The sequence below is a fragment of the Durio zibethinus genome, chromosome 20, assembly GCF_047325235.1.
Source record: "Durio zibethinus cultivar Kanyao isolate XHJ-2024 chromosome 20, ASM4732523v1, whole genome shotgun sequence".
Lineage (NCBI taxonomy): Eukaryota > Viridiplantae > Streptophyta > Magnoliopsida > Malvales > Malvaceae > Durio > Durio zibethinus.
In genome coordinates, this window is record NC_143181.1 from 7,121,291 (window position 1) to 7,190,289 (window position 68,999).

Here is a 68,999-nt window from a genome sequence, read left to right on the forward strand (position 1 = left end):
GTATTCATGCATGTACTGAAATAGCAAAAGTTAAAGCTTAACAGTAAAGCCACATAATGTGTGTTTATAGGATATGGTAATGAGGAATTTGGCTACAAAGTATGGGATCTAGTGAAAAAAATAAATAAAAGATAGTAAGAAGTAGAGTTGTAGTCTTTCATAAAAAAGAAACCATAGCAAACTTTAAGAAAAATGATAAGAGTACACGAGTTACTATTGAGTGTGATATTTCAACATCGACAAGGGTTCCATAGGAAAATGCCACTGAGGGTGAAAATAAGCAAAAGATAGAACTTGGGGATATGAATAAGCCTACCACAATTAGTGATCAACCAAATGCAATCAATTTTGAGTAGAGAGAGCAATCCTCCCTATCTGAGAATGTTAGCAAGGTGAGCAGTCCTTTTCACTAAATAGTATTTAGTTGCGGAAGCTAGAAAGTTTTCAAGATGTGCAAACTATTTCGAATACAGAGTATTGATTAAAAGTAATAAAAGAAACAATGAAGTTATTACAAAAAAATGGTGCATATAATTTTGTTAAACTTTCGAAAAGGAAAAGGTTGTTGAGGAATAAATGGGTGTTTAAGTTGAAAAAAGATGGTAACAAGCTAGTGAGGTACAAAGCTTGATTAGTGCTGAAACTTTTTCTCAGAAATCTAACATCAATTTTGATGAGATCTTTTATCCAATTATGAAGATGAGTTCCATTCGAGTGGTACTAGGATTAGCAATTAGTTTGAATCTTGAGCTTGAGCAACTTGATGTTAAGACTAGATTCTTGCATGGCGACTTATAGGAGGACATTTTATATGGATCAGCTTAAGGGTTTTGAAGTGAAAGGGAAAAAGCACTTAGTTTGTAAATTGAAGAAAAGCTTGTATGGCTTGAAATAAGCACCATAACAGTGGTATAAAAAGTTTGATTCTTTTACAGTGAGCCACAACCATAAAAGAATGATAGTGGATTCTCATGTGTATGTCAAAAAATTCACTGATAGTTACTTCATTATTCTCTTATTATATATTAATGATATGTTGATTGTGGGATAAGATGCTGGTATGGTTTTTAGACTGAAAAAATAATTATCTAAGTCCTTTGACATGAAAATTTAGGTCCAATAAAGCAGATTCTTAGTATGGATATTATCTGAGATAGAAAAGCTAGAAAGCTATGTTTGCCAAAAAAAAAAGTATATTAAACGATTGCTTAGTAGATTTAACATGTAACATGCTAAATCAGTTAGTAGTCCACTTACCAATCATTTTTATGTGAGTAAAAAATCTTGTCCAATGACCAAGAAAGAGCAACTAGCTATGTCTAGTATTCTTATTCTTCTACAGTTGGTACAATGAATAGATTTCTTTCTAATCCAGGAAAGGTTCACTAGGAAGTAGTGAAATAGATTTTCAAATATTTGAGGGACACCTCAAAAATATACTTGAGTTATGGAGTTTCACAATCAATTTTAGAAGGATTTACTAATGCTAACATTGTAAGTGATCTTAATGGTAAAAAATCTACTTAAAGGTATTTGTTCACTTTTGCAGGAGGAGCTGTGTCTTGATAGTCTAAGTTGTAGAAGTGTGTTACCTTATCAACTACGGAGGTTGAGTATATAGCAGCAACCAAAACAAGTAAAGAAATACTTTGGATGAAATATTTTCTTCTTGAAATGAGGTTGAAAAAAAAGAGTATGTAGTGTTTTGTGATAGCCAAAGCACTTTAGATTTGAGTAAGAATGCCATGTACCATGCTAGAACAAAGCACATTAATATTAGATATCACTGGTTACATTTGGTGATTTGAGGAATAATAGATGCTATTAAAGAAAGTTCATACTAATGAGAATACAAAAAACATGTTAACTAAGACACTTTTCAGGGAAAAGCATGAGCTTTGCAGTAACTTAGCCGGAATAGGTTCTTTAACCAAGGTAAGTTCTAAATGAAATTACTATAGTGATGAATCTCCTACTAATAAGGTTGGAAAGGGAGATTGCTAGAAAGTGTGGGGTCTAGCCCCATTAGTTTTATCTAATTAAAAGGCCTAAAGCCTTGTTAGCTTTAACCCTAAAAGAGCCTTACAAATTAAAAGAAAAACGAGGGCTATTTTTTTGGCATGAAATAGAGTGGCACTGAAAAGGGGAAAAAAAGAAGCCAAAAAATTAAAGAGAAAAGGAAGAAAGAAGAGTTAGTTGAACGGAAGTCGATCCATGGTCCAATTAAGTTGAAACTTTATCAGTAGGTTTATGATTCAGAGTTCTACATTTTGAACGATGAAGACCAAGTTTAAAATCTTTAGGGATAAATATAAAGTGCATTTGTTAAGTTACCTATTTAGTGATATTTCTCCAATTGTCTCTCTAGTTGTTGATTAGCTCTAGTTTTAGCTAGAGGAGAATTTTGTAGTGAATTTTTTCTAATGGTTCATTGTTTTTTCCCTCGACACTGAGGGTTTTCCATGTAAATCTTTGTATGCTTTATTTTTCTTACATTTGGGATTATTGATTATTGTCTATTGTTGTGGGTTTATTGCAATATATTTTTTTGCATTATTGTGTTTGTTGCATCAAGCCCAACATGAAGTAGTTCTCAAAAGGAAGAGCCAAATGCACATACCTTTACCCTCACTCATCCATACAAAAATACGAAGGTTCTTATCCCTGAGAGTAGGAAAATCTCCTCATACATAGCCAAGTTAACAAATAGACAAAAAATTGCTAAAGTTTCAAAGAAAAGGAAAAAATGTCTAACAAATATTCAACAAGGTGCCTAGTTGAAAAGTTCTCCATGCCATATCTATACTCTACACTCTTGGAATTCTTTTCGACATCTAAATTTAGGTCCTCAAGCTTAGAGCAAGGTTCAAAGTCAACTGGATGATCCTTGTTTCTACTTGCAGAAGGTAGTGGAGCAATAATTAATAAATTTATTAAGAAAATAAACAATTCAATAATTTATGATCAAATACTAAAAAACAAAAAGGACGTAGAACTAAGAATGTTATACATAAAATACCTTTTATTTGATGGCTCAACCTTTTCACTACCTCCATCATCAAAAGGCCTTTGGCAAAAAAAGAATTTATATAGTGTTGATCATCATTAGCATCTGCTTTAGTGTAAAGGTTCTACATGGCAATATGGGAAAGGGAGAAAACAAGTAGAATCATTAAAACAAGGCAAAAAAAATCATGCATCAGGTAAAGAAAATATCAAGAATAATCTAGAAGTAATACCATAATGGTGCAAAAGTATAAAATGTTTTAGAACATATGATTCTTGAAGGTTCGTTACTATTATTTTGTAACAGTGATTTGACTACACTATTGTGGTCTAGTTTATTCATCTACTTTTACTTTCTAAAATCAATAAAGCCAAATATATAACCAGCTTCTTCCTCATTCATTGTCAACCAACAACTTTTTGTATGGAAAAAGACACCTCACTCTGTAAAAGGAATAAGGATAAGATATACTATAATTACATTTGCAATAGCATAGATAAATTAAATTGAATATTTCAAAAAATTGTTTCAATAAAATACCAAAAATATCTGGAGGTTTAAGATATTGTTTAAATATAAGATATCATATTATGTTTTTAACAGTATTGCTGCTTCAAAGCATGTTAGAATTTCAAACATGTATAAGCAAAACACTCATGTACACATACACACCAAGATGCATGATTATGCATATTATAAGTAGTTGTATATATATTAATACAAGAAAATTGTCTATTTGAGTTGTCATAACGTACAGATTCGTGAACCTTCCACTAAACATAGATTAGAAGAGTTGCTACAAATCTTTTTTGTTTAAATGTGATTGGCCACCTGATTGAATCTAATACACGAAACCAAATTTTAGGTTTGGGAGTACGGTTACATGTGAAGAAGATTATAACACCCCCATAGTGCCCATCAAAATATGGTACCAACTTGATTTTAAATTATCAAAGCTTTGAACATGTTCATGATTTACCAAAATATTTAATATTGAAAATTAGTCTAAAATTATCTCATTAGTTTGGTAGCAATTTAAGATAATCCTCTTACCTCAAGAATATTCTTGCAAACCAGTGTTTCACTATGAAGAGGCTCCGTCGTCGGATTTATTATAGCATTTTATTATAAAAAAAATCAGTAAAATCTCCCGATAGTTTGGTAGGACATACTTTGTGGCAGATCTCTCAATAGTTTGGTAAGATTTTATTTTTAAAAACATATTTGTATAAATTTTATTTTTCTTTTGTTTGAAAAAGTTCATTAAGTCTCCCAATATTTTATTAATGTTTAATTTAAAAAGTAATCCTCCAATCGTTTGGAGGATAAAATTATTTTTTTATTTTTTCTAAAATTCATTTATGAAATTCTCCAATAGTTTGGTAGAATTCTTAAATTTATTAGAAAATATTTTTTATTTTTTTTTAATTTTTTTTTCTTGTTGTTTTCTAAAAGAAAGAAAAATTTTTAGGAAATGTTTAATAAGAAATTAATCAAGAAAAGTAAGTAAAATAAATAATATAAAAAATGAAAACTAAAAATATAAACTAAAATCAAAAATAAAATCAAAAAATAAAATAAAAAAGAAAAAAGAAAAACTTGTAATTTGATCGGGTCGGACCACGAGTGGCACACAGATCCTAGTCGAGTTATGCACATATTTGGGCTTGGTAAAACAATATCATTTTGGAGCCCTATAAAAGCCAAGTTTTACATTTTTCCCCCAAATGCCCACTGCTCTTTCTCTCTAACCACGAAAATGTGCTGACCTCTCTCTAGAAAAGTAAAGAACTTTAACCAAAAATTGTGAAAACCCACTGATTTCTTGAAAAGTGGTTAGAATCTAACTGAAAAACCCAAATTTCGTTGAAAATTTTAACTGAAAAATTCAAATATTCATCCCAAAAACCCAGTTCTCTAGAAAAATTCTAGAAATTCTCAAATTTCTTCATATTACTTCAGAAACCCTCTAGAAACGTAAACCTAATTCTAAAAACCCAAATCTAAACTCAGAGACTTCAAATTGAACCTAGAATTCCCAAAAGTCAAAATCTTAGAAATTCCCTACTGCCCAAAAAAATTTCTAGAAAACCAAGTTCAATCCCTCTCCAAAAATCAATCATGTCTATTTTTTTAATTCATTGTTCAATTTATAGCCATCCTTAGTACATATTTTAGAAATCGGACAAAACCAATCCAGGCTTGAATCTTGAGATTAGATTCTGCCCGACCCTAATTTTAAGCCTAAACCCTTGCTGATTTGTCTGGGTTGATGACAGAATCTTTTGATTTGGTTGTGAATTAAAACCCTTTGACCTGTCAAATTAAATCAATTCCAGATTTTTATTTTTTTATTCAATTGACAGTTATGAAGAAAGGAAAGAAAATTAAAAAATTAAAAATAATAATAATAATAAATAATATAATAATAATACTAATAGACTACAATATAATATACTATACTATACTATACAATATACTATGATAATACTAATATACTATACTATAATAATAATAATAATATATAATAACAATAACAATAATAATAATAATATAATATAATATAATAATAATATAATATAATATAATATAATACAATATAGTATACTATAGTAATGTAATACTAACAAAGATAATAATAGTAATAACAATCGACCCGATTGACCCAGGACACAGATAGATGTCTATAACTATCCCTCTTTGCATATTCTTGTTAAACAAGGATGATGTAAAGACCTAGATATCCATTCTATTTCAAGAGTCAAGTCAATAAGCAGAACTGACCAGGATTGAATTGTAAGTCAGGAAAATAATCTAGACTGAGCCGAGATCAAAATAGATGATCGGGATTGAGCTGTAAATTAGAAAAATGATCTGGACTTAGGCAAGATCAGATGACTAGGACAGAATGAAAAGTCTAGAAAATAAAATGATCTGGACTGAGCTAAGATCAAAACAGGTGACCGAGACTGAGCTGCAAGTCAAAAAAATGATCTGTACTGAACCAAGATCGATGATCGAGATAGAACCATAAGTCTGAAAAAAGACTAGATTAAGCCAAGATTAAATGATTAGGATTGAACCACAAGTCTAAAAAATGATCTGGACTAAGCCAAGTTTGAATGATTGGGACAAAACCATAGGTCAAAAAAATGATCTGAACTGAGCTAAAATCGAATGACCAAGATGAAATCATGAGTCTGAAAAATGATCTAGACTTAGCTAAGATCAAATGGTTAAGACGAAATCATGAGTTTGAAAAACGAATATCGAATGATCAGGATGAAATCACAGGTCTGAAAAATGATCTAGACTGAGTCGAGATAAAAACTGAGTGATAAGTAATAATGCAACATGCAAATGCATGTCCTATCTTGGATGCCAATGTAATTATCATGGATTTAAACATAATGTATGTAACGCAAATGTTACTAAATCAATGCCATGAAATTTCAATTATGGTAACAAAGTTCTCAAAACTCCACCATTCCTTCTTAGCTTCTTAGTATTAATAATCTCAGAACAAGTTCTGTCAACTGATCCATGTCATTCTCCTCATCTGATCATAACTCACAAGTCATGTCAACCAAACTATAACTGAATTCATCATTGGATCACTTTGTTTGCCCCCTTTTAAATCATTTTCCCATACTTATTTCACTTTTTTCATCTTGGATTTTTTTTAAAATAGTGAAAAAATCTTTTACGAACAATGTCATTCATTTATTTATCATCATTCAAATGAATGATAGACATAATACATTTTCTTGATTTATTCAAATGATGTATATTTTGTAAAAGATAAAAAAAATGAGTTATTATTAGCAAAAAGAAATATGGTTAGTAGCAAATCAAAAGTGAATAAAGGTAAAATATTTTAACTATTCAAATGAGATCCCAAAATAATGATTGTTTAGACAATTTTGAACTCTAACTTAGAATTCTCTTTCAAAAACACATTCTATCAATATCCTTAGTCTTTGGGCCAACCATAATCTTTATTCGTGGGACCCTTACATGATGTTGTTCTTCTAGTTTTTATCTTTACTTAAACTGCCCTTTCAGATTTTTAGTTTAAGTCTTCATTTTTTCTCTTTTTTCTTTTTTTTTATTTTTTTATTTTTTTTTTCACATCTCTTTCTCATTTTTTCTTTACATTTCTCTTTTCCCTTTATCCATCAATGACACTTTGTTCAAATTCTCAAATAATCCAATGACAAATCTACCTTTATTCAATTCATGATTCTTCAAGTCAAATATTTACATTCAATCAAAATAGACTTTTAAGGGACGTAATGTAGGCTAGGTGAGGGGTTATCAAGGAAATGAATAAAACAGGCCCAAATTGTATTTAAAGGGTTATCAAATTGAGAATCATTTTTTTCATGTAAGGTACACTAGCATTTGCCCCACCAATCTCTCCTTCATTTTTTTTCCTTTCTTTTTTCTCTTTTTTTTTTCTTTTTTTATCATTTTTCAAAAAACACTTAAGCACAAGAGGGCTTTGCCCCTAAAATTACTAAGGGTAAATAGACTTTTTGATTTTGCCCTCTAGTGTAGGGATGATCTTTGGTTAGGGTTCTTTAAAAAAAAAATTCAATAAGCTCAAATGGGGTAACAAAGGATAACTATCTCTTTTTTTTTTTAAAGATAGAAGAAATATGGTCATTTCTTATCTCAAACATGAATACTTTTAATAAAGAACATTTATTGACCAAGAAAAGACTTATGAGTCAATAATTATGAAGATCATGTGTTGCATCCTTTTTTAGATTCTTTAACAGATTTATCTTTTTTTTATTTAGCAATCCTGATGAATCAACAATCTCTATCTATCAATCCAATCATCATTAATGAAGTTTTCAAAATCGAATCCTGAATTATTATCATAACTGTCTGAACATTTATTATTTGGAATCAAAGAATGGATATGGGAAAAAGGTATAAGAAAATAAAAGTAAATAATGGAGATTCAGACAAAAGAGAAAATGTCATGAAAATGCATTAGATTTGTCATTTTTATTAAAATGATAAAAAATAAAATGAAATCCAAGTACATAAAAGAGATTCATATTCTCAAAAAGTCCTAAGATGATAATCAGTTCCAGTCAGCCCCCTCAAAATCATGCCCTTGGGTGATTGGATAATGGGTTACCACTGACATTAGGTGCCATGTTTCCACTGGCGTCGAAGCTTATCAACCTTTCTTTAATTAGACTTTGCACCTTATGTTTCAAAGGAATACAATTTTTCATAAAATGGCCAACCGCCCCATAATGATAGTCATAGTGAGCAGTGGAATTATGCCATTTGAGATAGGAAGGTTTGAGTTGTTTTACAGGAATAGGAGCAATCAAATAGTTTTTGTAAAGCTCTTGGTACAATTCTGTATAGCTCATGAGAATAGGATCAAATGTAGGCTTTTCATAATTTTAAAATTCTTGCACACCACTTATTAGGGTGGTTGGATGAATAAAGGGCCTAGGTGTGATAGATAAAAAGATCTGCAGCAGAAGCATGACTTACAATGGGATGATATATGGGATAAATCGATTGAGCGTAGTTTCTGAACTGCTACTTGTTGAGACTCACAGCTTGAGTCTTATTTTTTTTTTTTTGGGCATTTTTTTAGCAGAGGATTCTCCCTCTTCTAGTTTACCATTTTTAATTGCATTCTCAATGATCTCACCCAAAATCACTACGTCAGCATAATTTTTAGTCACATTTCCTATCATTATCTCATAGTATAATGACTTTAAAGTGCTTACAAATAGCACTATTGTTTCTTTGTATGTTAGTGGTGGTTGTACTTGAACAGTGACATCCCGTCGTATTTAGGCATACTCTTTGAAAAACTCAGATACTTTTTTCTCCATAACTTGTAATGAAAGGCGATTATGAGCCATATCTATGATGTGGCAGTATTAGTTGATGAAAGATCAAGTCAAATCCATTTATGATTTTATGTAAGTCCTATCTAATTAAACATATCACCTTGCAGTAGACCTGATTAAACTGTTTTGGAACACATGCATGAGCAGCTTCTCATTGCTAGCATGTACTGGCATCTTATGATAATACACTATGATATGTGTAAAAGGACATTTAAAGTACCGTCATACTTCTCAAATTCTGGCATTTTGAATTTTGGAAGGATTACAACATTTGGAATCAAACAAAGGTTGACAACATCCATAGAGCCATAGATATCAATGCCTTCAATAGCCTGCAATCTTTCCTCAATCATGCTCATGGTTTGATCATTCTTAGAGTCTTTCAAAAGTACAATCATTTGCAACTTCACTTCTTCTTTTGTCTCATCCAGTTTGAAGATTTGAATGGGTTCTACTACATTTTTAGTGAAGATAAGATTAATATAAATCTGAACATTCTCTTAACTGTAATTTGAAAACATGGTCTATTGTGGCTGAAAATTTAGAATAGTCTGGGTTTGATGTGGACCAGAACTTGAAAGATACAGTGACTTAGCATCTTCATATAAAGTGTCTTATTCTACTATTTTTCCTTTATTTATTTTTTCCAAAGCTTTGAAGATCTTACTTAACTTCCCCTTTATTATCTTTTGAGCATTTTCTTACCTTTCGAAACAACTTATATTATCTTGGTCCATCTTTTTGGCTCTAGCTCGAGTGTAATATTGGTGCTGAACTATCTTCGAACCTTGATTTCCATAATATGCAAATTTAGAATGATGTTTATGGAACCTTCAAATTATGCATAAGACTGAATGCAAAAACAAAATATATGAATGTAATAAGGAGAATTTACCACATAACAATTAATATAAAAAAAAATCTTTATTGAATTAAAAGTCATTTTTAACCAAATCCAACATTACATCCATGAAAAGTTTAAAACTATTGGAAAAAAAAAAAAAAAACCCATAACTCATCGATAATGCTTTATACTTCATTAAAGACATCTATCAATTTTTTACCATATGTTCCCACTAGTGGCACCCTTGCTTTCCATTTTCAATAATTTTGACCATGTCCTTGGCTTTGTAAACAACCACAATGATTCGGTCAAGCAAAGACTTCAACTGGTTATATTTCTTCACATATGCTTCTTTCATTTGCTCATATTCTTCAATCACAGCCCTCATTTACACTCTGATTTTCACCATGACTCCATTCAACATCTGGATGTGCTTTTGTACTTTAAAGAGCATTGCATCCCTTTTTTGTAGTTTTGCTTGCAATTGTTTATTTTCTTGTAAAAGTTGAGCCAATTCTTGATTAGTGGATGACCGTGTTGTATTAAGATCAATACATAAACTCTTTCATCCATCTTTTTCTTGTTTCAGTGTTTGGACTTCTTTTTTTAGCTTTTTGTTTGCAAGCTTCAACTCTTCAGACTCTTTTTTTAGGTCAGTAGAAGACTTTGCTAGGATTTCCATGGATATAACTGAGATTTTTCTTGTTAAAATTATTTCATAGCAAATATTGCTTATGATAAATCTAATTATGTGAATGCATGATAAAAGAAAAAGATTACTAGGCACAAAAATATATATAAATACAAAGACCAATACAGGATTAGTAAAAAAAAATACAAAAAGGACAATGCATAAAGTTACAAGCAAAATAACCATCCAATCATGTGTCTTATTTAGGGTTTTCTAACACAAAAGGAAGGCATGACTTTACCTATGGTTGGGCTTTTAAAGTTAACTATATGAGGTGTGGATTACTTCTAAAAGGTCATACATCATTTCTTACATCATTGTCTATTACAGACTAGTAAGGCAACTTGATCCTCGCCCATCATAGGCTACAAGTGAAAATGATTCAATATGAGTGGGAGTGTTTCATAGGACCATTCAAAGACATGAAATCTCACGATGGCATAGTTACTTCACTCCCTTTTAAGGGTAGAGCTCGGGTGTAGAGCGTTATGTTATGCATATGCAAATGAATAACAGATATATACAATAAATAAATGAATAACTAAGCAAATATAAGCAATAAAAAGAAATAAATAGGGAAGAGAAAAAATAATCTCAAATTTATTAAGCAAGGCTTGGATAATAAGAAATCATTTACTAGTCTGATTCTCGATTTTCCTAGCGAAGTCATCAAACTATCATAACATATAAATTCGTGGACCTACCGCTAGACGTGAATTAAAGTAGTTGCTATCAATCTTTTTTGTTTAGGTGTGATTGGCTACCTAAATGAATCTGATCCACGAAACTAGATTTTAGATTTGGGATACTATTACGTGTGAAGAAGGTTATATCACCCTCATAACGCCCATCAAAAGATGGTACTAATTTGATTTCAAATTATCCAAGCCTTGAACATGTTCATGATTTGCCAAAATATTTAATATTAAAAATTAGTCTTAAAATTGTCCTAATAGTTTGGTAACAATTTAAGATAATCCTATCACTTCAGGAGTATTCATGGAAACTAGTGTCCCACTCTGAAAAAGCTCCATCGTTAGATTTATTATAGCATTTTATTCAAGAAAATCAATAAAGTCTCCTTATAGTTTGGTAGGACTTACTTTGTGGTAGATCTCCTAATAGTTTGATGAGATTTTGTTGTAAAAGGATATTGTAAAAATTTTATTTTTCCTTTTTTTTTTTGGGTAAGACTTAATTTAAAAAGCAATCATCCAATCATTTGGAGGATAAAATTATTTTTTTATTTTTTTTTAAATTCATTTATGAAATTTCTCAATAATTTGGTATATTCCATAAAATTTGAATCCATGAAAATTCTCCAATAATTTAGTAGCATTCTTGAATTTATTAGAAAAGATTTTTTTATTTTTTATTTTTATTATTTTACTATTATTTTTTTCTTGTTGTTTTTTGGAAGAAAGAAAATTTTGTAGGAAATGTTTAACAATAAATTAATCAAGAAAATTCAGTAAAATAAATAAAAATGAAAACTCAGAATATAAACTAAAATAAAAAATAAAATAAAAATGAAAAAAAGAAAACCTACGAACGGGTCAAGTCAAACCACAAGTGGCATGGGAATCCTAGTTAGGTTGTGCACGGATCTGGTCTTAGTAAAATGCCATCATTTTGGAGCCCTATAAAAGCCAAGTTCTACGTTTTCCACTCAGATGCCCATTGCTCTCTCTTTTTCTCTCTAACCCCGAAAACGTTCTAACCTCTCTCTAGAAAAGCCAGAAACTTCAACCGAAAATTGGAAAAACCTATTGGTTTCTGAAAACATGGTTGGAATCTGACCAAAAAATCTAAAGTTCACTGAAAAATTTAATCAAAAAATTCAAATATTTATCCTAAAAACCCAATTTTCCAGAAAAATTCCAGAAATTCCTAGATTTCTCCATATTACTTTAGAAACCCTCCAGAAATGTAAACCTAATCCCAAAAACCCAAATCTAAACCGAGAGACTTCAAATTGAACCCAAAATTCCCAAAAGTCAAAATCCCAAAAATTGCTTACTGCCTAGAAAATTTTTCAGAACACCAAGTTCACTCCCTCTCCAAAAGTCAACTATATCTGTTTCTTTTATTCATTGTTCAATTTATAGCTATCCTTAGTATAGATTTTAAGAATTGAACAAAACCAATTCAAGCTTAAATCATGAGATTGGATTTGCCGAACCTTGATTTTAAGCTTAAACCCTTGCTGATTTGTCTGGGTTGATTACAAAATCCTTTGATTTGGTTGTGAATTAAGACCCTTTGACCTGACAAATTGAATCAATTCCAAATTTCTGTTTCTTTATTCAATCGATAGTTATGAAGAAAGGAAAGAAAATAAATAAATAATAACATAATAATAATACCAATAGACTATAATATAATATATTGTACTATATACTATATTATGATAATAATAATAATAATAATAATAATAATAATAATAATAATAATAATAATAATAATATAATACAATATAATAATATAATATAATATAATATATCATACTATAGTAATGCAATACTAACGAAAATAATAACAATAATAAAAGTTGACTCGATTGACCCCAAATACATATGGGTGTCCACATGAATAATGGCATTACCATTACATTTAAGTTAAAAAATTATAGTAGTAGTGACGACAGTACTATTTCTTTAATTATTTATTATCTGCTTAGCTACCAAGCTCAATCCGAAGCTGCCAAGTTCAACGATTGGAACCTCTCCAGCCTTTTCCTCTTTCATTCATGAAAACCAGTTCAAACGGAAACCATTTGCAATATTTTATTTATTAATTATTTTATTGTGGCGTTTGACAAAGGTTAAAAAAATTTTAAGTCCATTTTATGATGATTAGAAGGTAAAAACAAAATCTATATAAAGGGTGTGAAGAGGTTGCATAAGAGCATAACCAAAACCAACTTTGTAGTAAAGTTGGGAAAATGGGGTCGGCCTCTCTCTTTCTTACTCTTCTAGTGCTCGCAGTGTTTCTCAGCTTGCCTTCTCAAACCACTGCCGACTACCCTTACTCGTCTCCTCCTCCACCTCCTAAGTACTACTACAAGTCACCACCTCCACCGGTGCATTATCCTCCACCACCTTACAAGTACAAGTCTCCTTCTCCTCCTAAGGAGGAGCCATACAAATACAAGTCTCCTCCTCCTCCTCCAAAGGAGGAGCCATACAAATACATGTCTCCTCCTCCTCCTAAGGAGGAGCCATACAAATACAAGTCTCCCCCACCACCTTCTCCAGTTTACAAATACAAGTCCCCTCCTCCTCCTAAGGAGGAGCCATACAAATTCAAGTCTCCTCCTCCCCCTAAGGAGGAGCCATACAAATACAAGTCTCCCCCGCCCCCTCCTCCAGTTTACAAATACAAGTCTCCTCCTCCTCCTAAGGAGGAGCCATACAAATACAAGCCTCTTCCTCCTCCTAAGGAGGAGCCATACAAATACAAGTCTCCCCCACCCCCTCCTCCAATTTACAAATACAAGTCCCCTCCTCCTCCTAAGGAGGAGGAGCCATACAAATACAAGTCTCCCCCACCACCACCACCCCATTATGTCTACTCATCACCCCCTCCTCCTCACCACTACTAAGCTACGGTTTTAACAGTACCAAGGTAATATTTACTTCTTTAGTTTTTTATTTTTAGTACGTAACACCATTATTCATAAATATTTTTTGCATTCAAGCTGCATTATGTCACATTTCCTTTTTTGAATTTTATCAGTTTAATGAAAAGCTCAATGGGTTATTGCAGGAGAAGAGAAAAATGTGATCCAAATTAAGGGACAAAAATTGGTTTGAAGAAATAAACAGAGCGAGAGAGATTGAGCAGAAAGGGAGCCTAGTCCCCGCGTTCGAAGAAAAGATAAAGAATAATGTAGACAAGTATTATTCATGTATTTGACAGTTGTATTATTCAGTGGTGTCCATTACTTATTTATTTCTGCTTTATTATAAAATGAATCGTTTATGTATTGTATGTGTTTTTCAACCTGTTGCTCATGCATGGGTTGACCCCTAATAAAAATAAATCCATTCTCTTCAAAAACCAATGGTTCACGTTTTTTTTTTTTAATTCTTTTGTTTCTTTCATCTTTGGCTTTGACTGTGATTGGATTGAAAAGACTCACCTTTTCTTTTGGTAAATAATCCATTTTTTTTTTTTGCATGAATTAGCATGGGCTTCTCAATTTCTTGCAATTGGGTAGAATAAGTACCTTACCAAAAAAAAAAAAAAAAAGAGAAAATATAGAAAAATATTATATTATTGACTATAAGGGAAAGGAAAATTTATTACCTCCAAAATCGTCAAACAAAGCATTAATGCATGTACTTGTGTTGGAGGATTTGTCAAGTATAATCTCAAAGTTAAACGAGAAAAGCATAGTTGGCTTTGTTTAATATTCTATTTGGAAATTATTTTAATTGCAAAGGGCACCTTCTATTTCTGTTAGCATGGATGCCAAATAGAGTTTAAGTTGCCTTTGGTTTGGCTAGCTTTACCTACTTTCCCTGGACAGCAAATGTCCCAAATGGTAATTGGAAAGAGTATGTAAGGTAAAGGACTCGCAGTGATTAACCAACAATTATGTGACTTTTGAGCCTTTGACTATTTCTATAATTCACAAATCCCTCTTAATATTTTCACACATTCATTTCAGTAATTTTGTTCCGATAATAATTTTACAGATGCATTTATTTATAATTGAATTTCAAAGCTCATTTGCTTGAGATTAAATTTTATGAGTAAATTAACTGTACGAATCGTATTAAAGGAATATTTTTCACTGTCGTTGAATTGGTTTTGATGGCTTTGTCAAAAAAAAAAAAAAAAGGAAAATAATCTATTCAAACTAGGACTTTGAGTCTTCGACCATTTCCATACCTCAAAAACTTCACAAGTATGTTTTTTCTTTTAAGAAAATCTTATAAACGTATTACTTTTGGGAATCATATAATGTCATACTGCGGGATCCACATGATTAATAGAGTCTGGAAATCTTTATCGATGGGGGGCTCACACAATATTAAATTTTATCAGTAAAAGATATTTTTATAAATAAATTTTTAATACCATCAAAATATATCATATTTATACTAACATATTATTTAATCGTCGGTATAAATAAATTTTTTATGATAATATATAACTATCCGTCATTATAAATATGTTATATACTGACAATTATTAACCTAACCATTAGAATAGGCTCAAAACAAAAAAATTATTAGCTTACAAAAAATTGAATGGGATTATTGAAGGCGTTTTTTACCAAAAACGTCTTCAATAATCCATTTAAAAAATTTTAGAGAGAGATTATTGAAGACGTTTTCAGCTAAAACCATCTTCAATAATCCATACAAAATTTTTTTTGTATGGACTATTTATTGATGGTTAAATTTCGTCAGTAAAAGAGACTTTTACTGACGAATTTTTAATACTATCAGAATGTATTATACTTATACCAATACTTTTTTAACCGTCAGTATAAATAATTTTTTTTGATGGTATGTGACTATCCGTTAGTATAAATATATTATATACTGACGGTTATGTTAATAACCGTCAGTATAGACTCAAAACAAAAAAATTATTTGCTTACAAAAAATTGAATGGGATTATTGAAGGTATTTTTGGACAAAAATGCTTTCAATAATCCCCTCTAAAATTTTTTGTATGGATTGTTGAAGGCATTTTTAGTCAAAAACGCCTTCAATAATCCCCTAAAAAATTGAAAGAGATTATTGAAGGCATTTTTTACCAAAAATACCTTCAATAATCCTTCATAAAAATTTATTGAGGAGATTATTAAAAGCATTTTTGGCCAAAAATTACCTTCAATAATCTCTCATAAAAATTTAATAAGAGAATTATTGAAAGCTTTTTTTGCTAAAAACACCTTCAATAATCATTCATAAAAATTTATTGAGGGGATTATTGAAGGCGTTTTTAGTCAAAATATATTCAATAATCTCATGAAAAATTTTCGAAGAGATTATTAAAGGCGTTTTTGGCCAAAAATATCTTTAATAATCCTTCATAAAAATTTATGGAGGAGATTATTGAAGGCGTTTTTTGGCAAAAATTACCTTCAATAATCTTTTATAAAAATTAAATAAGGGAATTATTGAAGGCATTTTTTGTCAAAAATGCCTTCAATAATCCTTCATAAAAATTTATTGAGGGGATTATTGAATATGTTTTTAGTCCAAAATGCCTTCAATAATCTCCTAAAAAAATTTTAAAAAAATTATTAAAGACATTTTTGACCAAAAATACCTTTAATAATCCCTCATAAAAATTTATAGAGGGGATTATTAAAGGCGTTTTTTGTCAAAAACACCTTCAATAATCTTCTGAATAAATTTGGAAAGGATTATTTAAGGCATTTTTAACAAAAAAATGCTTTCAATAATCCTTTAAAAATTTTTGAAAGGGATTATTGAAGTAATTTTTTGCCAAAAACACCTTCAATAATCCCTCATAAAAATTTATTGAAGGGATTATTGAAGGTAATTTTGGTCAAAAAAGCCTTCAATAATCCTTCATAAAAATTTATTGATAGGATTATTGAAGAGGTTTTTAGCCAAAAATGCCTTGAATAACCTTATTGAATTTTTTGTAAAGGATTATTCAAGGTATTTTTGGCTAAAAACGCCTTGAATAATCCAAAAAAAAATGGTGAGCTTATGAATTTAAATCATTTTCTTTACCTCCACCTCCCACCGACTCTACATACTTAATCTTCACCTCCCACCAACTCTTTACACCCGTCGGTACTTATAGCCTAATCTCCACCTCCCATCAACTCTTCACTACTCACTGACTCTACAAACTTAAACCCATCAGCATCCATCTTATTTTAAAACTGAATCAAAGTTGAAGTATCAAGACTTTCGTCATTTTTCAAAGGTATTTTTTATTTTCTATATTTTAATTTTATGTCATCGAATATGCTTTTTTTTATTTTATTTTTGGTTGTATTGGATGAATCTAGACTTAGTCTTTGTCACCTCAAAAATTAGAACAGGGCCTAAAAATGTTATTAGTGACTATTTTTGTTAATAAAATAACTTCAATAGGGAAAATGATGAAAACTTCATCTATTCTATTGTGGATTGGTGGCCTCTTGATAAATGTGACTATGAAACATGTAGCTAGAGAAGAGCTTTTCTTTTTAATCTGGTAAGTAGCTTATCCTTAGGCCTCTCGAGCAAAAACATTACAGAAAAAAATTCTTCTTTCTAAAATTTTAATACCTGCTTCGCTTTTACAAGAATTTCTTAAACAACAATATGGCTAATCAAGAAATAAATTGTGTGGCTCAGCATTGAAACAAGAGTTGTGGTAGATCAATATATATCTTATATGAACAATCTTCAAAACATTATTCAAAATATTTATAGAGGATTTGAGGTTCAACCATTAATAATAGCACTAGAAGGATTCTTTGATGCAAACTTCAAGCACCATGTTTGTAGATATTCAATCATAGATATTAATTTTTTTTTTTTTTTGGATTTGGTACAATGATGTTAGTTCTTGATTATTTTAAATTTGTGGATTATAAAACAATTTGGTTGTTGTTTTATTTTAAATGTTATTAAATATTTTTACTTTTTGTGCATTTTTACTTTATATAAAACCATATCATATTATGATTATAAATAAATTAATATTAATAATTAAAAATATAATTAAAAAAAAGTTTTTACCGACGCCTTAAAATTTATACCGACGTATTTTACTATTAAAATATTTTAAGCTATAATGACAATCATCATAGACCGTCAATAAAAGTTAAAACACATAAGGTTATATTGATAGGCATTGACCGTTAGTAAAAGATATACTAACGAAGATATCGTCGGTATAAGTTAAAAAAAATTAAAACATACGAGTCTATTCTAACGAGAATTAACTGTCGGTATAAACAAAAAAAAAATTAAAACATACAAGTTTATACTAATGGGTGTTAACCGTCGGTAAAAGGTATAATGATAAAATATATAACAGATGCTATACCAATAGATATATATTTACTGACGATCTTAAACTTAGGTATATCTTTATAAGCTATTCAGACACTTTAAAAACCGTCAGAATGGGTTTATACCGATAAAAAATATACTAACGGTTAAAAATTCATCAAAATATATATTTTGATCGTTGGTATAGGACTTATGGTGCTATATTGACAAATTTTAAGGTTTTATAGATTCTTTTTTTAGTATAATTATATGTCAGATTTCTTGTAGTGACATTTGAATGAAATATTTTACCTTGTAATATATGTAATTGAAAATTATGTGAGAAGTTTGAATATTAGTCATGTGGACATGGATATTATTCACCTACTCATATTTGAAATATGAATTTTCTAAAAAATAAATAAAATATATTTTTTATTATAGACAAATTATATAGACAACAAGATGGAAGTTTATTGGAGATAAAATTTTGATAAAAGATGAGTAATTTTTTGAAAAAAAAAAAAAAAGTGGAAAACATGCATGTTACAATATGTTCAGGATTTTCCTTTTTTTCATTTTATGAGCTAAATAATAATTGAATTTTGTCAAGACTCAAGAGTTAAAAATTGAAAAATTAAAAATCCATTGCTACTACAAAATTTTTGTAGTATCTTCTTTCAATATATATACGTTGTAATTTTCTTTTATCAAAATGGATCTCAAAAATGATTGTTGAAAAGGTTTAAAAAAAATCCCCTTAAAGAGATCAAGATTCAATAGAAGGAAAAGGAAAAGAAAAAGGAAAATCCACTCCATTTTTTATGTAAATGTAAGCAAAATATTAAATATTTAAAAAAAAAAAAAAAAAACTCCAACACCAAAATAAAATAAAATAAAATAAAAACGGATCATGTTTTGATTGATGGGAATTTATTGTACGTAAATGGAGAATATGGAGAATGCCACTTGCAGGGCTTTATTATTATTATTATTATTATTATTATTTTGTTCTATATCAAGTCAACTTTTTCTGCGGAATCATTTGACTTGATTGTTGAGAATTCGGAGAGACAAGTAATTTTTCTTTGAAGAAGAAAAGGGGAGATTAAAATTACATATTTTTTTATAATCAATCTGAAATTTTGATCTTTAATAATTGTAAATGAAAAGAAAAGAAAGCTAACATATTATGACACATTTCAATTTCATAATCATATTCTTCTTCTATTGATGTAGATGTTTTGAAATGTAATGAAAATAAAATTATAGTGCTTTCAAATGAAGTTCGTACCAAAATTCAATTACAAATTAGTTAAAATTTCAAAATCAATGCTTATTATAATTTAACAGGCACTAAAGTAAAATTTTTTCACAATATTATGATTTAATATTTAATCTTATCTTCGCATTTCGATTTTATTAAATTTTATTGTGGCACTTTCAAATTTGTTGATAAATTTAACATAAGAATAATAAAATTAAAATATTTTATAAAATATTTTGCTAATGCAAATGATAAAATTTGTAATTGTACTTTCATAGAGGTAAAATTATAAAACAAAATTATTAACTTAAATTGAATGTATATTTGAAAGGATTAGATTTCCAGTAAAGAGAAATGTACAAATATCTTGATTTTCCTTCTCTTTTCTTATTATTTTCCTACTAAATAAAAAATAATTTTTTCTTTTAAAGATTTGTTACAAACAGTGCGGAATTATTCGACATTTTTCCGTCCCTTTTTTTTCTTTTTTTCTGAGGGATGGTGTCTGTCATTTTGTTTTGATCTCAAAATTCTGCACGAGGATGTATTCCCGACTCAAATAGAGGTGAATCTAGAAAGGATCACGTCCACAGCGTCAAGCTAATATAAATCTTAATACTCATCCAACACTAATTTACCATAAAATCAATATAAAAATTGCAACTATAAAAATGAAGACCCAATGGGTCCCTAACAACTAAAACAAAAAAAAAAATCATCCAATTAAATTAAATTTTTAATTCAACGATCATTATCAAACTTTAAGAAAATAGCAAATATAAAAACTAAAAATACCAATATAAAACCAAAAAAAAAAAAAAAACCCATCCAACATTCCAACCCCAATTACTATATTAATATAAAATTTACTCTTCTGTAAATAAAGGCCCATTTGGCTTATGACAACTAAGGACTAACAAATTTCACTCATATAAATGTCAAATAATATTACAGAAAATTATAAACTAAATCCAATATAATCAATAATAATTCACCAAACAAAATGTCAAATGCCAAATATACTTTGAGACAAAAAAGTTTAGCCAAGTGTATACCATCTACCTACAAAATGCCACTTGAATCAATTATAATATATAAATTATAAATATAAATATAATTCTTATTACTATAAAATTAAAAAAAAATCCCCAGAAGGGGTCATTGGTTGACATGTCAACAAAAAAAATTATAAGTTTTCTTTTTAATTTTATAGTTTTCCAATAAAAAATATTAAACTTATAGAATGTAAATAATGGTTACTTTTATCAATGTTACCATATCAAATATATTGTTACTATTCAAGTGTAAAATATACTGCTAATTATAGGATTTTAGAACTAAAAAAATGAATTCATAAGAAAAAGAAAAAGTTAGCAACAGCTAGCTTCACTAGTAATCCCTCCTTTTTTGATGATATATTTGTTTTTAGGCAAGTGTGTTGGTTTGGATAGTAGTCATGTTTCGAAGATTCCTTTTCATTATCTGTTTGGTAACCCTTACATGTCTGTTTGTCTGTCACTTACACCTTGGACGGTGGGAGTCATCAGCTGACTTCGCATATAAAAGCAAGCCCAACTGGCAAATACCAGTAATAGCCTCATTTCCTCTAAGTCATGCATTGCATGTCGGTTTTTTTTTTTTTTTTTTTTTTTTTTTTGCCCAGAGTCATAGCATGTTGTTAGGACATACAAATCAAACCCTCTAATTGTTCCTACCCCTAGATGTCGCATAATATATACAATTTTAATGAATGATGGATCTCACGTCTAGGCTATTTGTATCACTTTTAATTCATTTTAAACTAAGATATAATTTCAAGATTTACTACTTAAAAAAGATTTTTTAAAAGAGAATGACAGAGGCAGTGAGATTCTACATTTGCAAGATGTTTTGGTTGTTTTGTTGCATTTTTGTTTTTTAATTTCATTTTATTTATTGATTTTTTTTTATATTTAAAATTGTTTAAGATTTGAATGATAATCATTTAAATTAAAAGTCTAATACTCCATTGCATAATTGTGACACAAGAGAAGAGTTCTAAAATAGGGAAAAATACCTGTATGAAAACTGCAGTCCACTTAACTTCTTTATTGATTCCAGACTTCAAAGAAAACTATTTAATATAAAATTATGAATGTTATTAAATGAATTTATAAATGGCAGAGAGCGACTTACTTCTAAGTCTTCTAATTTCAAACTTACTTCTTTCTTTCCCCATTTTTGTTTAATATTTATTTGTTAAATGGCTGAACTTGAATCTAAACTATGGCCAAAAGAGTTGTACAATTTTTTAAGCTTTCTTGAAATAATATCTATGAAATATGGACAAGAGATGAGAAAACTATGGCCAAAAGATGACATCGAAATAGTCCACTTGGTCTAATATTTTTCAATTACTACTAAATGGGTTATTATTTTCATTAAATAATTATAGAACTAACAAAAAATAAAACTACGTGAGTCAACGGTTTATATATTTATCTTAAGAGTTGGAATCGAATCTTCTGTCCCAAATAAAAGACAAAAAAAAAAACTTGGTAATGAATGAAAGCTGAAACTAATGAATTCTAAAAACTATGGCTTATCCTATATTAACACGTCAGGTTCAATGTCAATGTGTGAGGATTTGTTTTCCTTCTTTATTATGGAATAATAATACAAATGAAGTTTGGGCTACCAGCTAATATATTTGTACAGAGGTTGGAATATTGTTTGTATTGCGGGTTTAGTTCATTATTACTTGTTTGTATCACGTGTTTAGTTCATTTGAGTTAAGTTTTGGATAGAAATTTTTGAATCCTATCCGAAAATTAAATTATTAATAAAAATATTTTTAATTTTAATTAAAAATATTAATATTTTAATATTTTAATAATTTTTAATATGTTGTTTTTTTTTTAAAAAAATTGCATTTCTTAGGCCCAGCAGATCCAGCAAAACACTCGGATAGGATCTTCAAAAGGATTTGACCCGGTCCTGCCCAACCAATGGACAAGCTCACCATCAAATTGACTTTAAATTAAGCTGTGCTTACAACCAGTATACTTGCTCTGGCCCAATTGCAGGAGTACTCCTTGAGATTCTCCAGCTAATTGTCAATTTTAGACAGGCAAAATGCCCATCGCATCAAGCATAAATAAACATTTCATTCTACTCTTTTTTATTGCTCCAGCTAATACTTCTTTGTTAATGATGATTTCAAAATTGTGACATGGCACATTTTGTATGTGACCATTGAATCCAGACAACATGGGTCCCCCAACTGGCGATAGGTTCGCCGTGACATTTTCATCCAAGTTATTGGCTTTAATTATTGTGTGGTTGATTGAGGTATCATTAGCCCCTACTACTGCAATGAAGGTTCTAATTTTGAAAGTTTTCTCCTCTCAGGATCCAAAACAATTGTTTATGAACAACCAACAAAAAAAAAAAAAAAAACCCCATGTTGAATTGCCTATTGAGAAATCAAAGTCTTGTGCGTAGGAGAGTTTCCTGCCCTTTTCACGGAATCTTCTGCTTAGTTGTTTGAGCATAGCCTGAATGATGTTTTTCCTGTTCTCCCCAACAATAGGCGGCAACAAAATACTATCCGCCACAATTTCGCCCTTCTGTTTACCCAAATTCTTAGCTCTTGATTGTTTTGCCCTCCAACCCCATGTTTTCTCATTCACACAACCGTATAATACCAATACCAGTGTTTACCTTGCAAATTTGGTATCATATTTTCTCCAAGCATTTTCCTATTACACCGTAGTCAAGTGCTAGAAAACAAAAATTTACAAATCAGCATTTTCTTTGTCCCTTTCATACCTGTAGTATAAGCAATAGCCCTTTAGTGAAATTCCATTTCCCTCAATTCTATAATATAAGACCTCTATAACTATCTGATGAAAAGAAATCTTCAAATGTGTCAATCAAGCTACTTAGATAATCAAAATCTTCAGTTCCCATTCACTGCTTCTTCCTGCAACATACACTTAATTAGATGTAAGAAAATAACACTTCAAAATGAAAGACTCCATAAATAATTGTGAAAGTCGTACCTTAACTTCTTCAAAAAGTGTTTCAAGCTCAGCTGTTATCTCTGAGAAGGAAGGCCGCTTGTCAGGATCTGCTTCCCAACATCTCTGCATCAAGTCTAAGAGTTTTGGATGTGCATTCTCAGGAAGATCTGGACGCAGGCCCTGAAAAGAAATAACATAAGACATAAGAAAAGCTTTTGCCCCAGGTTAACAACCTTATTGAACAGTGGCTTGTAGACTTCCATGGAAAAGAACAACCAAAACAGCATTGCTATGCAATGTAGGTAACTGTCTTTCTTTTCAGCGCAATTCCTATGACTTTTGTGTTCTAATAGCACACTTAAACTTTAGATAATATCTTGCTACATACCACTTTTATGCATCGTTCCATTTCTAATTGGTATGCCAGAAAAGATGGAACAGTTACTTTTTGGACCACAGAGCCTCAATAGATTGGTAGCATTCGTTTTCAAGTCACAACAGATTAAGCCTCAGAAGGTATAATACATTTCAGGCCAGATTGGATGCAGGAAATAACTTGAGATTTAATTGCAAAAGCAATCAAATATCTAACAAGCATTCCAACTGCACATATTCACTACTAAATGACGGGGAAGCCGCTTTATATCATGCTTGAAATTGAATGAACAAAATCCATAAACATTAGAAATACAATCACTTCCATGCAATGCATAATGCAATAATAAGATACAGTGGAAATAGAAATCTAAACGCAAAAAAAGATCTCAGATACTCAGAAACTCTTAAGTTTGGTACTAAACTATGATATAGTTGAGGTTATTATTTAACTCCATAAAGAGAAATGCAGACCTGTCTCACTCCCAAGGCAGCTTGCAATGGAGTCATGGTATCATACGGGACCTGCAGTACCAAGATAAAAAAATATTCAGAAGTAACTTCCAAATTTTTAAAATCCAATTGCTCATCAACTTTCTTCAATTTCAGGAAATACCTTGGCTGTCACTAGCTCCCACAATACAATAGCAAAGCTGAATACATCTGCTTTCTGATCATATGGCTGATGGTTTATGACCTTGTGGGAGCAAAGTAAAGTAAGGAATGGATAAAATACCAAAACAAGGAATGAAATAATGACAGTTAATGTACACAGCAAGTAAGCCAAAACCATGACACATGACCAGGATTATAACACATGAACAAACTATCGACACATGCAAGGAACAAAGTATCCAAACATTAAAACAAACTACAACACATGACCAGAATTATAACACATGAACTGAATCATTAAACCTGCAGCTCCTTGCAGAAAACACATGGAAGGAACAAAGTTGTAGGATACTTAAAGAACAATTGTCCTTATTTCTTCTTATTCAATCTACAATGAAGGAGTCTATCTAAATAAATGGGAACAATGAAGTTCCTTATTTGGAAACAGCTTGCATGAAACAGAAAACAAAAAATAATAAAAGAAAGAAGAATTATTCTATTCTAAAATAGAAACAAATCCCTAAAAACTGGACAATCAGAATAGTTGACTAAATCAGAAAAGTAAATGAGAAATATTCCCAAAATAAATTAGGAAATCAAGCTGCACTAATGTAGGAAAATCATATCTACACTAATGTAGGAGAATCAAATTTCTACACTCCCTTCCAAGTTGGGTTATGAAATGTTAATCATACTCGGCTTGGATTTCAATCGTCAAAAATGCTTCTAAGAAGAGATTTAGTTAGAATATCTGCAATTTGTGAACTTGTAGGAATATAGGCCAGTTTGACCGACCCATTTTCTATCTTTTCCTTTATGAAATGTCGGTCCAACTCGATGTGCTTAGTCCTATCATGATAAACAAGATTTTTGGCAATACTTATAGTAGCTTCATTGTCACAAAACAGTGTCATAGATGTCACAGTCTGAATTTTTAATTCTCCAATTAACCTCATTAGCCAAATTCCTTCACAAATACCATGGGACATCACTCTAAACTCAGCCTTAGCACTGCTCCTAGCTAAAACAGCTTGCTTTTTACTTCTCCAAGCGACCAAATTGCCCCAAACATAAGTGCAATATGCAATAGTGGACCTTCTATCTATTATTCATCCAACCCAGTCAACATCTGTGTACACCTGGACTGCCCTGTCCATTGACTTCTTAAAATATAGACTTTCACCACGACTCTTCTTTAAGTATTGTAGGATGCAATAAACAACTTTGAGATGCTTCTAGGTTGGATTATTCATGTATCTATTCACCATCCCTACTACAAACCCAATATCAAGTTATGTGTGGGAGAGGTAAATAAGCTTCCCGACTAGTCTTTGGTATTGCCCTTTGTCCGTGAGAGAGCTTTCATTTTCACTTCCAATTTTATTAGTTGAGTCCATGGGTGTATCGACAGATTTGCATCCAATCTTGCCGGTTTCTTTGAGTAGATCAAGTACATACTTAAGCTGAAACACTGATATTTCATTCTTAGACAAAGCCACTTCCATCCAAAGGAAATATTTAAGGAACACCAAGTCCTTCATTTCAAACTCCTTTGCAAGGAGTTTATTCAAATCATCTATTCCTTCCTTGTGGTCTCTAGTGATTATGATATCATCCACATAAACAATAAAAATAGCTCTTTTTACTTCATTAGTGAACTTAACAAACATAGTATGGTCATATTGACATTGAATGAATCCATACCTCTTCATTGCCTTGGTCAACCGTTCAAACCAAGACCAAGGAGACTATTTAAGTCCATACAACGATTTCTTGAGTTTGCACATTTTGCCCATGTTGTCTTGCCTTTCGATACTAAAGGGAATTTCCATGTAGACATCCTCCTCCAAGTCACCATTTAAGAATGCATTCTTGATATCAAGTTGGTTGAGAAGCCAATCCAAGTTGACTGCTAGTGACCAGGGATTTAAATCGCAGTCGCGGCTGTGTTTTCGGTCGCGTTGCGTTTATTGCGATTGTACACATAACGGATAAAATAACGGTATTCGCGCTCATCGCGATCATGAATTTTTTTAAAATTTTGAACAACTTATCATAAAATGAAATAAATAATAATTATAAACATGCTTATTATATTTAAAGTAATTTATAATATTTTAATTCTTTAATGTATATATTAAAATAAATATTTTATATTTTTTAGTTGAGCGATAAATCAATATACATATCTAAAATGTTGATCATTAATATATCCATGAATTTTGTCGATATAAATGCTATAAATGCATATGATTGATGACAAATTACCATTATGAAATTAATATTATAAATAAATCTAATTAAGAAGAATAATAATGAACATTTAAATATTTTTAAGTACAATTATTAAGGTAAATGGATTAAAATCTAATTCTATGGTAACACTTGTACATATCACCTCTCATTTTTTTTTCAAATTTTTCATCTAAAATTTAAAATCTTCAAAACATTCCCAAAAACTTATTTCCCATCATTATTGTTTTTGTTCTAAAACTTTTTATCTAAAAATATTAGGTATAAAAAAATTAATATTAAATATACTTAATAATATTAAATTTTTATTATAAAATTATTTTTTAGATAATTAAAAATTAAATTCACTATTTAACAACTAACAACTCTATTAAATTTTTATCCAAATCATAAAAAAAATTCAAATATCCATTTCTAAAAAAGTAAAAGAAAGAGATGCCCCAAATAAAAAATAAAACCAATTTATATCTGACATCAACCTCCTTCTTGTCTTTTCCTCTCTATTCACTTTGCTTCTCCATCACAAAACAATCACCCACGACCCTATCCAACCTCCCTCTTATCTTTCCCTCAAGCGATTTCAACTCTCTCCCTTCCATTGGATTGATTTGGGAGCTGTTAGCAATTCCTTTATGGAATCACACAGTTCTTAAGTTGTTGAACCCAAGGATCCCATAGGGCAGCGAAATGGGCTTGGCGGTTTGAAGGTTCATTCCCTTACTAGAGCTCTATCTCTATACTACCTCTATTTTGATTATTTTGATTGAGGCTTAAATTTGACTACATAGTTTGGACTTGGGGCATGTTTTCTTACTATCTTGGAATGTGTTTTCATTTTATTTGATGAAAGAAAAACATAAATAGCAGCTTTAACATCCCGTTACAATCGCATTTTTTTGTTATGCCATTATTTGCAGCCGCAGACAACTATTATAGGTGTGATTACCAATCACACCCCCATCGCGAGTGAATACCGAAAACGGTAGGCAACGTTACCCCCAAATAGCGACTATAATACCTCATTGTAGGTGCTATTTAAAACCTTGTTAGAGACAATAAAACTCTAATTGAATTGAGTTTGGCTACTAGAGCAAATGTCTGCTCATAGTCTATCTCATAAGATAGTGAACCCCTTTGCAACAACTCTAGCTTTGAACCTGTTTATACTTCCATCGACATTGTGCTTTGTTGTGAAGATCCACTTGCATCCAACCGGATTTTTCCCTTTGGGCAAATCTGAAATTTCCCATGTCCTATTTTTCTATAGTGCTTTGTTTTCTTCAAGAACTACTGCCTTCCAATTTGATTCATTGAGGGCTTCCTAAATATTTTTTGGAATTTGCACATTGTCAAGGTTAGAAGCAAAGGCTCAAAAGTTTGGATTTAACCTGTCATATGAGATGTACTTGCAAATAGAGTATTGGGTGCATGATCTCACACTTTTTCTTAATGCAATAGGAATGTCAAGGTCACCAACTGGCTCACAAGTTTCAGTTTCAAATTCAATAAGGACATTACCTATGTTAATTTCAGGTTTTTGGAGACACGGATCAGGTTGATTTTTAATGCTAGGCTATGTACAGTTGTCCACTTCTTCCTGTGGTTTTTGCTTCCTTGAGTAGACTATCAGTTCTTTTGTTTTTTCTTGCATAACCTTAGGGTTTGAAGAGTCAAGAGTTGTCTGAACAGGTTGGGTTTCGAAATCTGCATGGCTAATAGGTTGGGTAGGTTGAGAATCTAGTTTTGAAAGGGCTAGTTAGGACTCTGGTTGGGACTCTGCTTTTGAAGGGGTTGGTTGGGAAATTGGCAAGTCAACAACTAAGAACTGATATTCCAAAGAAGTATTCTCCCCCTGAATATCATTCTTGCTGTAGTACAGAAGATTCTCAAAAAAGGTGACATCCATAGAGTTATAGAATTTTTTTGCAATGGGTAAGTAACACCTATAGCCCTTTTGGTTTGGGGAATAACCAAGGAAGATGTATTTTAAGGCTTTGGCATCAACCTTGTTGCAGTTTTGTTGGCTAATATGAACAAAGGCAATGCAACCAAAGAGTTTGATGCGAACGGAAAAGATCAACCAAGTTTGTAGGTAAGAAGCAAGGAGAGTTTGACAAGGTGTTTTAAAGTCAAGAACTCGAGAAGGCATTCAGTTAACCAAATAAGTTGCAGTGAGGACAGCTTTTCCCTAAAAATATTTAGGCACATTGGAAGTCAATAAGAAGGATCTGGTCACTTCTATCAAATGTCTATTTTTGCGTTCGGTAACCCCATTTTGTTGTGGAATGTCAACGCAAGAGCTTTGATGGATAATGCCATGTTTGGTGAGGTAAGGGCCGAGAATAGAGTTGAAGTATTCCCTTCTATTGTCAATTTTGACGACTTAGATTTTGGCTTAGAATTGGGTTTGTAACATGCTATTGAAGTTTTGAAAGATTTGGCTAACTTCGGATTTTTCTTTCATAAGGAATACCCAAGCGAGTTGAGTATGATCATCAAATAATGTAACAAACCACCTAGAACCTGTAATATTGTTAACTCTTAATGCTCCCCAAATGTCACTATGAATCATTGAAAAAGACTGAGATGATTTATAGGAAAGGCTAGGGTAGGTATTTCGAGTGTGCTTGGAAAATTGATAAATTTCACATTGAAAATCTTTAGAGATGTTATTGAAAAATGAGGGAAATAGCCTTTTTAGGTATGAAATATTTGGATTTCCTAATCTATAATGCCATAACATGATAAGGTCATCCTTACTAGCACTAGAGGCCAAGGCTGTACAAGAGTTTTGTGGTCTTTCAAGTGCATCATCTTAAAGAAGGTAAAGCCCTACACACATCCTAGCACTGCCAATAATCTTCCCCGAGCCCAATTCCTGAAATTCACATAAGTTGGGAAAAAAATTTAGTGACACATCTATCACTCATAAGTTTACTGATAGAGAATAGATTACAGCTTAAATTAGGGACATAGAGGACAGAGTCGAGTGTTACGTCTTTCGAAACTACAATAGAACATGTTCCCGCCACCTTTGTGAGAGAGGCATCAGCAATTTTTATAGCAAAACTATCATAGCAAGGTCCGTATGTGTTGAATAAGGATGTATCTCCAGTCATGTGATCTGATGCTCATAAATCAACAATCCAAGATTGTGTATTTCCCCGTTGAACACTTAAAGCGTTTAGGAAATTACCTTTTTGTGCTAATAAACTAGTTTCAAAGGTTGCAGACTTGTTTTGAAGGGTTTGTTGGAGTATCACCTACCACATCTCTGCAGAAGAAAAGTTCTCACTCCTGCTAACAATAACAGAATCTCGTGTGGCTACAGTCTAATGGTTCAGGCCGACTTGCTGTGATACCATTTAAGAAACTTAAAGAACAATTGTCCTTATTTCGTCTTATTCAATCTACAATGAAAAAATACATCTAAATAAATAGACACGGTGAAGTTCTTTATTTGGAAACAACTTATATGAAACAAAAGACAAAAAAAATAAAAGAAAAAAGAATTATTCTATTCTAAAATAGAAACAAATCCCTAAAAACTTGATAATCAAAATAGTGGACTAAATCAGAAGAGTAAATGAGAAATATTCCCAAAATAAATTAGAAAATCAAGCTGCACTAATTTAGGAAAATCAGATCTACACTAATGTAAGAGAATTAGATTTCTACAAAAGTATCCAAATATTAGAATGTTTATAAAAGAACAGCAGATATAGGTAATTTCCACAAATGACTAAGTAAGTTTCCCATTAGAATCATCAAATGGATAACAAATTTTGAAGTAATTAAAAAAAAAAAGGAGGCAACCATAGCCCCACAGTCTATAGGGCAGGGAAAAGAAAAGAAAATAAAGATAAGAGATTCACACCTCAGGTGCCATCCATCTATATGTCCCAGTCTCAGCTGTCATTACTCCTCCTTGGTTCTGGAACCGAGCAACACCAAAATCTGCAACCTTAACAACCTTGAGAGAAAACATAAAGTTATCAATTTAAGAAAATATGAAATGTAGTGATATAAACAATTCTACAGATGCCAATATATTAACATGTGAAAACTTCACTGCTAGGAGTACATTGACAAAAATAGCACAACAGATGGATCAAGTCACTTGAAGCATGAAAGCAATTATTCTATTTCAGTATTAAAAATAGTTATAAGAAAATCTATAACATGCCCTCGGGACTTCTAGGAGGGTCTGGTCACATGTCAGCAACAATCCAGATACAGAATGCTAAAACACAACTTGTTATTTTTTATCTCTTCACTCTTCTTTGTGACTGAAGTCACTGCCTCATGGTTTAGCTAGCTTATTGCTTATTCACCCTGGCTTTCCTGCTCCTACAGAAGTGAGCTTCACATACAAGATCCCTTAATCAGAGTATCAAAGTAAAATTTTATTACAGAACAGCTGAATCCCGACAAGTTTTAAGTAATTGTGATTACTTCAGTTAATCTTGCAAACTCTCTATCACCATAAAAATACTTACAATATTAACCACCAAAACATGAGATGAATGTAAAATCAACAATACTTGCTTGATTCATGATAACTTCCATTTTAGGTATAGCGATGTATCTTGAACTATTCAAAAATTTCACACTCTAAATCAAATGTGACTCCTATTGTTCACATAAACATTACAACTCTAAAAGCAAGAGGTTTGCTTGAAACAGGCTGACATAATCAAAGTTCATATCACAAAGAATGTAAGAAATCATGCCAAACTCCAACTACATGAAACCAGTGAAGCCAAGCTACAACTTGCTACATATGATAACTCTAAACAGCAGTTGTGACTCCTATCGTTCACAAAAACATTACAACTCCAAAAGCAAGAGGTTTTCTTGAGACAGGCTGACATAATCAAAGTTCATATCACAAAGAATGTAAGAAAGCATGCCAAACTCCAACTACATGAAACCAGTGAAGCCAAGCTACAATTTGCTACTTATGATAACTCTAAACAGCAGCTACATCTTAACTCTAAACAGAAGCAACATCTTACAGTTAAAAATAGGATGCTCCCTCCACACGTGCTTGGTTTGCCTACTAGATAATTCTCAACAGATACTTTATGCTTATATTTTGATAGTTCAAAATCCGGACTGGCATAAACCAGTACTCCCCTCTGACAGTTTTTTTTTTTAATGATCCACATGCTGATTAGGGTGAAATCTATTTGAACCACAAAAGTCACAACCAACAAAAGATAATGTTAAAAATAAAGTGATTTTCACTAAAGATAAAGCCATCTTTCAGCTCAAACAACCTTTTAATAATTTTAAAAAGCTGTATAAGTATGCATGCACCCCAAGAGAGGGAAAAGAATGTAGATACCTAGAACCAAGGCAAAATAAATCTCAGTACATAGAAAGTATTAACATGATGAAAAAGTATTTACTGACGTATTACAAAAGATGCTTGAACTAATTTCCTAACAGAGGACCACCATGTAATCGATTTCATGCCCATAAATATCTAGCAAGGGTTAAAAGTAATTTAAGACATAATCCTCTGCTCTTCATCCAGATAAACATGGACTTTCAGTAGCATTCTATTCACTAACCCATAGCATGCAAATTCACATAATTAATATGCAAATTCCATGCAAATTCATGGAAGTTTTAGCCTTGTTAAGAAATTTTAAAAGGAAAAACCCAACTCTTCCAGATGTCAAGGATCTGGTTTACAACTTAATCTTCAGTCACATTGCCCAACACCTAGAACAATATAATAATTAGAAAATCTGATAAACGAATCCCTTGAGCATGCTTACATCAATGATAGTAAAAATTTCTTACACTGTCTGTATCCATTAGCAAATTTGCAGTCTTCAGGTCCCGATGAATTATGTGGTTTTGATGCAAATACTCCATTCCTTTGCAGACATCAATAGCAAACTTTAGCAGCTGAGAGAGTTTCAAGACATTATGATTCTTGTGCAAATAATCATACAGGCTTCCCCCGGGCATATATTCTGCAAACAATAATATGAGCTGCAAAATGAGAAATTTTATAAATATAGTTGGAAGTAAAAAGATTCCATAGTTGAAACAGCAATTGAGTGGTAGGTGCCCCAGGGATGGGGATCAGAAGCCCCCAATTGCATCAACCACATGAATTCTTTTAGTTGTGTTCCCAATTTAAGGCCACACTATGAAAGATGTTTAAACAACCCCAAAAAGAAAATGAAAGAACAAAGGTCAGCTAGGAAGATTTACTGATCAAAATATTATGATAAAGTGAAACTTTTCTCAACTGATGACTCAAGATGACAGATTAATAGGGATAATAGAACTGCAAAAAGAAGCCTAATTTAATTCCAAGAGAAATTTTTTAATTATTCAGAAGTTCCTTACCTGTTACTATGCACAAATGTGGAGACTTTGTACATGCACCAATAAAACCAACAACATTTTTATGCTGGACCTCTCTGCACTCAATAACCAAGAACAATGAGATTAATATACATATGATAGTTGTCCTACATAAATACAAATGCACTGAAGCACACCAACTATATCCTATATCAGAAATTAGTCAATAAGATAGTAGTCCTACGTAATACAAATGCACTGAAACACGCCAACTATATGCTATATCAGAAATTAGCCAGTACGTTATTGGTCTACAAAGAAAAAGCAAGGAAAAAGCTTATATTCATATATAATTTTTAATTTTATTTGCTAGTAGCACATATTTATCCTCAATAAAATTAAAACTAAATTTGACTGAAAGAGAAAGCTGCCTATTCTTTAGCGAGCACAAAAGAGAGAGAGAGAGAGAGAGAGAGAGAAAGATGTACATATAGGAATGCATTTTCATGAAATAGTTCCCAAGGGGGAAAGATGTTGTTACACATTCATTATTTAGTAAAGAAATGCTTGATGAGAATATTTTTCTTTAAAGGTAACTACAAAAATTTATAACCTAACGAGCAAGTACATAATTACTCCAAGGTAGAATCTAGACAAAGACAAAGCACTTCTGTGACTTGATAATAGAGTTTCAACCACTTTTTTTCACTCCTATAGCTTATTAATATTAAAGGGGATGTCAGACATAAGAGGCAAAATTCTATAGGAGAATGAACCTACACTGAGACACCTTTCAACATGGAAACATAAGTGTTTACAAGTTCAACTGTTCTTTCTTTTCATTACCTTTTTCTTTTGGGTAGGAGGGTAGGTGTAGAAGGCAAAGGGCAGAGGGGTTATTAAATAGAATACACTGGGAGCCAACGGCAGAACAATTAAAGACAGTTGCAAAGACAATGTGAACCACAACCTCTAAAGTAATAGTTAAAAGCTACTCACTGTAGAATTGCCACCTCTTGAGCAAACTCGTATTCCAGAGCATCATTCAAATGCTCAGATCTAAGAATCTTGACAGCAACGTCTTGCCCAAGGTAGATACCATGATACCTTCGGATGAAGATCAGAAGAAGGTTGAGCTACAAAAAGGAAAACAAAGAATAGAGTAGATCAGAAGTAGCAACTTCACAAGCACACAACTTACAGATCTCCACAAGATCCAGATGCAATTCTTTCTCCAATCTTCAGAAGTCTTCTATCGACCTCCCAATCTCCGGATTTTTCTTGTGTTGCTGATGCATCATCCATGGCTGAATTAGAATGCAAAGATCCAGACAATGACCCCTACATTTCCAGTGAAGCAAAACCTAAATTATCTTTTTGGCATTCATAACTTACTTAAAGAAGGGGGAAGTCATGCAAATAAAAAAAATGTTAAGAAACATAAATATGAGAGAGCTCAATCAGAATCCAACAGGAAGAAAACAGTAAATGCCGAAGAAAATAAATGCACTGTATACAAAGTATAGGGGTTAAGAACCAGGGTTACAATCCGCTCAATTAATCATGAGGTATAAATTTACATACAGATCAACTATCACATGCACGAATCTGATTGTGGCTACATCAAGAGCTTCATACAACTGAAAGGTGAAAAACTCTTCAATTGTTTGTTTATGAACCACTTGAACTTCCAAATAAAAGCAGACAGTACAAAATCTTTTCAAAAATTTTATGTAAAGTAATAATGACAAGCTTTATGATGTCCAAGCACATACTATTTACTATCTTCCTTGGGATTTAGTATAAATTTCCAACACTCACAATTAAACTATGAAAGAAGGTAAAAGGCCATAAATAGAATTCACATGGACAAAGTTTACCTTGCATCTAGTAACTGCTTTTTCCATAGCTTTATATAAACCATCTGTATCCTGGCCACAACATTGCAAAGTCAGCAACATTTGGACTCAGCAGAGATCCCTGGCATAAAAGAATATAATCGCAATGCTCCTTAATACATCACAAGGCTACTCTCCAGGGACAAACTGTATGTTCCTTAATTTAACCGGATGATAAATTTTAATATAAAAGAAGCAGCAACATGATAATTTTTTGAACTTTTGTGTTAATTGTCAAAGTCATATTACAGAATTAGAAACAAAAAGAAAACAAATAAAAGCCGCCCAAGGCGGGAATAAAAAGGACATCAGCACAGAGCCTCAGTATAAATATGATATAAGGGCCACTCATTTCCTTTCTCGGCATAGTGGCGAATCTGGAGTTACTTTTCCATGAAATAGATCTGATCAAATAAAACAATGGCTTAACAGAAAAAGCAAATGCTCAAGTATCAAAGCAAGATTTTTATTGCTTAAAATAATCCATGAACAAAAGAACAGAACTACCTCTAAAGAAACTACACCCTGACAATGGCAGAAGATACATTTTCTTCTTTAAAGCAAGATTCTTTATTAGCTAAACATCTAAAGGTTCACCAAACAATATGACAATACAAGGACGTAACAACAATAAAACATCTATGAAGTAATACCTCAACAGGCCATCCATCTACCACAAACACATCCAAAGAGTAGCCATCAGTTGTTGAGAACACGTGTGCTTCACGAATGTTAAGTCCTATATCTGAAAGCAAGGCAGAAAGCTAGAAGAAAATCACAGCTGGTCAGTATTTCAGATTTGACTAGATTGACAAGATAAATGATGATGTTGAAATCCCTACAAGCTGCTTAAATATAACTCCAATCTTTTTTTTTTTTTGGTTTCTTTAATACTTCCAAGAATTTATTCAATAACATAATTATCACATGTTTTGACATTGTTCACAAAAAGAGGAACTACTGCTCTACTGTTTTAAAGGAGAATTTAAACACCATAAACATATCTCGATAAAAATCATAACTGAATGACAAGACTTAACAACATTTGTCAGCCAATACCAAGAAAGCAGCTTAAGTAGGATGTAGTTATTAAAAGCCAAAAGATGATGACAGCAGGATTTCAAGAGCCTATCATATTAAGGAATTTTTAACAGCATATTAACATAAAAATAGGATAACAAACTGCAAAATTTCCATTAAATAATTGAACCCACAAAATAAGAAAGTAGTAAACAATTATCCATCATAAGCCAAATTTCAGATCTCAAAGAATACAAAGGATCAACTCCATGCTCAGCTTTATCATGGGTCGCTTGAAATCAACAGAAACTCAATTGGAAGACAATTTGAATAGAGAATGAACCATGTGCAAACTTTAATGCACAAGATATGGGATAACAGTAGAAAAATCAGTTATCCAACAAGGATCAGTAAAAATTAAGACCAGAGCTTTGACAAACATAAAGGGTACACTAGACATGCACCCTTCTGCTTCTCACTTTTTCACATAACACCTTACAGCTTTTTTCTTAATGGTTAAATCATGTTATCATAGGGGTATATCGTGTTAAGCATTAACCAAAAAAAGCCTTTTAATAATGAGGATATTTTATCCTTTGTTGAAAACATTAATGATGTAACCCTGTTATATTAGAAACCACAGGGTATTAAGTGCAAAGAGAAAAACCACAAGGTGTTAGCCCAAAAAATTGAAAATCACCGTGAGCATAAAGTGTAAATTTACTCTAAAACAAAAGTAATGCTCATCTCAACAATAAGAGAACACATGTTGTCAAACATACCTGGCTAAGCAGTTTTGGACGGTCAGTGGTAGAAAATATCACTTCATGAATTGGAATATGTGCAATCTCTTGCCTGCATAACACTTACCAAAAGCCAACTCAGTTCCACACATATATAACAAATCCATGACTGGTATATTAAAGCTGCATTTATCAGCTTCATTCTAATATGCATTCTTTCTGCATGGGCAAGCGTATATTACAAAATATGTGGACATACATATACATAAACTGTTATACCTGCTTCAATTGTCAATGCAGGGTAGGAGAGAGAAAAAAAAAAAAGACAGAAGATGAGCATCTCCAGGAAAAACAAAATGCTTCCAAATGAACCTCTTGCAAAGTAATTATGCATAGTCAGAAAATCTTATAATCATCTAGATAGTTAGAAAGCCATTACTAAAGGTAAATACTTATGGACACTAAAACCCTTAAGACAAAAACTTCTTGGTAGAGTAAAGACCTGCGGCCAAGTTTGGTAATACCAATGACAACAATCTAACCTTTCATTGTGCAATGTATCAAGTCAATAGCCTAAAAAGGCAGGAAATATGAATGGAGAATTAGAGACATAAGTATTTTTATTATATCACTAGTAAGGAAATCCATTATATATATATATATATATATATATAAACCCGAAGAGAAAGCTAAAGTCGTACAGATCTTGGATAAATGTATTACCCCAGGTGAGAGAAAGAGAAAACAAATTCAGTTTCATAACTGGTGCAGGTACAGAGCTGAATGATAGAAGCACCAAAAAATAGCATATTTAGTATTTAATATTGGCAATGTTCCAATTTAGCCATTTGATTTCGGTTTGAAGTAGTTCTCAAAGAGGAAGAGCCAAATGCACACACCCCCACCCCCACTCATCCACACAAAAATACAGAGGTTCTCATCCCTGAGAGTACAAAAATCTCCTCATACATAGCCCAGTTAACAAATAGACAAAAAAACTGCTGAAGTTTCAAAGAAAGGGAAAAGAGGTCTAACAAATCTTCAACAAGGTACCTTGTTGAAAAGTTCTCCATGCCATACCTATCCTCTACAATCTTGGAATTCTTTCTGACATCCAAATTTAGGTCCTCAAGCTTAGAGCAAGGTTCAAAGTCAACTGGATGATCCCTGCTCCTACTTGCAGAAGGTAGTGGAGCAATAATTAACAAATTTATTAAGAAAACAAACAATTAAATCATTTAGGATCAAAAATGTTACTAAAGAAAAAATGATAAGAAAAAATCATTTAGGATCAAATACTCAAGAGAAAAAGGGACACAGAACTAAGAATGTTATACATATAATACCTTTTATGTGATGGCTCAACCTTTTCACTATCTCCATCATCAAAAGGCCTTTGGGCAGAAAAAGAATTTACACATTGTTGATCATCATTAGCATCTGCTTTGGTGCAAAGGTTCTACATGGCAACATGGAAAAGGGAGAAAACAAGTAGAATCATTAAAACAGGGCAAAAAAATCATGCACCAAGCAAAGAAAATATCAAGAATAATCTAGAAGTAATACCATAATGGTGCAAAAGTATAAAATGTTTAAGAACATATGATTCTTGAAGGTTTGTTATTATTATTTTGAAGCAGTGATTTGAATATACTATTGCAGTCTAGTTTATTCATATATTTTTACTTTCCAAAATCTACAAAACCACATAGATAACCAGCTTCTTCCTTATTCACTGTTAGCCAACAAATTTCTGTATGGAAAAAAAAACTCGCTCTGCAAAAGGAATAAGGATAAGATATACTATAATTACATTTGCAATAGCATAGATAAATTAAATTGAATATTTCAAAAAAAAAATTAATAAAATACCAAAAATATCATGGAGGTCTGAGATGTTGTTTAACCATAAGATATCATATTCTGTTTTTTAGAGTATAGCTGCTTCAAAGCATGTTAATTAGAATTTCAAACATGTATAAGCAAAACACACAAGTACACACACACACACCAAAATGCATGACTGTGCATTGTAAGCAGTTGTATAAGACCTATGAGCAGAGATATAAACCGGTAAGCCATGGAAAAGGAATAAGCACCATCAATTTTCCCTGCTTCACTACATAAGTTTATCTTCATTCACTTCAGCTATTATTGATATGCAAAAGTAGTAGAATTTCAATTATATAATAGCTCATATGATTACTCGTTATATCATCAGAATATTTTGAATATTTAGTAGGTTTTCAATCACAATGAGTTCTTGCAAATCCTTTGGAAACAAATCCATTCGACACAAGTCTTAAAGGTTCAACCCAACTTTACAATGAGAAATTGCCTCTTAATTTCCCATTTCCTTCAACAAAAAATTTTATGACTGCCAAATTCCCGATGTACAGCTTATTGACATGAGAACAGTATGCCCCTTATTCTTTTCATGACACAACATTCATTCTATGGCTCATTAATATAAATGACATTATCAACATTTATTTACACTATATGTAATCCATGCAAGGACATTATATAACAATACAGTAAAGAGGTATTGTACATATATATTATAAATGAAGAGCCATGGACCATGTATGTACTAATCAAAGTTAAAAGAAAAGGAACAAAATCATAAGCAATCAATATAAGATTTTTAAAGAAAATATGCAAAGGCTTTTTGTCATGCTATCTCAAAATTAGGGCACCCTAACAGAACTTATTTGCCAAGTAAAAATTTCTTCAAACCAATTTAAAAAAAAAAAAAACTATTTTTCCCTTTGTTAATGGATAAACAAATTTTGCAAAAATTGATGGAAAAAAAGTACTAATAATCTTTTTTTTTCACCTTGGGCAATAGGTTTCTACTTAACACAATTAATAATACTTGCCCAAACAAAACTAATAGTTTTAACATATGGATTTACTAATAAATAATACTCCTGAATAAGTAATTGTTTGTTCCACATGGGCATAAGCTAGGGGTCAATTGCACACCAAAAAATTTGAATTGGCAATACATTAAACACTAAAAGGCATTGTTCCCTCAGAAAAATCCAAATTCTTAGTAACACAAATCCATCATGTATAACCAATTGTCCAACACTTTGCTTCCTAGCACTATTTTTTTAATGGTTATGGATCAGTTAAGTATAAACAAAATTTTATATACATTTCTTGTAACATCATGTACATTTTTCAGAAAAATAATAAGCCTCACTAATCCTCCACTTTGGTTGAATTACGAACCGTATCACCAAAAGTCCATTTTTCAGCCTCTTCAGGTTAATTTGACCACAAACAGAGCTACATATGAACTAGTAGTTGAAATAAAAGAAGATATCTCCATTCTTTCCCTGTTCTGATAACCATGTATTGAATACAACAAAAAATTACAAATCCAATCGGTGTTCTTCTTAAACCCTAAACATTTGCTACTAAAAAAAAACCATAGTAGTAGTACCTCCAAGAAGCGGATATGATAAACCGGCCGCTTCTCCGGATCCTTTGCCGATGCAAGTAGTTTCTGATGTAACAAAACATCTTCCACTCTATCCATATTAACATCAAGTCCATAACTGAATCCAAAAACCAAACAACTTCATCTGCTTTAACCTACCCTACTCAAAAATGCCTAAATTCTTCATAAAAATAGGTATAAAACAGATATATACGTATAAATTATTCATATAAGAATTAAATTTTACCTCGCAGGCAAGCGACTGAAGTGAGAATCTAAGTGGCTGCGAAAGTCAGGGTTAGATATAGCTTCTTCGTGGCCGGTTTCAACTAAGCGATTGAAAACGTCGTTTCTGACATCGTAGTTGTTGAAACTGCCGAAGCTTCTCGGCGGCGATGAGCTCTCTCCAACTCCTTCTATCAAATCCATCGACAACGAAATCTACTTCTTCTTTCTCCTCTCTTTTTCTTCTTCTTTCTTTCTAATTACGCATCGCATGTGGGGAAAAATTGCTGTTGTTTCTCCTTTTGGTTGTTGATCAGAGTGAAGAGGATCTTTGACTGGTGATGGAATCTGAAAGGACAAAACTGGAAGGAGATGATGGGTATTTTGTGGCACTTTGGAGGGTAAATTTGGAAAGTGCAGCAGAGAAGAAACGGAGGAGAATGTTCAGGTAAGAGAAGAAAGAAAAGAGAGAGAATAGAAGAACGATAAAAATAAAAATAAAGGAAGAAAGAGAATCGAAGCGGATAGGGTTAGCAAATTTCTTGGATTAAAATATGTTAACTAAGTTACGGAAATACCCTTGGTAAGGACAGAGAATTACGGTGAGACAGATTCAACGGAATCACGGAAATGCCATTTGGTAAAAAAAAGTGAGAAAAAGAGAAGAATGCGAGACCGGTGGTGTTATTATTATTACATGGACTCACGCTACTCGCGCTTTTGGTTAGCAATGGAGAATACTAAGGTGACGGGCAATGGGAGAATTCGGTGCACGTGAAGAGCAATGAGACAACTGGTAGAATTCTTAAATTTCTCGATTTTAATCACGTTCTAGAAACAAAAGAGGACACTTGGCATGTTGGGAATGGGTGGGATCATTTGGTCATGCATTTGCAATAACGCGAGTACAAATTCCTTTTCTTTTTTTTTTTTGCCAGAATTTCAATTTAATTACAATTACACAAATTAAATAGGAGACAAGGCTAAACAAAAAAAAAAAAAAGTTAAGGTGGAATAAAAAAAAAAACAAGTCTAAGAATATGGAATTTATTTGAACATTATTAAGAATGAGAGTTAATTATATTTTTAACACTTAAATTTTTTAAAAAATTGTATAAAATGATAGTTAAAAAATAAAATGTATAATTTACACCTTAAATTTTTAAATAATATATCATTCTAATAAAAATTCTAATATTGTTAATTTAACTCATTTATATAATATATCTAACTAATATAATTTTATTATATGAATGTTATTTGTTAAATATCTTGTAAAAATATCATGTTGATATCACGTGATAAATAATAATTAACGGATCTTAGATCATTTTTACAATTCAAATAAAAAATACTTTTTAGATCCTTTTTATTGAAAAAGTATTGATAGTATGTAGTAAATATATAATTTAATAATATTTACCTAACACCACATATATAAGTTATATATAAGTTGATACAAATATTAGAATTAGATTTTGGGTTAATATAATATATAATTTAAAAATTTATGGTGTAAATTGTATTTTTTTTTTTTAATTTAGGGTGCAAAATTGTACATTTTATTTATTTAAGTATCAATTTATATATTTTTTAAAAATTCAATACCAAAAATGCAATAGCTTTAAAAATAATAAAACAAATGTTCATATTTTCCAAAAGAAAGGAAGAAATTTAAATCTACTTTTTGATATTGTTGAGTAGTCAATGTATTTTTTGTTGGAAAAAAAATCTATTTTTGAAATGTAATTTGATGTAATTTTTGGTATGATGAAAATATAACTTGTTGAAAGTTGAGTTAGAGAATGTGTGTTAGACTTGTTATAAAAAAATTACAGAGCATTGGGGGATAATATTTTGAGATACGTTATAATACTCAAATTAATTAAATTTTAAAAAAAAAAGAATGAAATGAGGAAAAAAGTAAAAGAGAAAATAAAAAATGTTAAAAGTTCATATTTCATAACGATATGTTTTTACTTTAATTTTTTTTTTATATCTCATAAATAAATGATATGGTTAATTGAATAGATGATTATGTATTGAAATCAATGTTAATAATATGGCAACCATCATGACCATTAAAATATAGCATAACTTAAATCGGTTAATCGGTTTTTTTTATTTATAAACTAGTAAGTAAAATGCAATAGAGATTTTATGTTTTTTTGTATAATATTTTATTTTTTATATATGATCTTTAAAAATTTCAGTTTCAAATCAAGAAAAAGAGTTTTTTCTTGTTTGGCCAACAACAAAGGTGTTAGGCCAAAAAGTTTTAATCCAATCATGTCAGTAAAAGTAAAATTAAATAATCAATTAAACAAAAAAAATAATTTAATGTGGTTCGATCCAACTGACTTACTTTTATGAATGAGAAACAAGAGCCACTAATTGTAGAAAATTAAAAATATATATTAACCATTCAACAATCAATATTCATAGATCCTCTCAATTTTCTTTAGTCTTATGAAGTATTGTCAACCCAAATAAACATATATTTATATACACCAATATATCATAACTATATGGACCCTATCAATCTCCTCTAATCTACTCTCAAACATTTAAATATACACATCCATAAGACGCAAATCTTCAATACTTTTATAAAGTATCTATCCCACAAAACCTTACAACTTTCTTACATCTTTTTCTTACACCTAATCTTATAGAGACTTCACCTATTTATAACCATATAAACTTGCCTATTAAGAATATCTTTTCTTTTAGAACTCTTTTTTTACAAGCCATACACTATTAAAAATCTATTTACTTTTAAAATTCTTCTTCTGTAAGTCTTTTTATCTATCAAGTAATATATAATAAATCTCAAACAAATCTCTTATTAGATTTGAATCATTATTCCCAATAAAAGGAATAAATTATATTTTTATAGATAAATGATAAGATGTTAAATTACTATAAAAATAGTTTTCAAAATTTATTGATAGCATAAATTTTATGGATAATTGATAGTATAATAATAATAATTATTATTATAAATATTATTATTATTATATTATATTATATTATATTATTATTTTGTAATATTTTTTAAAACCTTTTTCTTTTTCTTTAATTTTAGCAAATTAAATTTGTTTATTCTTTTCTCTTTTTGAAATAAAATTTATTGATTCTTTATAGTTAACTTTTCTTGTGCACAAAATTTTTATTATTACTTGTGAGTGACATGTTAAGGGAAAAAATGCAAAGTCTGATGTTTTTATTATATAAAAATGATATAATTATATATAAAAAAAATTATAATGTAATTTCACAATTTATTGTTTGAATTATAAATATTCTTAGAATTGGAATTGCAACTTGCAGGTAAGTGGTAACTGATACATCATTATTCTAATAATAATGATTTCGACTCTCTTTCATGATATTTATTAATGAGGTAAAGCGATTCCATGGAATCCAATTTTTTGAAAGAAGAACAAATAATTTTTTTATAACAATCTTTTAGTTCCAATCAATTTTTATACCAGCAAACTGTGAATTAACTTTAAATAATTTTCAATTTAACCAACTAGTAGCATGAATTTGGCATAATATAAAAAGTTATAATAAGACTCCAGCTCTTGTATGGAATTTCCACAAATGATGAAAGGAATATATTAAAAGCAACATTCTTTATCCTTTCATTTTCTTTCTCCTTTCCTTTATTCCTTTTATTTTTTTGCATTTGAGTTACTTGAAAAAAATAGGTTGTGGTCTTTGTTTTTTTTTTTTTTTTTAACAATATTTTTTTTATATAAAAGAGATCATAGTGTTATTTGCTTCAGTCTTAAGCCTGCAACTGTGTGGTTTTAGGCCTCACATAGGGTGTGACACTAGTGTAGGGATAAAAAAGAATAAAAGTGTTCATATTTCAATTTTAACATTATTAATATACCTAACGATTTAATTTGATTAATTAATCTACTATTGATTTATTTTAAGTTGGTTATCGAAATAATTTTGAAAAAATTTTAGTGTCTGGTTAATTCGGTTTAAAAAATTAAATTAACAAAAATATAAAAAATTCAAATAAAAAATAAAAAATACATGAAATGGACCATTTCATTTTATAAGTTTTTATAGCTTTTAATTTAATATTTTGGTATTGGAATATTCAACTTTTAATTTAATATTTTCGTATTGGAATATTTTGTTGAATAATTTTATTTAATTTGTTTTAAATATGAGAAATCAGGAATTTAAAATATAATTTAATTTAAATATATTTTATTATTCGATTAATTTAAAAATAAATCTAATTAATCTAATTAAATTCATTCGATTAGATTTTTAAAATTAGTAAATTCGATTCGATTAATGAAAATAAAGTAACATGATCTAATTAATTTAATTTTAGATAATTTAATTTAAAATTAACTAAATTAACTAAATTAACACTCTGTATCGAAAGAATTATAAGTATTGAATTTTAAATTTAAACTTGTTGGATATCACATTCTAAAAATAATTGTATAAACCAATTAAATTAAGTATTGGATTTTTAAACAATAATATTTGCATCTAAGAGTAAAAACTCATCCTTGGTAGTTTTGCACTTTTGACTATTAATTATGATGGTTAGAAAAATGAAAGAGAGAATTATATCTCTTTTCTTTGTATTATCTTTGCAATTTAATAAGATTATGGATGTATTTGATACATAAAATTATGATAGGATAAGATAAGATGATATTATAAATAATATTAGATTAAATAATATCATTATATATTGTGTTTGATATGTACAAGAATTAGGATATGATAATTTATTTATTGATCAAAATTATCCTTAATTAAAATTTATATAATTTAAATTATTGACATAATTTTTAAGAGTATAATAGGACATGTAAGTGTAATATTATGAATTAAAAATAATCTTTTTCACTTGGAAATGATTGAAACATTCTATGCCAAAAGAATAATTAATCCTCTTTGTATAGGATGATTATCAAATATAATATAAGATAATTATTATCTTATTATATCTATAAATTAATTAATACAAATTAAATATGATATAAGATGATTATCATCATATTATATCTATTATCTTAAGAACGAAACATGACTTATACGTGTTACATAATTTTTTTTTTTTGTAAACTTTTCAACTCTACCTTCATTTGAAATTAAATCCACGACTTAAGCACCTTAGCTATTCAATAGTTAGAGTGGAAAATGTTAGTACAATAGTAAAAACACACCAAGCTTCATCCAAATCCGATGATCTTAGCATCCCATAATAATGAAAAGAAGTGCAAAATATGTTTCATCAGTGACATAAAAAATATGATGCAAGCAATGTTGACAATCATATTTATTAACCAAAATATTGACATGTTGGTGTCTCATCTTACTTGTTATAAATCACTTTGATTCTCAAAGAGTTTCATTGCAAGTACTGTCACTTTGAATAGAGAAGAAAGCATTAGAGCAAATAAAAAGGAGAAAAAGGAAACAAAGGTTTTGTTTTGTTTGAGAAAATATTTTCTATTTTTATTTTTTTCTAGAAAATGGTTTTTATTTTCAATTTTTTATTTTTTAAAAAATATATTTGATAAGTGAAAATAAAAATTGTTTTCTAAAAATATAAAAATAAATAAATAAATAAAATATTAAATGATATTATTATTATTATTATCATCTAATTATAAATATAATATATATTTATTAATTAATGACATTAAAAAGTGTTCAAATATGATAACTTGCAAAACATAAATAAAAAAGTACTGTACATCTTTTATTTTCATAATTGCAAACTTTTTTTTTTTGTTTTCATATATCAATCCATTTTCATTTTTGTTTTCTAAAAATTTGTTTTTATTTTCAATTACCAAACACATTTTTACTCATGATTTTCATTTTCTAAAAAAATAAAAACAAAAAATGACTCTATTTTATAAAATCAAACACTACCTAAAGTTGCATTATTTACTTTTAATCACACAATTTAAAAAGAAAAATACTAAAAAATTAGATAAATGTTAGTATGAATGTTTGGATAAATAACAATAATTTATGGTCTATAAATTATTCATTTATTTATGCAAGTGTCATTGTTTTCTATTTTTCTTATTTTTAATAGAAAAATTAAATCATTTAACACGTCATTTTGAAAGGATATATAAGAGTATGAATTTTAAATTCATAAATACCTATTGGTATTTTAAAATAGCACTAAATATGGATCTAATAAATTTAAAAATAAACATGAAAGTCCTATTCACTTGGGCTTTATTACACAATTTATATTAAATTTAAAATCCAAATTTAAGTTACCAAACACAACTTAAGTGAATTATAAAATCCCTACAAGGACTCCATGAAACTACATTTCCCTATCATTGTTTCATTTATTTATTTTTTATATTTGTGATAGGGATTCAAATTTAACTTTTTGATAAAAAAATACATTAATTATTGAGCTAAATGTTTGCCGCACTCTTATTGTTTTAAAATTTAAATTTTAGTTTTCTTTAAAAATAGAAATACAGGAATTGCCATTTTTTTTTTTTTTGCCAAATGGGAATTGCTCTTATAATGTTTTCTATTGGATTAAATTTTTGCTAAAAAATAAAGAAAACATGTGTCATGGGCAAGGGCATGGCCAGCTCAAGGCGGTGCCCAAGATTCAAAAGACTATTTTCTCAGTTTGGGAATGGCTCCAAACCATGCTTGTCCAGTAGAATTTGAGCAAATTTTGGTAGAATATGGTGCACCTTTGTTGGATAAGATATTTACAAATCCAGATACAAAGTTGGGACCAAGACCGGACTCACCAACTTGCAGTAAGAATACTTCAGATTAAGGGTGTAAATAATATATTAGTACATATAAATTATTCGGGTTCAATTCGAATAAAATTTAAATTCAGTTTGATTATTATCGAGTCGAATTTGAGCTCGAGTAGCTTGATTTATCGATCAAATCAAATTCGAATATTTTTATATCCAATTCGAGTAACTCGCGAGTTTAATCGAATTTTTATATTTAAATATATTTTTATTATTTTTAATAAATAAAATATCTCGAATTCGAACTCGAGTTCAAGCACAAATAATCGAGTTTTTATCAAATATAAAAATCGAACTTATTTTTATATATTAATCGAGCTTAATCGAACGAATTTTTGTAATTCGATTTCTATCTCGAGTGAAGTTCAAGCAAGAAAAATAAAATTCGATCGAGTTTGAGTTTCGAATCTCGAATTTTGAATTGAATTTGAATTCGAATTTAATACTATATCGATTCGAACTCGATCGATTACACTCCAAATACATATAAAAATGTTGCATATGCGGGTGCATTTATACTACCACAATATAAATTGACAATATAATATGAAAATAATATAAAAATATAAAAAATATATTTTATTTTTTATATTAATATAAATTATAATAAATAATTTTTATACAAAATAAATTATAAATATATAAATTATTAATATTTTATATTATATAAATATATAAATTATCAAATTTATTTAGATCAAAAGAAATCAATTGGCTAAAACCTATCAACAGACAATCCTATGTTAGGATTTATTGATTTGGAACAAGTTTTGGTATTTCAAAGAAAATAATAGTACTAATTATTTTCTTTGAAATACCAAAACTAACTTTAAATATCAGCAAAAATATTAGAAGATGTGATGCGTTATTGGTGGTGCAGGCCACACATGCAATTATACAAGACAAGGGCAATTTAGGGAAATAAAAAGTTTACACTCCAGAGTCGACTGGGACAACGCGTCGGCTCCTTCAAAATGCAACATGGTCTGTTTAGGCTGCTATCCCTCCCAATGTCTGACCAAGTCTCCTAGCATTTCAATCCCGTGATTTCCTGTTTCGCGTTGCAGTCTCCATAGACGAAAATGGAGGATTCTCCGATCAATCGTCTCCCCGAAGACACACTTCACCAGATCTTCTCTTGCCTCTCGCTTCGTCAAATCATGATCTGCCGCTCCGTTTGCAAGCTCTTTAATCATATCTTGACCTCCTCGTCTTTCATGCACCTCATCTCCACGCGATCCCATCTCAACCTCCTTGCTCTCCGTCCACCTCATCACCATCACCATCACCATCACCACCACCATAATCACAGCCGTCACGTGTCACTTTATACCTCCCTCCACGTGTACGACCCAGATCAAAATCAATGGCTTCGGTTCAACCTCGATTTTCTTCCCTTCCGATCTCCTCAACCTGTTGCGTCTTCACTCGGTCTGATTTACCTCTGGGCCGACTCACCTGACTCGCCTGATTCGAACAAGTCACTCATCGTTTGTAACCCCTTGACTCGCCAATATAGGGTCCTCCCTCAACTCGGCTCGGCCTGGTCACGCCATGGCTGGGTCCTTGTTGACTCCAGGAGCCGAGTCATGGTCTTAACAGAACTCGCCACTCTTTACTTCTCCTTTTCTCAAAAAGCCCAGCAATGGCTCAAATTCTCTTCGAATTTACCTTCAAAACCCCGAAGCCCCATCGTCGTTTCCAACTCCGTTTTCGCTCTATGTGACGTCGGATCGCCGTGGAGAAGTAAGTGGCAATTATTCTCTTGCGCTATCAAAAACATGTTAAATTTAAATGTGATGAACAATAATTGGGAATGTTTGGAAAGGCACGAATGGGGGGACATTTTCGATATCATGAAACGACCGCGTTTAATACGCGGGAACGGGAACAAGATCTTGATGATTGGGGGATTAAAATCGAGTTATTTGTTGAATCAATCTTGTTTGACGATTTTGATATTGAGGTTGGATTTGGAAACGATGGAGTGGGAAGAGGCAACAAGGATGCCGGAGGAGATGCACCGGTGGTTTCAGGATAGTAAGTTTAAGGTGTTCGGAGGAGGGGATAGGGTTTGCTTTTCGGGAAAGAAAGTTGGGAGGTTGGCTCTCTGGGATTGCTGTGAATGGCGGTGGATTGATGGGGTGCCCGGAAATGGGGATGAGCTTTTTCGGGGCTTTATTTTTGAGGCTAGGCTTACCGCTGTTCCTTAACCCTGTGCTCGGTATGTCCTTTCATTGTTTAGTAATATGAAACATTGTTGTATTGCGTTTATGTTCTTTTTAGTGAAATGCATGATTCAGGATAGTTCCATAACATTGTAGTCTGTTGTCTAGAATGAAAAGTGAGAATTGTGTAAGATTTGTTCTCATGTGATGTAACTTGTTACTGATAATTAAAAAAAAAAGAAGAAGAAGGAATGTTAGTTTTTCTGTTCATTTGTAACCATGGAGTGTTTTTTCTCTTTGGGGGGGGGGGGGGGTGTTGAACTTTTTAAGTTAATGGAAGAAGTGCATGTTACAGGATCATTATATGCTGCGTTGTCAATGTTAATGCTTTACTTCGTCATTTACTAAATCTTTACTTTGGATATTGTAATTGCTAAGAATAATATTATGGTGTTTATTCGAATGTTATTTGTGATTGATGGTAATTTGGGAATCAAAAGTATGAACTCATAGTTTCAATTGAATCCATAGTCTTTTCAAGTCATTTAATATAATCAAAGGCCCCAGATGGCAGAGCACTGAAATTAATTCAAACGGTGCTTTAGACATTTATTTTGGTTGGGGGGGGGGGGGGGGCGGAGGGTGAATTTTTAATCGAAAATTAAAATAGGTAATGCTATTACATATGAAAGTGAAGATCCAAACAATTCTGAAATGCAATTGCGTGTTTAGGTATGAATTGCTGCTTAACATAGATATTAGTAATAATACCTTCAAAGTCACTCTTAGCAACAAATTCAATTCGACATGCAAATCATATACAAGAGAGAGGAAAAAGAGAAGGGATAAGATATTAGTTCATATGATTTGGCCATCTTGTTTCTATTGTTTTAGTCCACTTGTATTGTTTTTCGCCTTCCACTGTAGTAGTAAATATTCATAGCAGATAAAATAATAGCAAGCAGAAGGCCAATTCCTCAAGCCAAATGTGTGCCTGAATAGGAAACTGTAAGCTTTAGCAGAACAAAGCTAATCTTACCATTATGCTAAAACTTGCACAAGGAAGATCTTACATAGCCATGCATCAGCCATGCTTCAAGATGCACTTTAAGAAAATCTTCAAGAACACTTGTTGGGAGGGGGAGCATGAATAATTTCTGGGATTCTTCTGGAGCCTTTATCCTGTGAATGTGTTGTGCAGAAGATCATTATGAAGTTATTTAAATATGACAGGCAGCCAGCATTGACTTTTAATTTAGATGGTCATCTGATAACTTGCAAAATCTTGAATTTGATTTATCAGCATTGGTGACTTCCTGAACTTTAGGCATAAGAAGACTCCCCCTTGTGTTTACGAGAAGACGAATGGTTAGAACATACTGATAAGGTTGAGCTGTTTGAAATAATGTCGACCTAATAATCAACATGAAATGAAGATAAAGAAATAGTAGTTGGAAAGAAAGTGGACAAGGACACACAATAGTCGGAATTAAGCGCATGATCTAGCAGAATGTTGCTAGTTACTTGCATATGAGCATGTGTTAGGCTCAGGAAGTTGGTACATGGCCCAAAATTTCAGCAAGCTTGGGAGTTTCTCTGTATTTAAGCATGCATCTTTTTTGAAATTTCTGTCAGGTACTTTCTAACTCAGTGCTGCTCTTGTCATTAGTGTAAATGCTTCCACATGTTTGAGTGTCTTTAGAAACTATAAATAGCTATATAGTAGTATAAAATATGGACATGCCTTTCTTTTGCGAAGGAAGTTAGATAATTCACAACTTGATTATTGATTTTCTGTGTGACATTTAAGCATGTGAAGACCTGATGGACGATGGTCATTTTGAGAGATCTAACTTATTAATTTCTTTAGGAGCTTTTCATGACAAGATAGATCTTTAAAGTGCCAATGAATTCCTTTCTTGGTTAGGAGATTCTTCATTGAAGTTTATTTCCGTTACTACCCAAACACCTGATTTTTGGTAATCTTTGTTCTTGAAATTAAGGTGTTAGGCATTGTTTTCTCCTGTCGTATGTATGTTTACAAATCATAGCATACTAGAAACAAAACCCCGTGTTGCCGCAAGTTAAATTTTTTTATTTTATTATCTCTATTTATTTATGTTTTTAATAATTATCTAATTAAAAATAAAAATAAAAATAAAAGGTAAAAAAATAAATAGGAATGACATGTAGATATTTTAATTGGTCTTTCTTTTTATCAAATTTATTCAATAAAAAAAATACAAAAAACGAAAAATTAAAAAAAGTGAAAAAGAGGAAAATAAAAAGTAAAAAATGAAAAAAAAAGTTAAGAGCTTGCATAAGGTGTCAATGTGACACCTCATATTGAGCTTAAACTATTAATTTTTTAAATTAAAGTAAAAAATAATTTTATTAATATGATATATGTATGTATAAAATTAAATAAATAATAAAATATATATTTTTATATATACGTCAAAAGGGGTTAAGACAAAATCCCCTAAATATGCTTATGTCTAGATCTCATTTTTTTTTTTTAAAAAAATCAATGTCTTAAGTCAATTTCTATTTAAAAAAAAGTCATTTATCATATCAAAATGGATAAAACCCCGTTAGATGTATTTTTTTTTTTTTTTTTTACATCTCTATCAATTGATATATTTCATTATAAAATTTATCTAATTAAAAAATATTATAGACACTATTTTATCTGAAAAAAATTGTTGAAATTGAAATATGCTTGGGTTGCGAATTGGGTTTTAATAAAATTCTTCAAACCCAAGGCCCGAAAATCTTATTTTAATTTTGATTTGAGTCTAATTTTGATTTTAATTTTATTTTAGGTTTTTTTGTTTAATTTTTGGTTAAAAGAAAAAAATTAGGAAAAAAAAATGTAAAGAATTTTTTAGGTCTTGATTCAATTGAATGTTAAGATTTTTTGATTGATCAATTATGAGAAACTTGAGGCTTAATTCACATAAAAAAAATCATACAGAATCTGTGAAATCTTAAATTCAATAGAATTTAAAATTTTTAAGTTTGAAGGGATTTAATCCCTTTGTAAAAGAGATCCACAATCTGTAAAAAATGGGGCAAGCAATGAGAGAAAATGAATACAAAAGCCAGAGGGCAATCAAATTTTGTGGGTTTATTTTATGGCAATCGTGCTTAGGTTTCTAGACTTTAGGTGATTTCTTATTTGATATTTTTAATTGTAGTTCGATAGTGGCTTTTGGAAATTCAATTCTAGGTAATTTTGGATTTCTAAGTTTTTTGGTTTCTGGACTTTAGGTTCAAATTTCTGAGTTTGAATTGTTTATTTTGGAAAATTTTAGGTTTTTGGGTTTAGGCTTGAAGTTTCCCGTGAAATTTGATGTTTTCAATGAGATATACGATGGTCGGAAGGAAAACATAGTAGTCGATTTCTGGACTTCTAGATAGCTTTTGGAAAAATTTAGGTTTGATTGAATTTACCAATGATTGGTTGAATTTCTTGGCATTGGATTTTAGGATTAGTGGCCAGTTTTTTGGAAATTCTTAAGTTTTATGTTAGAAGTTAGAAAGAGGTCAGAGGAATTGGGATCTAAAGAGAGACTGAGTCAGGTGAATTTGAGGAAAGTTTTATTTTCCTACCTTTTGTATGAGCACAAAATGGTGTCGTGTTGAGTACAACTAACTTGCGTCTTAACCCGAGTGGACCCATGCGCTAACTCAGCTTTGACTTGATCTAGATTGTAAGTTTTGCTTTTTCTTTTTTTTATTATTTTTTGTTTTGATTTTTATTTAATTTGTATTTTCGATTTAATTTGATTTAATTTTTTTGTTTAATTTGATTTGATTTTTCTGTTTGGTTTTATTTTTTTTGTTAATTTTGTTATTTTGAATATTATTTGAATCAATGTAATGCTGAGAAGAAAAAGGAAAATGTTTTGATTTTTACATTTATTTTGCATGACATTTTATTTGTATGTCTATTATATTTGCGTGTTATTATGATTAGTATTATATATCATTTGTTTGATTTTTAATTTAATTAAATGTTTGCATGATTTTAATATATTTAATTGCATGTTTATTTGTGTGATTTGTTATTATTTGCATGGTATTTTATATTTAATTGCATAATTACTAAAATATTTGCATATTTCTATATTTATTGTATGCATAATTACGTGATTATATTTAACTACATATTATATTTGTGTGATTATATTTGATTTCATGATTATATATTTGCATGGTATTATTGCATTGCATTTTATATTATTGCATGATTATATACATATATATATCTGAATGAATGATTTTTATGGCATGATATTATTACATGATATATGGTATGATTTTTAATATTTATTATATGATTGCATGATCGCTTGATATTTTAATAGATTTTTTTGTATCACCATGTTATGATTTCGATTATATGATAAAGACTATTTTTGATAAGGTTTAGGTAAGATAATACCTAATTAATGTGGTACCAATTTTGGGCATAAATGGGTGCTAACACTTCTACATGTAACCGACTTTCAAACCTTAGTTTTGATGATATAGATCATAACCTATTCTTTTTATGGATCCTTAGTTTACACTTAGTACAACCTTAGAAAGGATGGATTCATATAGGTGGACAATCACACCTATATAAAAAGATTGGTGGCGAATTCATAATTTTTATGTCTAATATGTAGGTTCTCCCAACTTAGACGTTATGGCAATTTGACGATCCATTAGAGATATTAGAGAGTCAAGCCATTAGTTAGTTATGTGCTATCTTAAGTCTTGCTTTGATGATTTTATTATGTAATTATTAGTGATTTTCATATTGCTTACCTATTTGTTTTTGTTTTCTTGTTTTGCATATTTTAATTTTTTATGTACATTAATGTATTTGATTATTAGACATGTCCCTTTACACACACCACACTTGCATTCATGTATAAACTCTATATCCAGGCTTTATCCTTTATTAGGAGGGAGTAAGTACCTATATTCTCATAAGATGATTACCTCCGTATGAGCTAGCGAAAACTCTTACTCAGATTGAACTTTTTTCGTTTAAGCCTATAATGGTGGGTAATGATTGATGTGTCCTACTAGCCTATAATAGAAGATGATGTAGGGAATAATTTGAGAGTTTTTAAATTGTCAAGCCTTTGAACTCAGCATGTACATGAATCTTAAAGATCTAAACCTAAGTTAGAGCCTTCCCTTTCATTTTATTAAAAAAAACCTAAATAGAACATATGATGAGATAGTTATTGTTCTTGTAAATTTATTATTCCCTGTATATACTTTTGCATACTAACCTTTTATATTGTTTCTAGTATATATTATGTTATTCTTTGTATATATTATATTATGTTAATTAATTTTTTTTCTCTACTTTTTTGCATGCATGCATCATTAGATTCACATAAAGAGTGATTATCACAAAATAATCTTAACAAAAAGAATCTTAATTACATTTATGGAGAGCTTATCAAAGTTTCTTTTGTGCTTGAGAATGAAATTTGAGAAAGCTCAGCTTAAAGAAGGTGATTGTTTACAAGCCAATTATGTAATTGCTTTGCTTGGCAAAATCTGTCTTAATCTCAAATGAAATGATCTTAGCGATTTGGTTAGTATTTGGAACTAATGGGATGTCACTGCCAAGGCGACTTTTCAAAAAAAGTTTGGAGACCTTGCATTACTTCTTTCAGTCCTTATTGATAATCAACTTATTAGGGCCATGGATTAGTTTTAGGACCTTTCATATCACTGCTTTGTGTTCAATGAGATGGATAGGGTGCCAACTATTGAAGAATATTCAATTTTTCTCTGCTTGGATATCCCCAATTTTGATAAGGTACATTGAAAAAATAAAAAAATTGGTTACCGAAGAAAGCTTGCTTAAATGATGGCCATAGATGTGCAAACTATTGATAATTGGATAAAAGGAAAATGTGAAAGTGTTGGTATTCCTTGGCCTATTGTTTATGACTTTATATACCAATATTTTGGCACTGAAAGATGAATGGATTTAATGGCATTGGCTTTATATGGGATGATGGTATTTTCAAAAGTAATGGGTTATATTGATGTTGCAGTGGTGGATTTCTTCGATCAACTTGGTTACCAAATCAATCATATTCCAATAATTTTGACTGAGACTATTAGATCTTTACATCATGATCGTTGAAATTGAAAGCCATTTTATTGAATGTGTTTAATTGTTAACCATTTGGATGAAAACTCATATCAAAATTATGGTGGTAAACTTCGAAAGCCCTATTTCACTACAAGCACTCCCATCAAGGATTTTTGTGAGAATAAATGGCTTACACAAAGATCCAATGAACCATGGATCTTATTTCTACGCAAGCTTATTAGCTAAGATGTGATATGGAGAGCTCTTTAGATGCCTTATGGACCAGTGTTGTATGGTTGTGAAGATACCTTTTGGGTTCCTCTCTTAGGCTTTTGGGATATAATGAGTTATTCTTCCATCATGGTGCAAAGACAATATAGTTATGAATAGTTTATCCTAGCCATTTTCAGACTTAGTAAAATGGGGTTCTTATATGTTGAAATTGATGCCTCCAGAAAGACAGTCAAAACCCTGTAAGCTTAGAATTTGCTTCAAAGGGAAGATAGGGGGAGACGCTTAAATGAGGTTACCTCATAATACTTTGTGTGGCACATTAGGTAAGGTAAAGACATTAGAATCCTTAAAGAAGCAACTCCAAATGGCCCAATGAAATCATCACCTTTTAATCCCCTATTAGTAGTGGAAATCGCTAAAAAAAAGCTCTAAATTGAAAAAGATGAATTAGAGTTTCAAAACAAAAGGCTAAAAAGATAGTTAGATGAAAGAATGGATATAAAGATTCAAGCACTCAAACAATAAAAGGATGAATGGAAAAATATTTCTTTTGATCTCAACATCACATAATCATCCACCAATTGTGAGTTAGCCCAACTTTTGAAAGAAAATGGACAATTGCAAGTAAAGATACAAGAAAAAGATTAAGCATTCCCTAAAACACAAAAGCACATCCAAATGCTCAATAGGGTAGTGGTCGAAATTGGAACACAAATGAGTGTTTTGAATGAAAAATGTAAACAAGCCAATGAAACATATGTGAGAAAACATAACCAATTGGAGTGCCTGCTGGATTAAATCACTATGGCTACCTATAAAGCCAAGGACATGATAGAAACAGTTGAAAAATGAACGATAAAAGTACATTAGTATGAACATATGGCTAAGAGCTGCTAGCTTTCTTTAATGGAATGCAAGGCCAATATCAACAAATTAGATATTTCTTTCCATAATAAATTTTAGACTTTTCATGGATGCAATATTGGATTTGGTTAGAAATAACTTTTAGTTCAATAAAGATTTTCTTTGTTAACAATTGTTATGTGGTAAATCCTCCTTATTGCATTCATACATCCATGTATTCATACATAAATATATTTTTAAAATGCATGATAATAAGTCATCATAGTTTCTTTAAAAATAATAGTAAATCAAGATGTAATGATAGCTCAATCTTCAAACAATTTGAGGTGTTATAATACTAGATATTGGCAAAGATCATTGATGTAGAAAACATTATTCATCTCTAGAAGCTAGAATTTCATAAGAAGAATTGAAAGGGTAGTTGGAAACGATTATTGAATTATTGAAAAATATGAGTAAGGGGAAGAAAGTGGAAGATGTGGTGATACATAATGAAGTTGATCCATTATATCCCTCTGGTTTTGGCCCATGTTCAGCATAAATGTCTCAAGGGGTCCAGTACTAATGCCATTCATTATAAACTATCCCTATGTGCAAACTGAAATGTCAACAACTATTACTCTTGTTCCCTTTATCCCTAATTTTAATATCAAGATATCTGATCCTACACAAGTTTCAAATTGTTATGATCTCAAAAAGCAAGAAAAGCTGAAGATTGGTCCTGTTGAAATTAAAAAAAACTTTGAAACCTAAAAGATGGACATTATTGAAGAAAGGCTTAAAGCTATCGAGAGGACATATTTTTATAGGTCAATGAATGTTACTAAACTCTGTTTAGTCTTTGATATAGTGATTTCACCAAAATTTAAAATGCCTGAGTTCGAGAAATATGAATAAACCAATGTCCTATTACATATGTCAAGATATATTATCGCAAAATGGTTGCATATGCTCATAATAAATCATTGCTTATCCATGTTTTTCAAGATAATCTTATTGGTTCAGTAACTAAGTGGTATGTGCAACTGGATAGATCTCACGTTCGTGGATGGAGAGAACTTGCAAGGATTTTCATTACATAATATAAGCATATTATAGACATGGCACTAAATCGTATGTCTTTTTAAAGCATGGAGAAAAAAACAAGTGAGTTTAAAAAAATATGTTCAAAGGTGGAAGGATATGGCTGCCCAAGTTCAATCTTTATTGATCTAAAAAGAAACTGTAGTTCTATTCGTTAATACTTTTAAGGCCATAATTAGCAATACCATCAAAAATTTTGCTGATATAGTAATAGTTGAGAAAATAATTAAAAATGCTATCAAGAATGAGAAGCTAGAATGGGGTAAAACGTCTAGTGTAAAGAAATAAGTTACACAAAAAAAAAAAGGCTGATGGTCAAGCTATATGTTGTGAAAGGTCACAATTTAAAAGGTACCTTCGATATCCTGTATATCCCACGTACCAAGACTTTTACTATTCTATTAATAACATTTCACCAAATACCTATCCTTACCACCCTTCACCATCTACTTATCAACCTAGTTTTCAACCTATAACCCCAATGTGTGGCCTTACCCTTTTTCCCACAGCCCAGCCAAATGTATAAGCCAGTTATTCAAAGGCACATCAAGCTACCCAAAAAAAGACCTGGATTGATCCCATCCTTATAACCTATACTAAACTATTCTCTCAATTAGTAGAAGGTCACCTTATAGTACCTCTCTATATAGCCCCATTGAAGCTTTTTACCTTAAATGGTATGATGTTACTGCCAGATGTGACTACAATGTTGAAAACTTAGGTCATTCAACTGAAAATTACCCTGTTTTGAAAAACAAGGTGCAACATCTTATTGACCAAGGTGTGTTAAAATTTGATACCTCTAGGGGATCAAGTATTTGTGGGAATGATCTACCAACTCATGTTAGAATCACTAATGCTGTAAATGATGAAAAACTTGTTGTATTAAAAGAAGTGTCGATGATGTCAAAACTCCATTAAAACAAGTTTTTAAAGCTCTAGTTAAGGCATACATTATTTGTCCAGTACCTTTAACTCACAAAAACTGTTGTGACAAGATGGATTTGAATCAATTTTGCAAATATCATAAAGGAGTTTTAGGGCATTTTATTCAGCATTATGTGCTTTTTGCCAAAAACTATAAAAAATGATAGATGCTTCTCAAATCGAGTTTTATGAGGAAGCTGAAGAAGATATGGTGAATGTAGTAGGGGAAGAAAGACCTTATAAGGCTTGGATCAAACCACTCATAATTTATTGCAAGCCGATTCAGAATCAAGAGAAACGTATTCCAAAGGTGATTTTGACAGTCAAGTTCCCAAGTCTTTTTTCATATTAAAGTAATAAAGCAGTGCCATGGAAATATAATTATGAGGGGTTAACTTAAGGATTGGATGATAGTCAAATTGCAACTAACTCTGCAAATATAACTGGAGTATGAGACATGATTAGAAGTGGATGATGTTATTCACTTGAAATGATGGATAAGGTTGGAAAAAAGAAAGCCAAATAGGGTAAAAAATGTGACCAAAATAACCTTGTTAAAATTTCTAATAGAGGGTACAAAAAACTAGTAATTGAGAAAAAAATACGAATTCCTGAAACTAATCAAGCACAGTGAATATAACATGGTGGAATAATTGAACAAGATGTCTGTAAGGATTTCATTTCTTTCATTACTTTTTTCTTCAGAATTCCACAAGAATGCTTTGTTGAAAGTTTTAAATTAAGCGTATGTCTCCCATAACATATCTATGGAAAAAGTTGGCAACATTGTTGGAAATTTGGTGGTTTCAAATTACATAGCCTTTAATGATGATGAAATACCCCCTGAATGATGAGAAAGCACAAAGGCTCTTCACGGCATTGCAAAATATAAGAGTCATACCATTATCAAGATCTTAATTGATAATGGCTCTTTGATAAATGTCATGCCTACTAATACTTTGGCCAAGCTACCAATTGACACATCCTATATGAAAGTTAGCCACATGGTAGTAAAGGCTTTTGATGGTTTACGAAAGAAAGTGATGTGAGACATTGAGATACCATTATCGAGCTATTCTTTTTTCTTTGCATTAAAAAGTCAAATTCATTGTTGATAGATATTTGGTTTGTATTTTTAAGAAAGAAGATTTGCTTGTAACATAATCTATATCCACTCCATATGTATAAATAGTCGATAAAGATTTGGAATGCTTATTTAGATATTTTGAAATAATCAATGCAACATATGTAAGGGAATGATCTAAACTTTATGCCCCTCAATTGTCTGCAAGCACTAGCATGATGATCAAACAAGTGATTGATAAGTGGCATTCTAGGAAAGGATTGGGAAAAAATTTACAAAGGATAAGACAACCTTAATTAATACCATATAATAACGATGAAATAGTCTGGGATACAAGCTAATAAGTATAAACAAGATGAAAATAGCAAATGCTAAAAAAGAGAAAAGAATAGTTGATTTCAAAGGATGTGAACCCAAAGATGAAAAGTTAGTGATTCTTTACCTTTATGATACCTTTCATTTTAGAGGATGTATGTATCCTGAGTCATCTCAAATGGCTAATAAGGATATGGCATGGAATTTAGGGAAGATCTTTTTTGAGCTCTTTATTATGATAGTGAATGATGAAGCTGCTGAAGATCAAGAAAAGAAGACATTTATGTACCTTACCCTACCATGCAATGATGTGAAAAACTAGAGATGACAAATGTATCTATTATCCTTGAACCTTTGAAAAAGTAATGTAGTGAGTCAAACCTTAACTACATAAGCCTGAGCATTAGGGGTATCTTTTATGTATGTGCTAATTTACTCATTATTTTTTCAATAAAATGATTTGCATAATGCATTATCATTGCATTTCTTCTTTTAATTCTTTCATCCTTTTACACAAACACTTGTCCACATATTTTCATTGCACCAATTTTTCAAGTTTCTAAATAATGAATGTGAAGACAATAATGATAATAATTCAAGATTTGACTTTGAAAATTCTATTCATATTGATGAACTTGTTAATAAAAAAGCTTTAGGTAACTATACTTTACCTCATAAATTAATGAGATTAATAGAATAAGAGAAGAAAACAATTGAACCACATCAAGAAGCTTTAAAAATGGTTAATTTAAGGGAACAAAAATAAAAACGAAGTTAAAATTGGCATAACCTTATCACCAAACGATAAGAAGAGGCTAATAAATCTACTTCATGAATACATGATGTGTTTGCATTGTCTTATGAAGATATGTTAAGGCTTAGCACTGATATTGTAAAACACAAGTTGCCATTGAAGTCTGAATAAAAGTCAGTGCAACAAAAGCTAAGATGCATGATGCTTGAAATGTTGCTAAAAACTAAATAAGAGGTTAAAAAGCTATATGATGTTGGTTTCTTAAGATAGCCAAATATCCTAAATGGGTGGCTAACATAATCATAGTCCCCAAAAAATATGGCAAGGTCAAAATGTGTGTGAATTATTAAGATCTAAATAGAATAAGCTTTAAAGATAATTTTTTTCTGTCTTACATTGATACACGTGTGGATAACATTGCCAAGCATTCTATGTTCTTATTCATGGATGGTTTTTCATATTATAACCAAATTAAGATGACCTCTGAGGATATGGAGAAAATCACACTCATAATAATGTGGGGAACTTTTTGCTACAAAGTAATGCTCTTTAGATTAAAGAATGCTGGAGTCACATATCAAAAGGTAATGATAACTTTTTTTCATGACATAATGCATAAAGAGATTGAAGTATATGTTGATGATATGATTGTCAAATCTCGTGAAAAAGATGATCATGCTATCAATCTTAAAAAATTATTTGAAAGATTAAAAAAGTTTCAACTTAAGCTCAATCTAGTCAAATGCACATTTGAGGTAAAATCTAAGAAATTGTTAGAATTCATAGTCAGTGAAAGAGGGATAGAGGTGGATCCAAATAAAGTATAAGCTATTTAGAATCTATCTCCTCCTTAAATGTAAAAGAAAGTGAAAGGCTTTCTTAGGAGATTAAACTATATTGCTCATTTTATCTCTCAATTTACCTTAAAATGTGATCCCATTTTCAAATTGCTCCATAAAAATAATCCAAATAAAGTATAAGCTATTTATAATATTTATAATCCAAATAGATAGTTAATATTTAGATAGAAGTGGATCCAAATAAAGTATAAGCTATTTAGAATCTATCTTTTCCCCAAACATAAAAGAAAGTGAGATGCTTTCTTGAGAGATTAAACTATATTGCTTGTTTATCTCTTAATTTACCTTGAAATGTGATCCCATTTTTAAATTGCTCTGTAAAAATAATCCAAGTAAGTGGAAAGATGAATGTCAAATAGCTTTTAAAAGAGTCAAATAACACTTATCAAGCCTACCAATACTAGTATGACCAGTCCTTGGAAACCCTTAATATTGTATGTAATAATGAATGAAAATTTCATAGGAAGTGTATTTAGGCAACATGATGAATCATGCAAGAAAGAATAAGCTATCTATTATTTAAGTAATAAATTTATTGATTACGAGTCAAGATACTCACCTTTGGAGAAAATTTACTGCGCATTACCTTAGATGACTCGAAGACTCAGACAATATATATTATACCATATAACATGGCTTATTGCAAAATTAGATCCTCTCAAGTATATTTTTGATAAACTTTCACTATCTGAGAAACTATTTATATGACAAGTTATGATTTCAAAATATGATATTATTTATGTGACAAAAAAATCAATTAAAGGAAGTGCAACGGCTGAGTTCTTGGCAGATCGAGCTTATTATGATTATGAACTAATGAAACTTGATTTTTTAAATGAAGACTTGATGACTATTGAAAAAAAGGTATCCATAGAAAAGCCATGAAAAATAATCTTTGATGGAGCTTCAAATGCTTTTAGATATGGGATTGGGGTAATTTTGATGTCTCTAGATGATCATTATTATCTAATCACTGCTAGAATGAAGTTCAGTTATATTAATAATGTAACTGATATGAAGCATGTGTAATGGGCTAATAGGTCACAATTGAAAAGAAAATTGGAGTTCTAAAAGTATATAGGGATTCGGCCTTAGTGATTTATCAATTACATAGAGAACAAGAAACAAGAGATGCCAAGTTAGTTTGTTACCAAAAATATATTTCTGAGTTGATCAAGCAATTTGATAACATCAAATTTGAGCACTTGCCTAGAGAAAAAAATTAAATTGTTGATGCTCTAGCTACTCTGGCTACTATGATGAAAGTAAATGAGAATTATGAAATTCAACCCATTAAGCTGGAAGTAAAAGACTTGTTAGCACATTGTTCCAGCATTGAAAAAGAAGTTGATGGGCAACCTTGGTACCATGGCATCATGCAGTATTTGAAATGTCAACAATATTTGGAGCATGCAATAGAAAATGATAAAAGAATCATTCGAAGAATGGCGGTGAGATTTTTTTTTGACGAAAAAGTACTTTATAAAAGAAGTAAAGATCAAGTGCTTTTAAGATGTGTGAATGCTATTGAAGTTAAAAGAATACTTAAAAAAGTACATGATAGAGTTTGTGAGGCCCATGCTAATGGTCATATGATGGGTAAACAAATAATAAGGATAGGGTATTACTAGCTATCAATGGAGAATGATTGCATCAATTAAGTAAGGAAGTGCCATAATGTCAGATTTATGCTGACAAGATTAATGCTTCACCAACAAAACTATATGTTCTGGCACCACTATAGTCATTCTCAATGTAGGGCATGGATGTGATTGGACCTATTAGTCCAAAGGCTTCAAATGGCATAGGTTTATTTTTGTAACGATAAACTATTTCACCAAGTGAGTGAAAGTAACCTTCTATGCAAATGTCATAAGGGTAGTAGTGTACAAGTTTTTGAAAAAAGAGATAATATGTCGATATGAGTTTTTAGAAAAGATTATCTTTGACAATGCCAAAAATTTGAATATCAAGATGATGAAGGAAGTGTATGCTCAATTTAAAATCAAGCATCATAATTTCGCATCTTATCGACCAAATATGAGTGAGGCAGTAGATGCTGTAAATAAAAACATCAAAAGAATCATATAAAAGATGATTGATACTTACAAGGATTGGTATGATAAGTTATCTTTTACTCTACATGCTTATAGGACCTTAGTGCTAACATCTACTGGAGTTATTTCATTTTCACTAGTTTATGTTATGGAAGCAGTATTGCTAATTGAAGTAGAGATTCTTTCCTTAAGAGTTTTAATAGAGATATAATTAGAAGAAGCAGAATGGATTGTGAATCATTATGAACAACTGAATCTTATTGAAGAGAAAAAAATGGTAGCATTATGCCATGGTCAATTGTATCAGAAGAGAATAATACAAGCATATGACAAAAAGGTTCACCTTCGATAATTTTGAGAAGGGGAATTGGTTTTGAAAAAGATCATTCCAAACTAGCTTGACAATCGAGGGAAATGGATACCAATTTAAGAAAAACCATATGTAGTGAAATAAACTTTTTTTGGTGGTGCATTAATTTGAATTGAAATAGATGGGGATGAATTGCCAAACCTAACCAATTTTGATGCTATGAAGAAATATTTTACTTAAAAAATAAAAAATAAAAAAAGAGAAAAAGTTCAAAAAGGAAAAGGAAAAGGAAAAAAGAGAATTCAAGGTGAAACCCAAAAAAGGCAATTTGAGTCAAATGGGGCATCTAAGTTAAAAAATATGAAAAGGTCATTTTGATGTAAGGATGGAACAACATGATGGAAGTCTCACCATACAAGGGCAAAGTTAGTTTGATAAAGCTCTTCATGATCAAAAACATTGATGGAATAGGCTTTAGGAGAAGAATTTTGGATTATTTACTTAGGATTGTTTGGACATTCATTATTTGGATATTTTATTACCCATTCAATTATTAATTGACCATTGTCTTTTTATTTGTTTGGATATTTTGATACCTATTCAATTATTGGTTAATTATTATTTTTGGTCTACCAAATTTATGTCCTTCAATAAAAATCCTTTTGACTTTTCACATTACCTTATTTATCTCTATTTTGGTTGATGAAATACATGATTGCATTGTGTTTGTTGTGATATTGTAATAATGATAAGTAAATGAAAAAATGCATAAAAGATCTCTACATTGCTTTATAAGAGGGAAGAGAGTAGTGAGGATAATAAGAAAACCTGAAAGAATGTTAATCCTTAGTAATTTAGAATGAAATCTTTGAGATCCCTATTTATATTTAGATGATAAAATGGATAAGATTATTTGATAGTGCATGATGTCCATGAAGATCATGCATGAAACCCATGTTGATAAAAAATCTTTGAATTTGGATGATAAAGTGTATGAGATTACTTAATAGTGCATGATATCCATGAGGATCATGCATGATAACCCATGTTGATAAGAATTTTTTGAATTTGGATGATGAAATGGATGAGATTACTTGATAAGCCATGATAGCTTATGTTGAAAGTCATAAGTGTTGAAGAGTTAAAAAAAGTAAGAATATAAATTAAAAGCTTTGAGAACCCTTTAATTTACCATAATTGAGAAGAAAAATAAATTGCATGGCATGATTTGCATTTTTCCATATACATTACATGCATCACACTGAGAGCATTGTATTCATTCTATGCTTCTTATGTGTTTGAAAAAGACAAGATAATTAAGGATTGAATCATGAAATTCAAATGAATCTTGAAATATCTTTTCATTCATTGTTTGCATTCGTTGCATACATTTAGAAAGTAGAAAGGGAAGTTGATGTTGAAATGTTTTGAAAGAGACGTTAGAAGGCTATTAATGATGATTTAGATAAGATACTGAGACTCAATTTAAAGTAAGTTTTTTAAGTTTCAATACCTCTATTAGGGAAGAGTTTTTTTAAAAGTAAGAATGATCTCATTTTATTTTTTAAAAGTTTCAAAATTTCAGTTATAATGGAGCATTTTCTTTTTTAAAAGTTTCAAAGCCTCAGTTATGATGAAGTATTTTATTTTTTTTAAAAGATTCAAAGCTTCAATTATGGGAGAACATTTAGTTTTCAAAAGTTTCAAAGCTTCAATTATGGGTGAGCATTTTATTTTACAAAAGTTTCAAAGTCTTAGTTGTGGGAGAAGCATTTTTCAAAAAGTTTCGAACCTTTGAGGAAAAGCTTTTGCAATTTTCTCTTTTGATTTTTCTTAACCTAAAAAAAAAGATGTCTTTTGTTTTTGTACAATTTCTATTTCACAGAAAATGCACAAAGGGGGCAACTATAGTTGCCCTATTTTGTCTAGAAAAATTTGCCGAAATTGAAATAGGCTTGGATTGCAAATTGGGTCCTAATAAAATTCTTCAAGCCCAATGGATAAAAGCCCAAAAATTTTATTTTAATTTTAATTTTGATTTTAATTTTGATTTTAGTCTAATTTTGATTTTAACTTTATTTTATTTTTTTGTTTAATTTTTGGTTAAAAGTAAAAAAAAAAGTTAAAAAACGTGGAGAATCTTTTGGGTCTTGATTCAATTGAATGTTAAGATTTATTGATTAATCAATTATGGGAAACTGAGGGCTTAATTCACGTAAAAAAATCATACAAAGTTTTTGCAATTCCAGATTCAATAGAATTTAATTTTTCTAAGTTTGAAGGGATTCAATCCTCATATAAAAGACATCTGCAATCTATGAACAAAGAATGAGGCAATGAGAGAAAAGGAAATAGAAGCAAGAGGGCAACCAAATTTTCTGGGAATTGTGCTTAGGTTTATTGACTTTAGGTGATTTCTGATTTGATTTTTTTAATTGCAGTTTGATAATGGATTTTGGGAATTCAATTCTAGGTAATCTTGGATTTTTAAGTTTTTTGGTTTATGGACTTTAGGTTCAAATTTTTAAGTTTGAATTGTTTATTCTGAAAAAGTTTTAGGTTTTCTAGGTTTAGGCTTGAAGTTTTTGGCAAAATTTGATTTTTTCGGTGAGATATACTATAGCCAAAAGGAAAACATGATGGTTAGTTTCTTGGTTCTTGGATAGTTTCTGGAAAAATCTAAGTTTGGTTGAATTTCCTAGCGCCTGAGTCTGGAGTTAGTGTCCGGTTTTTGGAAATCCTTAAGTTTTCTATTTGAAGCTAGAAAGAGGGCAGAGTAATTGGGATGTAGAAAGAGATTAAGCAAACGAATATAAGGAAAGTTTGATTTTCCTACCTTTTATATGAGTACAAAAATGTGCCATTTTAAGCACAACCAACCCGCGTTCTAACCATAATGGATCTGTACATTGATCCGGCTTTGAACCTCATGTATCCCCACTCTGACTCGGCTTTGACCCGCGTCCCAACCTGAGTTAATTTTGTTATTTTGAATATTATTTGAATTAATGTAATGTTGAAAAGAAAAAGGAAAATGTTTTGATTTTTACATTTATTTTGCATGACATTTTATTTGTATGTCTATTATATTTGCATGCTATTATGATTAGTATTATATATTATTTGTTTGATTTTTAATTTAATTACATGTTTGCATGATTTTAATATATTTAATTACATGTTTGTTTGTGTGATTTATTATTATTTGCATGGTATTTTATATTTAATTGTATGATCATATTTAATTGCATAATTACTAATATATTTGCATGTTTATATATTGTGTGCATAATCGCATGATTATATTTGATTTCATAATTATATATTTGCATGGTATTATTGCTTTGCATTTTATATTATTGCGTGATTTTATATAGTTGCATGAATGATTTTTATGTCATGATATTATTACATGGCATATGATATGATTTTTAATATTTATTGCATAATTACTTGATATTTTGATAGAATTTTTTATATCACCATGTTATGATTTTGATTTGTATAATGAAAACTATTTTTGACAAAGCTTAGGTAAGATAACACCTAATTAATGTGGTACTAATTTTGAGCATAATGAGGTGCTAACACCTTCTTTGCATGTAACCGTCTTTCAAATCTTAGTTCTGATGATCTAGATCGAAATTTATTTTTTTTAGGGACCTTTAGTTTACATTTATGACAATCTTAGAAAGGATAGATTCACATATGTGACTAATTACACTTTGATAAAAAAGATTGATGGTGATTCTATAATTTTTGTATCTAATGGATATGTTCTCATAACCTAGACATTATGACAAATATATATATAAAAAAAGAAAACAAAATGAGGCGTTATATTGATGCCTCAATTGAGTTTTTTTTATAAAATTACTTTAATAAAGAAATTTTAAAAAAGTCAACAAGAAAAAAAATTGAAAAGAAAAAAAAAGCTCATTGGGTATTATGAGAGCATGCCAATTGAATGGGAACTTATAGAGTATGAATTATTTTGTCTTTCTTATCTATTGACTCATTTGTTGCAAAATTTATTTAGTAACAAAATAAAAAATAAAAAAGAAAAAAGCAAATTGGTGTGTCACGTGGATTTTTGCATGGATTCTTTTTACAATATTTTTTTAAATTAAAAAAAAAAACAAAAAAGCTAAAAAAAGTAAAAAAAAGAAAAAAAAGTAACCGAAAAAAACATTAAATGAGGCAAACAAATGTTTTAAAAAATTAAATTTATATAATGAATGGATGGATGGATAGATTACATATTAATTATGGATATACATAGTATTTTATTAAATTAAGATATTAAATAATAATAATATTATTATAATATATATAATTATAAAATTAAATAAATAATTTAAAATACAATTTAATATATATAGTTAAGGAAAAATGCAACACCATAAATATGTCTCCGATTTAACTTTGAATTTTAGAAAAAATATCGATTCAATCTCAAATAAAAAAATGTATATATCAGATTTAGATGAATTGAGACTCAATTGATATGGATTATTTTATTATTCATACTTTCATGACCTTTTTTTAAAAAACGTATTTAGTGATTTCCTTTTTTATAAAATTATTTAATAAAAAATTAAAAAATTAAAAAATTAAAAAAGCAAAAAAGTGAAATAAAGTACCACTTATACATTTTTGTTGTTTTTTTTTTTAATAAAATTATCTAATTAAATAAATAAAGAAATAAGGGAAAAATAACAAAAATTAAAAAAATGAAAAAGTAAAAAAAACATGAAAGCTGAGTTATCATATGACATCAACAATTATTATCTTTATCTAAATATCCTTTTTTTAAA

General features: G+C 30.3%; 3 protein-coding genes across 19 annotated transcripts; 2 read left to right on the top strand and 1 right to left on the bottom strand.

Moving 5' to 3' along the window:
• The first annotated feature begins 13,366 nt into the window (after positions 1-13,366).
• Positions 13,367-14,472, top strand: LOC111315158 (uncharacterized). Its single transcript, XM_089749589.1, has one exon. The coding sequence runs from the start codon at positions 13,381-13,383 to the stop codon at positions 14,038-14,040; it is 660 nt and encodes a 219-aa protein (XP_089605715.1). The 5' UTR covers positions 13,367-13,380; the 3' UTR covers positions 14,041-14,472.
• Positions 14,473-23,385: 8,913 nt separating this feature from the next.
• Positions 23,386-41,124, bottom strand: LOC111315699 (serine/threonine-protein kinase STY46-like). 17 transcript variants are annotated; one of them, XR_016330796.1, is made up of 17 exons: positions 40,625-41,124; positions 40,381-40,495; positions 38,273-38,385; positions 38,007-38,099; positions 36,966-37,038; positions 35,817-35,927; positions 35,146-35,196; positions 34,467-34,606; positions 34,265-34,372; positions 33,308-33,381; positions 32,750-32,925; positions 30,813-30,908; positions 30,132-30,345; positions 24,684-24,764; positions 24,542-24,592; positions 23,732-23,872; positions 23,386-23,652 (listed from the first exon to the last, which is right to left on the bottom strand). XR_016330796.1 is itself a non-coding variant. In XM_089749548.1 (16 exons), exons 1-16 carry the CDS (start codon positions 40,804-40,806, stop codon positions 23,629-23,631), a joined length of 1,614 nt encoding a protein of 537 aa, XP_089605674.1. In that variant the 5' UTR covers positions 40,807-41,124; the 3' UTR covers positions 23,386-23,628. The 17 variants fall into 17 exon arrangements, 13 of the variants coding, with proteins under 13 accessions (XP_089605674.1, XP_089605672.1, XP_022773369.1 ...); XR_016330795.1 differs by having other exon boundaries at positions 30,813-30,899; positions 37,980-38,102; XR_016330794.1 differs by having other exon boundaries at positions 37,980-38,102.
• Positions 41,125-48,129: 7,005 nt separating this feature from the next.
• LOC111315701 (SKP1-interacting partner 15-like) lies at positions 48,130-49,856 on the top strand. Its single transcript, XM_022917639.2, has one exon. It carries the CDS (start codon positions 48,494-48,496, stop codon positions 49,622-49,624), a length of 1,131 nt encoding a protein of 376 aa, XP_022773374.1. The 5' UTR covers positions 48,130-48,493; the 3' UTR covers positions 49,625-49,856.
• The last annotated feature ends 19,143 nt before the right edge of the window (positions 49,857-68,999 follow it).

Excerpts from the sequence above, each read along its gene's own strand:
- LOC111315158 (XM_089749589.1), top strand. The coding sequence starts at position 13,381 with ATGGGGTCGGCCTCTCTCTTTCTTACTCTTCTAGTGCTCGCAGTGTTT.
- LOC111315701 (XM_022917639.2), top strand. The coding sequence starts at position 48,494 with ATGGAGGATTCTCCGATCAATCGTCTCCCCGAAGACACACTTCACCAG.
- LOC111315699 (XM_022917629.2), bottom strand. The coding sequence starts at position 40,806 with ATGGATTTGATAGAAGGAGTTGGAGAGAGCTCATCGCCGCCGAGAAGC. Across the intron at positions 35,197-35,816 it reads TAGATGGATGGCCTGTTGAG|GATACAGATGGTTTATATAA; the intron begins GTATTACTTCAT and ends TGTTGTGGCCAG. Across the intron at positions 34,607-35,145 it reads AAGCAGTTACTAGATGCAAG|GGGTCATTGTCTGGATCTTT; the intron begins GTAAACTTTGTC and ends CTGGAAATGTAG.